The sequence below is a fragment of the Manacus vitellinus genome, unplaced genomic scaffold (assembly GCF_001715985.3).
Source record: "Manacus vitellinus isolate BGI_N305 unplaced genomic scaffold, ASM171598v3 scaffold_29_pilon, whole genome shotgun sequence".
Taxonomy (NCBI): Eukaryota; Metazoa; Chordata; class Aves; order Passeriformes; family Pipridae; genus Manacus; species Manacus vitellinus.
In genome coordinates this window covers 4,928,528-4,985,496 of record NW_021940207.1, presented here as the reverse complement: position 1 = coordinate 4,985,496, position 56,969 = coordinate 4,928,528, and the positions used below count along the sequence as shown (strand labels likewise).

General features: G+C 44.5%; 2 protein-coding genes across 4 annotated transcripts; one reads left to right on the top strand and one right to left on the bottom strand.

The window, feature by feature from the left end:
- Nucleotides 1-23,843: 23,843 nt before the first annotated feature.
- Nucleotides 23,844-37,472, top strand: TMEM207 (transmembrane protein 207). 3 transcript variants are annotated; one of them, XM_018074852.1, is made up of 5 exons: nt 23,844-23,939; nt 25,769-25,806; nt 26,220-26,264; nt 26,712-26,854; nt 37,440-37,472. In XM_018074852.1, exons 1-5 carry the CDS (start codon nt 23,865-23,867, stop codon nt 37,445-37,447), a joined length of 309 nt encoding a protein of 102 aa, XP_017930341.1. In that variant the 5' UTR covers nt 23,844-23,864; the 3' UTR covers nt 37,448-37,472. The 3 variants fall into 3 exon arrangements, with proteins under 3 accessions (XP_017930341.1, XP_008922769.1, XP_017930340.1); XM_008924521.2 differs by lacking the exon at nt 37,440-37,472 and adding an exon at nt 27,803-28,530; XM_018074851.1 differs by lacking the exon at nt 37,440-37,472 and adding an exon at nt 27,708-27,868.
- CLDN16 (claudin 16) lies at nt 35,552-43,526 on the bottom strand. Its single transcript, XM_029960826.1, has 5 exons — nt 43,283-43,526; nt 38,551-38,653; nt 38,147-38,311; nt 36,874-37,065; nt 35,552-36,532 (listed from the first exon to the last, which is right to left on the bottom strand). The coding sequence occupies exons 1-5, from the start codon at nt 43,394-43,396 to the stop codon at nt 36,393-36,395; spliced, it is 714 nt and encodes a 237-aa protein (XP_029816686.1). The 5' UTR covers nt 43,397-43,526; the 3' UTR covers nt 35,552-36,392.
- Nucleotides 43,527-56,969: the final 13,443 nt, after the last annotated feature.

The window sequence follows — 56,969 nt, the reverse complement described above, 5'->3', positions numbered from 1 at the left end:
CCCATGCCGCAGCCCCTGCGCGCTCTGCGGGCTACCTGCTCCCCCGGGAAAATAAAAGTTTCTCCTTCTCCCCTATGATGTGCTGGGATTCCCTTACAGGAATTTCCTGCCTGGGCTCGCTGGAGAGAGCTGGCAACCTGGGCGCTTTGATGCCACCTCATTCCAGAGAAGTGACACCTATTTTTGCCGTATCCCTGCCACAGATGCAGCCCAGCTGAGGCTGAAATTGTTGATGGATGAGGAGTGAGCACCTGAAACAGGCTGCAAGGGCAATGTCAGCGAGTCTTGGGAGCAGAATAAGAATCTACATAGATTTGGGCTAGCACCTGCTTCTGAAGAATGTGCCTGGAGATTCTTAGTGCAGGAGTGCCCTTGCTCTGGTCCTCTCAAGCTGGCCTGGAGTCTCTTCCATCCTGGCAGTGAGTGACCTGCCCTTATTGGTACTTTTATCACCTCTTGTCAGGCTGACAGCAAAATTATATGGCTGGACAAAAAGTCTTTAGTGCTAAGGAGACTCCTGTCTGCTCAAAGTGCTGCAGAGCTTCTTAGCACTATTGGCTACAACACTTGGATCAAGTTCAATACTTCAGTTGTTATCCCCAGAAGGTGAATCCAGGATACCTAGGAGACCAGATTTCACTCCACCATATGACGCTCCTCTGCAACAAACCTATTCTGGAGAGCAGGGTCTGGCCAGAGCATCTGGCACAACCTCTCATAGCAGTTGCCATCAGTCATCTCCCCATTTTCTCTGCAAGGCCATATGAGGCACCACTGCACTCGTGGCTGCTGGGAAAGGAGGTCCTTGCCCTCATCAGCTCATGCCAGCTCACCAAGGTGGGCACACCTGAAGTTCCCCCATCCTGAGGAAGAGTGGCTGCAGCCTGGCTATGCCACAGGCTGTGAAGGAGCTGCGATAGGAGGCCAGTGCTGCTCCTGCAGCTCCAGCAAGAACTACTCTTTCTCCTGCACCTCTCTCTCCTTCCCTTCACAGGGTTCTGGCACAGCAAAATCAGGCAGAAAGTTTCTTATCTCAGCAGCTTTCATGTCCTGGTGGTGAATGCCCTTGAAAATCTGCCTACTTGGCTTGTGCTTAGAATCAGCTCTACTCAAGCCATCTCTAACCCAATTCCATCCAAACATTAAAGTAACCTTTTAAGGCAGAGCTCTGTGTAGACTAATTTACTCCACTCTTAGGTCAGACTAGTCTGTATTTTGCTCCATGCTACCTCACAGCTCCAGGACCCAAGCTATCTTGTCTGGAGCTACTTTAGGTAGTATTACTGAATATAGGCAAAACTGGAATAACAGGACAAATTTTGTGAGCTGTATTTCCCAACATACTTACTCAGAAATATGTGCTTAAAATTGTCTGTTGAAATATGACAGTCCACTTTTCTCATAGAAGATGAAATAACAAAAGGGTTGCATATTTTAGTCGTGATATTTAATGCAGCTGTGGGAGTAGCTCAGCTGCTCTGGTGATTGCAAGAATTAAATAACAATAATGATTCCTTGTTCTACGTAATATCTGCCGTCCATAGATACAGATCTGGGATAGGACATGTCATTATTCTTGTTTGGGAGGATCCAGGCACTGTTGCAATACAGGTAATGCAGGTTAACAGTCACACTTACACCCTGGGAAATTCATACCATTCCAAACTCCAAACCTACCAGTGCATATTCAGATCTTTAGGCCAGGGTTATTACCTTTTTCTGATTTTGACAAAAAGCTAGAATTCAACTTCAGACTTCTTTGAAAGGGTCATGAAGTAAGATTCAAGATCAAGTTTCCAGAGACTGTTTGAAAGCTACAGCTGATAGCAAAGCCCCAGATCACACCTGTTTATTGTGGTTTTGTGGCAAAGGTTTCAAACCTTTTTTGCTTATAGATTAAAAGGATCAGGAATCCTTTAACGTAAAATAAGGGTAATATTGCTCACTTGGGCTCAGTGCTGTCATAAGGATATTTTTATACTGCTATTTTTTCTCCCATCCTCTCTCCACACTTACACATGCTATTTCTGTGCAGGTTAAACTGCAACACAGTTACACCCTAGAGTGAATTATACTACAGTCTGAAGAGCAATTCAGTAAATAGAAAACATCTTTAAAGCCCAAAAAGGCAGCATTGTTCCACAATTTTTGGACTGGGAGCAAAGAGTAGCATTACTAAGTGAAACCGCGGGGGGGACTTAAATAGCAGAGGAATGTCCTGGTGTTTAGCCAGGACACTGGAGCTTCTGGCATTACAGCTGCTGTGAAAATATTCCACAGACCTCCAGTAACAAGTGGCCGAAGGCCTTGGTTTGCTGCTGTTCTATTCCCATTAGGCAATTTAGAGCTAGATGCACAGGAGGAGCCTGGATCACAGAGCCCACTTCTCTGCTGTGCCAGGAACAATGTTGTTTATGGTCTTTTTCATGAAAAGACCATCCTCCAACTTAAAACAATTTTGTGTTTTCTGCCTGTTATTCCTTCTGTGATATTCACCCAGGTTGTCCGTGCCCCTGACGGTCAGGAACCTTCATGTCATTTCCATCACCAGTTTATTCCCACGTGTTCTGGCACCAGCACTGACTTCCATTTCAGTAGCTGCTTTGCTCACTGCTCATTACTCAAGTATTTTTGTGGAGATGCTTCCTGTCTCCTTTTGCCCCCTGAGCTACACAGGACTGGCTTTTCAATCTTCTTTCCTAAATGACTCTCAGTTCACCTCAGACCTCTTCCCTCCATCTGCTCTGGTTTCAATTAATCTTAAACTGCATATAGATGACCAAAAGTAATTAGAGTATCAAATGGGAGGAGGTCTCAATGATGTTTCATACAGTGACATTAAAGTCCCCATTTCTCACTGAAATATCTCACCTGGTAATCCCAAACTGGCATTTATCTTTCTGCAAATAAGCTGTGGTGGTCACCTCATATTTCTCCTCCATTTTTCCTTGCAATACTAAGTTCTCAGGCTCGATCAGGAACTCATTACTACAGCCTTGTCAGTTCCCAATTCCCTTGTTTTTGTCCCGACTCTCAGACTGCACAGTTTTCCAATTTGTTTGTTCTTAGCCAGCATTTCTGACACTGGGAGATCAAGGTAGTTTCATAACGTCTAGAAAACATGTTCTTGCTTGCTACTTTACTCACACCCACCTAACCCATTTTTCCTTCTTCCTAGTTCGGGAAACAAGCCCTAGACTACATACAATTATAGTCTGTGTAGTTATAAATGATCGTGCCTTCTGTGTTTGACACCTACATTTTAACTGGCATCAAGAGGAGCACGCCTGATAACCCAAGACACAGGACAGAGGAGAAACGGGAGAATGACAGACATTTCTGACATAGCAGCACATGGACCTCCCATCTGCTTCTGTCAAGGGAGCTGAGGTTACCCCCACATGGGTGTAAGGGCTGAATATTTTTTGCTGGGACCATTTTTCAACAAGGAACCTGAGCCTGGCTGAACATGCTGGCATGGCTTTCAGACAGGTATGAACTGCTCATTCACCAAATGCATGAGGAATTGCAATTGTATCTGTGTCGGGTGAGCTTGACTGACACAGATTGTGTATTCTCTGACATACTGAGTACGTCCAAACTAGATCTCAACTCTCACTCCCAGTGAGGCATGTTGTGTGAACCTCTATATAAACCCCGCACAACAAGGAGGGATTAGAAGCACAGCTTCATTATGAGTTCATCTATGTTTATTCCTGAGGATGTGGCAAATAGCTGTTGTCCATGTTAATCTGCTAAATATTGTTAGTGTCTCTTCCTCTGTGTTACACAGTGGTAGGGCTGCTAATGCAAATGGTTCTTAAATGGAAACTTGACCTTACATGACTTGCATCTAAGTCCATTCAAATCTCTGTCACACATGTTTTGATACAGCCTAAGGCCAGAGATATTTCCAGTCCTGTGAGTCTGTGTTTCATACAAGCTAAAGCTATTTCAAATCAGCGATGGAGAGGAATATCTTCTCATCCTGCTAAAGGCTTTGACTTTTGGCAGATATCTGACCCACAAGTACATACGTTGCACATGGTTTGTGTTTAGGATGTCCGAACATCCTTCTGCACAATGTATTTGAACATACCACATTTGTATAAATTGCCTGACCATGGAGGTTGCAGGAACACTTAAAGTGGGCTGGCATTTCAGCTGGGCAAGACCAGTGTCTGTCTCAGTCAGTCTTTGAAGAAGGCATCTAGCCTGGCCATTAATTAAGCTGCAGCTTACCTGGCTTGCTCACTGATGCCAGTGGGAAGTGGCAGGCTGTCAGCAGATTAATAAAGCTAGATGGGCTGAATACAACCTTGGTCATCGAGGCAATTCCCTACTGCTGGGTATTTCTACACAGAGTGGTCTCTGGAGATGATTTCAGACACCTGGCTTCTCTGGCTGATGGTTTGCTGACACCATTGCAAATGGGAAAAGGCACTGAAGTAACACACTTTCCTGGGAGACAATTAAAAGACCTTAAGGAAGAAAGAAAAGCCTTAATACATCATATTTTTATCCTAGCTATTTGTAAAAGCTCTTCGTGTCTTGACAGAAGTTTATACAGATGTTCTGATGCTTTAATAGTTTTTCAGTAGTCTTTTTTTCTGAACAAACCCCAACTTTTATGGGTAACTGATGATAAACCACAATGGTTATGGAAAAAAAGAGAGCATCATATCTGGTGAATTAAAAAAATTCCAGAAGCATACTCCAAAATCTTATTATTATAATCAGTAACAGTTTACTTCTCCCCCTAAAGATACAAGATCATTCTGCAGATTGGCTTTTAAAATATCTGGTTTCACTTCAGCAGTGATGAGGCAACATTAACCTTTGCACTCTGAGTTTATTTGTGCACAAGCTAAGGGTTGCTTAAGGAAAACAATTCTTTTGTGTAACTCTTAAAAAGGTTGCAAAAGCAACAGAAGATTTAGGAGCAAACTCCAGAAACTGCAGAAAACCTTACACAATCCCTGAAAAGGGCAGCTGCAGGTTAGCAAGACCTTGATGTAGGGAGATGATGTTACTTGCCAAAATTGGGAATTCCTCCCTGTTAAAACAAGCTGGCATGTTTTAACCAAAAGGCAGGACCCTCTGCTCCTGTTAATCAGTGCTTCTGATGGAGCTGTAGCAGTTCGTGATGGTGAAGGCTTTTGGCAATGCTGATTGCTGTGGTTGGGCAAAATACCCATCTGCACAAAGAGTGATTCCTGGCATCCTTGCAGCTCATTTCCCAGGTTAGTGTGTTTCCAGGCATTTGAAAGTTCCTTTCTCTTAACAGCTGCTATCCATCTTTATAAAAACAAGCATAACAGATGAAGCAGAATGGCCAGTTTTACTCTAACTCCATTGACCTCACTGGATTTATATTAGAGAAGATTTTGGAGTAATAAATTCGCATTTACACAATTACTAGAAACGTGCTGTAATTCCTTCCACCCCGAGGGCTATTGATTTCCCAGATGCCAGATCAGCACAATGCAGCCCCGTGCCACCGCAGGGGACCAGCTCTGGTGACAGGAGCAGGGGGACAATGCTGGCCTTGCTGGCACTGAGTCACAGCCATGGTGCTGCTCGGATGTGGGTGGCTTCTGCTAAAGGCCCACCCCACCTGTTCATCATTACCTCCTGAAGTGCCAGAGAGGAAAGTTTCTGGAGCAGCCTCCTGGCAGATGCAAGGAGGGTAAACACGCCTAACAGATCAATCAGTTTTTAAATGGAAATCAGTATGATTATAAATGTCATCATGAGTCTGTGAAAGCAGAGGGCAAGGCTCAGGAATGCTCCTGGTAACTTCTAGTCCTGAGTTTCCTCATCTGTCTTCAAGGGAAAATCAGAAGGCTTTAAAACTTATTTTCTTCCCAAAGGTAGGAAGAGGGATTGAGCCAAAATTTGCAAAGGTGCAAAAAAATACTATTAGCCTCCCAGGACATAACAAGCTTGAACAGAGGTTTTTGAAGGAATAGGTGAGCTATAGGAATATTCCATTAATTGTGGATAGTGTTTGGAGAAGAGCTATAAAGGGTAGCAGAGGAATTTGTGTGAAGAATAATGAAAGGATGCTGCCTGCATGTGTGGCTACAACCTACGGCTCTCACAGGAATGTGGGCACCTTGAGAAAAATATTTTGGTTAGGGCAGTTAATTACTGCTATGTAATTTGACAAAAAAAGACTGAATTAAGTCACTGGAAATTGGACAGATATATAGGCAGCCTTAAGACACAAGCCACGCTTATGGAAACTTTTTTTTTTTTTTTTGGAAGCAGATCACCCACCTGCCTCTTCCTTATGAAATGAGAGATCTTAAAGATCACTGAAGAGGAGGGAATCAAGAGCAACACATTTGTTAGCAAGTCATAAATTTGCAGGGAGAAAGCGAGGGGAGCAGAAAAAGAATGAACTTGAATTTCACAAGGGCGAGAGGCACTCTCGAGCCCAGGCAGTTGCTCTGCTCATGGCAGAGAGCCACCAACTGGGAGATGCAAAGTAGCAGAGCAGCATCTGACAATGAAGTTCACAAGCCGTTAACCAGCAATGTAAAGAGGTACTCGACAGGCTGCAAGTGAAACGACCTCCCAGGTTTAACACTTAGTCTTCTTAATATCCCAGAGATATTTCTGAAGAGAGTAATTGGCCAAAATGAAATGAACAATAAACCCTGTGATGCAAGTCAATGCTCCTGGGAACTTTTAATTTTTTTTCAGTTAAAATTCTCTGTATTACTGTTTCTCTGTGTAAAGCATGGATGAAAGATCCTGGGTGAGCCAAAGTCCTCTGCCCATCCTTAGAAGGCTGAAGTTAGAGGACGTTTCAAATCAAGGTTGTTTATCCTGATAAACATAAAATCTTCATCTGATCTGAAACAAAAGGTGTCCTTTCATGTTTGAGCCACTTAACTTTTTTTAAAACCACTTAAAATACTTCAGATTTGCATTTTTTTCTTTAAGATTTGACTTCTATTTTGAGCACATTAAAATTCTCCCCTCCACTCCTTTTTAGTCAAAACTCTTCACTGAATTCTTCTTCAGTTTATAAATAGTTTTGGTCCCTCTAAACCATCATTTTTATGACTTTCATATTTCTGGAAAAAAAGGCACTGCTATTATTAGTCATCTACAGCCTTCAAGACACTACCCAAAGTATTGTCAAACAACTTCTGTTCCACTATTACTGGGAGGACACCCTATTAAACGGATGTTTTTTTCTTTGACCAGTCGCTTCAGACAGGTTTCTCAACCCACAGTTGTGTAATCAGTTAGCAAATTATTTTGAGGTTGAAAAATACCCTCAGAGAAAATTTCCAGTTTGTTCTCACATGGCTGTGTGCTCCCTTTGATTGAGCCCAAGCCATCACGTTCAGGTTCACCAAGAATGACCCATGTCCATAGGATGGGGAATACACGTGAGATCCCACCCTAATGGACAGGAGCAGTGCATTGGGTGTATTAAGTCGGGAAAAAGCTATGTACTTGATGCTACAAAATAACATAAGAAATTAAGTGTTTTGGATACAAATGTGTGTTTATGGGGAGGAAGCTGTTTGTAAATAACTGTAACTCCCCATCACTTTCTAGATATATCTGTGCATAATGTCTGGCTGGTGCTTCCCTTTAGCTCCACTTTCCCACTCTTGCCACAGCTGAGATATAATTACAACCTGTGTTACCTGTACTAAAGTCATGTTTAGAGTATAATTTTTAGCACATCCAAGATCTAAATGAAAGCTCTCCCTGGCAATGAGTGGTAGAAGAAAAGGTAATAGAAAACAAATGTTACCTAGCAAGCCAGTTGAATAACTTAAAATCTGGACTTCCTTGTGAGATAAAAATATGGGGCTACACCTCTTCCCTTCCTCATGAACACTCTGCTTTGCTGGTGAAAAGATACCTCCTTAAGCTTTTTACCTGGTGAAATCACCTAACCTATCATTTTCAGCCATGGAATTTTTCTGCTCACACATGCTGTCAGTTGTTCTGTAGGGTTGTTTCTCATGCAAACCAAAATAGTTCCTGATTTAAAATGTTCCTCAACCTGACTGTTCACATGATAAATGACATAATGGAGTCGCATTCGTTAGCACCAGAAACAAACTCCAAAATAGAAGCAGACAATTACTAAACAAACATTCTGTAATTATCTTTTCTTTCCTGACCAGCTGAACGATGAAGAAAGCAGCAATGTGTGGAGCTCATGATTAGAGCTGGTCATTTAGGCAAGAAAAAATATCGGACTCTAGTGTATTTCATCAATCAGAATGTGGAGGGAGCTGGTTACAGCTGATGGAACCAATATTGTGGTGGATGTTGATCGTTTTCCCAGTGTTGACTCCCACTTACTTCCCTTTTTATATTTTTAATCTGTCTCCTAAATCACTTCACGCAGCTGTGTCTGGCTTATTTTCTTCTGTCTTGCATTAATAATTAATTCCATTGCTCTTGGTATGCCCTTGACCTTCAGCCATTTCCAACACCTTGATATAAATCTTTAGATGTATCACACCATATATTCCATTATACATGTTTGAATACTACATGGAGGTGTTCACAAGCAGGCATGTCCTCATAAGAATTGTGAGAGTCTTTTGTAGACCTTTTTTAGTACTTCTCTGGAGCTCATTAGTCCATTATCTGGCAACGTAATAGTCTCATTCTGAGCCACACCATTATTTCAATTACAGAACCATCATAATTAGACTCTCTGCTCATTAGGACTTCATTGCTTCATCTGCATGGGAACCTGTATATATCTTAATTAAAAGAAGAAGAATTGCTTGTTGTTTAAACATGAGTTTAACCTTAAATACAATTCTACAAATTAAGGACAAGCTTAAGTGGTCTTTTACATATAGTGAGGATAACATTTATTGATTACTTGCCAAAGCAAAATAGGTATTCCCGACATTCAAGGCAAAACAGTTTACAGATGTTGCATCTGCTTGTGAATGAATTCATGTGGTTTGGACTCTGACTCTGGGTTAACACCTCTACTCTGTGTGTCTCAGGTCCAGTCCCAAGGGTTGTGGTTAACTTGGAAATGTTGATTGTGGGGCTATTTGTTGGGAATGCAAGGAAGGCTCAGGGGAGTTCCTGCTTGATATGCTGGTGGGTTCCTTCCACTGGCTGCTAAAGCCACATCTTGCCTGGTGGTAGAGGGGCAAAGAGTTTGGTTCCTTTCACATTAAATGTTAGGAAGAAATTCTTCCCTGTGAGTGTGGTGAGGCACTGTCATGGGTTGCCCAGAGAAGTTGTGGATGTCCCATTCCCAGAAGTGCTCAAGGCCAGACTGGATGGGGCTTTGAGCAACCTGGTCCAGTGAAGGGTGTCCCTGTACATAGCAAGGGGGTTGTAAGTAGTTGATCTTTATGGTCCCTTCCAACCCCAATCATTCTATGATTCTATAATTCTTGATATGTCATTCTGGTGAACATTTCATTTGTTGAATGAAGAATCAGTTTCTTTCAATGTGAAGCAAAAATTGTCACCAGGGAATATCCTGAAAGGAAGAGTCTGAAGTTTAGTCATTATTTGTTCAAAATATTCAGCATGTATTTACAAAGAACAAGGCACAACTCAACCACTGCAATGCAGGGTGATGTTTTGTTTTTCCCAAAAGTATTTATGACATATATTATCATTAGTTTAACTCCTGATGAACCCTAACAATGGAGAGTTTGGCACTGTGAAGTTTTGCGGGTCTGTGGAACAGAGTCAGAACAACCATGGCACAAGTCCTCTCTCAGACTTGTTCCCCATAGTGAAAATCCAAGCCCAGTAGATTGCTAGAGACCTGCCTAAAGCAGCAGTATGGGCACCCTGTATAGCAGAGCTGGTGAATCCTGCAGGCCTCCTATGGGCCTGCCTGCAGAGGAGGGGAGCTGCTGCAAGTCCCCAGGGAGCAGCTCTTCATTTTTCTCTCCCACTGTAGCCAGGTGTGCTTGTACTTCTGGAAGTAGCGAGGCAAGTCCTTTGCATTTCAGCTACATATCCAAAGGGCATGTGGTTTTGTTATTGCTGGTAGCATCTGTCATCTCTTCCTGAAACAACTCTCCAGGCGTGAGGTAGATAAAATTTGGTGGTACTATGGATAAAATCAACTACTGCTAGTCTCTGTAACAAAATAAGGAGCACTCCAGCCTTGCATTCAACAAGAGAAGGAAGGTTTAATATGCAAAGCAATAATTCACAAGGCATCTGTTCTCTTTCTTTTAACCCTTAAGATTAGCCTAGAGAAATGTGGAAGATCAGTCCTTTTCCTGTCCTGGTACAGTGCCTGGGGCTTTACCTGATAAAGTGCTACCAGGTAAAGACAGCTCTATCATATGTTGTTCTGTAACAAGGAGTGGATTAAAGATACAAGCAGAGCTACTTCATCACCCTGGCCTAATGATATTCAGTATATACAAGCGCTTTGAACCACTTGAATTCCAGAAGCAGGAGGAGCAATGATTGATTAAATCTTCCATGTTCAAGATCAGAAATAAAGTCAGAGGGATGCTGCAAAAGGGCAGGAAAAAGCAGAGAATATTGATTGCAAGTCACTTCAAATGTTAGGAAACATCTCATCCTCCCAAAGTCCAGGGAAAACATTTAATCTTTTAATAACTTTTTTTTAAAATCAGTCAATATCACCAAAATCATTCTTCTGGGAGACATTATTCTAGTCTTCCCTATTTTTATATGCTGAGCAGATTATGCAGTATCAGAGGAAATATTATTGCTCAAGGACTCGTGTCTTGTGGTTTGAAGATGCAACACACAAGTGGAAGTACTGGAACAGAAGTGGGACTGCCTGTGTCCAGCATCACCAGTGGTGAGAGCAGGGAATGGCAGGGCAAGCAGAGCTGCTGGCTCATGGGCCGCCTGCCCAGTTGGCAGACACAGGAGTTTGTCTGGGAAAACTGGGAATTTTTTGGCTTTGAAGATGAATCCAAAAAGTGTAATGATTGTTCTAAGCACTCTTAAAATCAAATTTGGGGAATTTTACCCTTTTCCCGGCTAGTACTCCCCACCCTTGTTTCACACTAATGCAATACAAACTCAGTTTTTTAGAAGACTCATTCAAGGACTGAATTGGCCAGGTCTTGAGAACAGCCTTATAGAATTATAACTTAAGAAACTGCAAATATGAAAATCAATCAGCTTTTTTCATTTCCTTAGTTTTTGAAAATATCTCTTTTGCTGATTGTTCAGACAAAATTATAGAGTATGGCCTGCATTAATTTGTTGGGGTTTTTCCAAAAAGTATTTATTGTCTTGATAAGAACAGAAAATTCTATCTATCTATGCAATCTATCTCTGCATACAAATTATTGTTTTTAGCTGTGATTTTCTAACTCCCAAGGGAATTAATGAGCAAAGAAGAGCTCTCAGTAATGCATGCATGTGCATATGACTGTATATAGATTTTATATTACTTATTTATTATTTATGTCACAGGAGCTTTTTCAAAACATCACTGTATATTTTGCTTTGAAAATATTGATCTAGAAGAATTACTGACTTGTCTCTCTGCCTTGTCCCTCTTAGTGCCAGCTCAGGTCCCTTTTTGTGACCCCACTGTGGGTTCAGTGCAATGCCTCAGCCTGTGCCATGCCTGGGCTGGAAGCTTGAGGGCCTGAATCATTCTTATGGTTCCACTTGCTGGTACATCTGAGACCTGCTGTATGGCACCAGGGAAGTCCCCAGCAGTGATGGTAGTGAGGAGAGACACTCTGAGAAACGTGGCATGCAGTGCATGGCCCCCGTGGAGCAGACCCTCCTGTGTGCTGCACTGCACCACGCTGCCCCAAGGAAAGCCTCCATCCCTCCCCAGTGAGCTGGGACCTGTGATTTCAGCATCCTGCTGGCAATGTCAGTCTTCTGAGGCAGAAAGACACAGCAGGCTCTTTTGATTAAAAATAGGTCAAGATTTAATTGAAATGAAGAAACATTTTTGGTTGTGCAGAAATTTGAACCAGCATTGAACTTTCCTTTTTTTTTCCCCCCGCATTTCATGCTCATTATTTGAAAGATGTGCAAAATTTCTGGATTTCTGGAGTCAGTGGTAATACGATAATGTGGTAATACAATAATGTAGTAAAGCTCTCCCCTTGCTGTCCTCTCCCCCAAAATCATTCCTGAAGTTTTAGGCATCATTTCACACATCACTAAGTAAACATCCCCCTTCCCATCACTGGCCTGATGGAGACTTAGTACATTAGTGTGTAAAGCAGAGCAATCATGATATGAAATGCAATACACGGGCAATTTCAGTATCCTTGAGGTATCTCTGCCAGGAGCACGGAAAGCAGTTCAATTTCAAGAGTAATGAGATTAATTTGCAAGTCACTTCTATTGAGCCTTTTGTGATTTTGCTGTTCTCTCCTACAGTTACAGGTCTTGACTAATAAACAGTGTTATTATATATAATAGAGAACATTTCCCTGTCTCAGAGTGCAGTGTGGTTAGAGAGGGCAGACTTCAGCTTGATTTTTGTAATATTTTCCAATTAGATGGCCAGACATCAGTGTTCAAAATTCCTGTTTGGTGGAGGTTTGCAATCATAGCTCCTTAGCAACTGAAGTAACATTAAATTAAACTGATAAATGATGCTCTAAAAAAAAATTAAGAACTTCAGCAGAGTGATTAATTTTTGATGCCCTTTTAGGAAAGATTTACAGGATGTGATGTGCATTTGCTATCTGCCAAGTGCAGTTCTTCATCACCTGAGTACACAAGCTTTGCGAAACAGTTTTCTGATGAAGTGTAGAGTAGATCGATTCACCCTTCCCAGCTGATGAGGAAAGACCTACCCCTGTGTTAAAATTTTTCCTTTCACCCTGGCTGCAGCCTTGGAGAGTCCTGGCCAGTGTGGGAGATGGCAAAGCTGTCACTTGAGGCACGGGCCAGCCACAGGCACCCTGGTTGCCCAGCTCTGATGTTATGGACCAACTCTCTCCAGCACCTCTTTCTACCATGCTGTGCCACTTCTCTTCATGTACAAGATACTGAACTTACAAACAAAAGAAAACCACAACTTCCACGCCCCAAACCTTGTTTGACCATTCCTCCTCTTTCCTTTCCTCCTTGGTTTTACTAAAACCACAGTTTTAATCCAGAACATGGAAGATGCTGAGACCAAGCCTATTCCTTTCTTGGTGACAAGAAAGAACCTGTTCCCTTCACTCAGAGGGACAGGCAGCATGTCCTGCCTCCTGCAAGCTAGTCCTTCATATAGGCTTTCATGTCAGACAATGCTGAGGTAGAACTATGAGGGGTGGAGGCATTAGGAATAAGGTTTGAAGTGAATCCTGTGCACAGTGAGGTGATGCTGTACCTATGATCCCAAGCTCACCCTGAGAGTCTGCCTTTACGTACTTGGAGAAAGGATTCAATGCTCAGGTCAAGGGAAGGCTGCAGGCACTTTTTCTTGACGGAGCTCCCCAGCCATTTCCATGTCTTTCCTCTGGACTATCCTGACATGTGCCACTGCCCTGCTGTGACTTCCAGCTCCTTCACAGTGAAGTCACTAGTAAAAGGCTACTTGTTTTATACCCTCCAGTTCTCTTTTCTTTTCCACTGATTGCTGTATATTGCAGGCAATCCTTCTGACATGTGCGTTTAATCAGTTTGTGACAGGAAGATGGGTCAATGGTTGAGCTCTGAATAAAGAGCAAGAGCCCAAAACTGGAAATAGGAATTGCTCTGCTGAGCACAATTCTGGTGCCCTGGCTCCCATTACAGACAGATGAAAGTAGGAGAGTAATTATGAATTATATTTCTTCTGCACCGTTGTTAGTGTGAATCTAGTTTATGCATCATAACAGAAAGGCTTTCCAAAAAATATTTCATTGTTCCGTAAATTCTCCTTTTCCATGACGATGTCCAATTTCTTTCTGAATTATGTTTGGCTCTTGCCCTCAATAATTTCCAGCAGCCTTGTATTTCATGAGGCATTTATACACTCACTCTAAAATCTTTTGATGGGCTTTAAAAGGTTGGATTAAAGGATTTGACACCCATGAACTACCTGCCAGTTGGCTGACAGTGCCTTCTAGCTTCACTCCCTCCTGTTGTTGCTACCAAGAAAATTCTTGCCCAGAGAATATTTCCAATTTGCCTTGACATTGGCAGTGATTCTCAAAGTATCTTCAGGCTCTTCATCTTTGAAGACTGAAACAACAATCCCAGGCTGGCCTCCATCAAATCAACAAATCTACTCCCATGGGATTGCACACTCTTGAGGTATGCCCCAGTCCTTTCCCCGGAAGCCAAAGACATCAGAGATGGAAGCAGAAACCTCCAGGTTAGTTATTCCATTTCCAGATGAACTAGTCCATTTTTAGGTTAAGTGGTCCAGAGAACACAGAGCTGTTCTCCACACAACATGTTCTCCACTCCCCACTTTAACAGGTTTTGTAGCAGGACTCATTCCTGCTTCTTATTCTGCAAGCATAACCCATAGACAAAGAACAAATCATTTGCTCCTAGTAGTCTTCTATTGCCTCTCAAGACAGTCCTCTGTGATCTTTCCCTGCTGTGAACAATGACTTACATTTTCCAGTGTCTGTGCAGAATAGTAGATGTCCATGAAGCCTATGCAGCCCAAACCTTCTTTCTGGTTTGAGAACAGTCTTTCTTGCATTATTTGCCCAACAGTCTGCAAAACACCAGACTGTGGGTCATCAGAGAGGTACAGAAAGCCCAGCTGACCCACTGATTTTAGTGGAGTGAATCTGTGTCAGTGCAATGTTCCTCCTGTTCTGTAGGAGTTTCAGAAAATGACATTAAAATATTCCTAGACCTCTTGTGAGCACCAAGAAAACTGGTGTTTTGTCATGGAGCACATAAGAATTTGTGGTTTCCTCTTACTTTTAATGTCACCACCCATGAATTCTGTTTATAAAGTTTTGGATATACCATTGTGTTTCCCTCGCTCCATGCTGTCCTCCAGCTCTTCAGGCAGAGAGCAGCTCTGTCACTGCTGGATGTGATGCTGAACCTTACCTTCCTTCAAGGAAGATGATTTCCAAGAAAGTTATTCTAGATTTATTGGATCAAGTCTTAAACCTCAAGAGGTAACTTGGGCTGTATTTTATATAGAAAACAGTTTTCCCTGCAGATGAAAACTTAGGGCAGAGTTTCTCTTATTTTATAGAGCTGCTTTGGCAACTGTCTATCTTGGGATTAATGGTGATGGGGTAATTTAGATTCTGTAGCAACTCAAGATAGATGGATTTACAGTTATCAATAAATCCACTTCCAGACATCTTTGCTTTAATTGAATTTAGTGCTATGGAAAAGATGATGAAGGAAAGCCCTTCTTCACCTGCCTTGAGAATAAAGGTCCAGCTGAGGCAGGACCAGCACATTTTGCCTTTATTGCCAGTGCAGGCAGTACCCACAGGTGGGATGGCAGAGGAATGCTGCCTGGATGTGCTGCCACAGCCTGTGCAGAGCAGGAGGGAGGTTGGCAGCCTTGTGGTGCCCATCCCAGGGCTTGAGCTGGATGGCAAAGACTTGTGAAGCCGATCAAGGGAAGCTTATAGACCACCTGACAAGTCTGTATTTGAAGTGTATTTGTTTGCATCACCTAATCTCCTAAAGAAACAGGGCAGCATGATCACATTACTAATGGACTGATGTCCATCCACCTCATTGCTCTGACTCCACAAATGCTGGCCATTTTTAGCCTGATTTGAATAATCACAAACAAACTCAAACCTAATCATTCCTACAAGTTTAAGAAAAAATAACTGTCAGGTAAAAAAGAGAGAACTGAAAATGCTTCCTTGAGGAGGAGGACACATCAAATACAATAACGTTAGGACAATATGAATTTGGGGCTGTCAAGCTGAGACATCAAGTGGGAAAGGGCCATCTCCATAACCAGGACCAGCTTCTCAGCTTTACCCAGTGCATCAGAAATGCCAGTCTCCTGCTGCCTCACTCAAAGCCTGGCCACCCTCTCATTTTTCTCACTGTGTTGGCAGGAGATTTGTGAGTACATCACCATGTGCCATTTCAAGCTTCATTTGAATAAGCGTCCCATATAATAGGCTTTTATAGCTCTCTTCTGTGAATTCTAAATTAACGCAACTAATTAAAATGTTCCAAAGTTTTATGTAAATAACTAATTAGCATTTGAGAAGGAATAGTAAATTCACAGATGGTCGTGCTCCACTCAGGGCCCACTCTGCACCAGTGTTGGGCCCTCGGTGTAACATCCTGCCTGGCAGGAGTGGACAGCCCAGGTTTCACCCCAAGGATGTCCCAGCACCATCCACCCTGCCTGCAGGCAGTGGGAACTCTGTGTCTGGTAGGATTAGGCCCATTCTTTATGTCCCTGACACTAGGGCTTGCAAGAATAGGGTGATCATGGGAGTGTGGATGAGAATATCAAGGCAGAAGAGATCTCTGCCCAGGAGATGAGGTGGGTGCCTGAGCTGTGATTTTCAGTGAATATCTTTTAGAAATGGAAGCTATTATACTTAACACAACATAGCTGAAACTTAGCACTCCTGGGTTCCAGCCCCAGCATTCCCACCAAGACCCTGGAAGTCTCTGTTCTGTCACACAAGCAATGTGTCCAAGCATCACAAGTGAGAATGAAGCTAAATATTTTCTTCTTCTCTCACAGTATTAGAGCTCATTGGTATCTGTAACACACTAGAGAGACTCAGGAGAGGTGGTACAGAAGTAATATCTTGTAAGAATGAGGAAGTTTAAAAAATTAGATCCACATCTAATATTGATTGCCATCCTGGTGGAAGTGAGAAGAGTGTCCCTTCTCTGACATCTAGACTCTCATATGTATCAGGAGGCTTACATTTATACAGCCCATTTAAGTGCTATTACAGTACAAAAAGGACCTCTGCAAAAACAAAGAAGGAATTGGTCAGTAGAAGGTTGTTTGCTCCAGAAGAGGGAGATTATCACTTCAGCTAATTAAGGGAGGAGGATCATTTTCCCTTCCAACTACCCTCAACTGTTTTAAGGGTAGTTCTGAGTGTTTGCACCTTTTCCTTCCAGAGCTGCAAAGACCTGTGGGAGATGGAGGGGGCATAAAAACCTGCTTCAAGATAGGATAAGGTTTTCTGATGAATTTGAGCAGGTTTCTAGGGAGGGGAGATGAGCTTGGGAAGATTCATATTGCTAGGACAATGCTGCTTGGCCAGAGGGAAATTGAAGGAGCAGAAGTAGGAGTCAGTGGGGAAATCAAAGTGTGATTTAAAAGAAAGAAGTGTGCGGTGCCTGGCTGTTTATGTTGAAACTATAAACAGGAGTGTGTTCTTCAGATATATTACTGGGGAAGATGTAAAAGTGGGAGATTAAGTAAAATGGTAAAGCTGTTGAGGGGGAGAAGAGGCTATGCTAAGCATTCCTCTTGCGTGGTCTTATTTGCAATCCCTGTCTGCCCTGGAAGCATCCCCCATACCTCTCTCTGTTTATATGTGCAGCAAACTCCTGCAGAGCAGGGGGAAGATGAAAGCTCTCCATCTGGTCTTCCAGACGTTGTTTCTCAGCCTGGCACCAACCTGGAGAGGAGGTGAGATGGGTGGCTGGAGGGCAGCCTGGCTGTGCTACAGGGCTCTGATGTGGAGGAAAAGCAAACCCAGAGGAGCCTCATTGTCTCATCTCTACCCTGATCCCAGGTTCGCTGCTGCAGCAGGCGCGGGGAGTACAAGGCAGATGGGTACACGTCGCACCCCAAGCATCAGCTCACCATGTTCCCAGGCAGAGCATTTGACTCTTTACCTGTCACAAGAGGAAAGCTGGAGAGCAGCTGGCTGATGCCATGTTTCTTGAATCCATAAGTGCTGATATCAGCCCTCACTAATTCTGGGCACACAGGTGTGTGGCTACAGCCAGTTCTGAACTGACTCTGCCTGCAAGAAATGAGGGTCTGAAATCACTTCCCTTCCCTGCATGGAGCCCAGATGGGCTGGGTGTGCTTGGCAGGGGACAGGCTGCAGCAATTCAAAATAATCCCAGAAAGGGCAACTGGCAAGAATACAAGATGCAAGGTAGAAGGTAATCAGTCAACTAGGGCAGGAGCCAATAGGTATTGGGATAATCTGAGGAAGCCTTAGGCTGAAACGTTATCAGAGGTCTTCACTGAAGGACACAGGATGGCCTTTGGTGCCTGGAGTCTGGGTGTTGCAGGAGGCACCAGGAGACATGTCCCTGTGCCCATGTGGTCCCTCTTGCAGAGTTAACCCCTGGAACAGAGGGTTTCTTGGTGCAGTAGCACATGAGCCAGCTGACATAACGACTGGCAGAGTGATTGTATTTCAGCACTCCTTGTTAAATGGTTCTGCCTGGAAAATTGACTTGAAAATATGTTTCAGGATGTGCCAGATAGCCTAATGTTAATTTCTCAGCCAAAACCTCCCATGTGGTGTCCAATGTGATATCAGTAACTCAAAAGCAGGGGAAAATGAAGCCTCTATCTGCTTTCAAGCAATTTATTCTCCTTTTGCCTTTATACATCCAGCAGCTAAGTAAATTACAGGGATTAAAATACTAAGGGCTTTTAATTTTCTTAACTGTAATTTCTTACTTCCTGGCAACAGAGTAACAAAAAAAATTATGAAAAAGTATTAAAAGCCAACTATAATTTCGAATGTTTAAAATACACATACAATTTTATCTGATTAAAGGTAAGAGGACCTGTTTGAGCACAAAGAAACAGCAGCAGGCTTCAGGGTCCGAGTAGTTGTAACCAGCTTCGATTTCACATTAGAAAACCAAAAGGGAAAAATTTCTGCTGATGATTACTTTGTATTTCTGGTATGCTTCATCTTTCTCTTTATTCAAGCTGCTTTTAATTTTATCAGCTTTATCCTTAGTTCTGCTTTTCTGTTCCTCAAGTCTCGAGGGTTATCCAGCCCTTTGAACTGATTTCTGACAAGCTCTGTGGGAGGTCTAGTGGTATATGGAGAGATTGTGAGATGAAAGGTTTCTTAAGCTCTTTTTTCAGGTGGGCTGTAATACACAGAAGTTCATGGGTATTTGGGAAGTGGTAGAGCTGCGGATTATCTCATGTCCTAGTGTCCAAGCCAGAAATAAGACAAGTCCAACTACCATTTATTTCTCAGATGCAGCAGATCTTAAAATGTAAATCTGAGATCTGGATTCTCCCATAAAACTAAACAACTGCTAGGCTTAGCCCAAATCCTGTTATTTAGGCACTTTTTTTTTTTTTAGGATCCATCTTAAGTTTAAAAAAAAACATCAAAAGGGAGGGGGTGGAATCCTTGCTTTCCTAAATTTTTCAGCTTTCCCCTGCCCCATCACACACAGCTGTCAGTAAAACACTGCACACTGATTTCTGTATTTAATGATGAGAGCAGAGTCAGTACCAGTCATCAGCATACACAACATGCTTGCTAGAAACGTGCTCTTCTCAAAGTTGCTGTGAATTCCAGAGCAAGAACGCTCCTGCCAAAATCCTTTTGTATAAGCTTAATATTTCAGTTGTTACAATATTTATTTCAAGTATTCATTATAGGGTTGGAACAGCAGTATTTGGATAATTCACAGCAATTTCTAACACATCAATGCACTTTATACTTTGGGTAGTTTTAAAGTTTTGACTTCCCATGAATGTATGAACACCTATGCATTGAAGAGTTTTCTGTAGTTCTCAGCTGAGGATATGCATGCACATATAGGAGAAATCTCTTTTACAAATGACTAACCTAAAGGAGATTCCTTTTTTAGCTTTCCAGAAAGCTAAACTTTCTGCCAGGCAAAGGGCTTCACTGACCCCATTCTCTGCTGGATTTTCCCTACTGATACACCAAAACAAACAGAAGGGCTCTCTGGACTATCCAGAGCTACAAGGTAACTGCAGTTGCATCAGACCTGAGGGGTGACCTCTGAAGCCTCCAAGCCTCGCTCCTGGGGAGGATGCAGCTGAACAATGTCCTCCTTGTTTGCATTCATTTAAATCAGTGCCTGAGTCTTTCCTTCCTCCTGTGCAGCACGTCCCCCGCACAGGCTCACAAAGGGCCGTATTTATCAGCGAGCAGCAACTGGTTATAATCCTTCTGAAAGACAACAGGCTGTGCCAGCTCTACCAAGGCTTGTTTTAAAGTGTTCATCCTTCCTCGCTCCCTCAAGCCTGGGGTATTGTTGGCTAACTCCTGTGCACATGGAGGGATCTGAGGGTCTAAGAACTGATGGCCGTGGTTCCATGAGGTGGGAAAGGGCTCCCTGGGTCAGCAAGTCCCACTGAAGTGGTTACATCTCCTGCGGAAGCTCGATGACTTGCATCCCAGGAGCCATTTGGTTTCATGCCCACACTCTTCCCACGGACAAGCTGCTGCTCAACCTCACTGCTCCGGATGGGGTGAACCTTCTTTGCATTTCCAGCCTCAATTTATTCATGGCTGGTTTGCTTCCATTTATTCCCATGCCAGCATTGGCCATTAGCTTAAATAGCTCTCCCCAGTGCTGGATTTAGTCATCTCAGTGTGTGTGCATGGGGAGCGAGCAGCTCCTTGTGGTTTTCCTTTAGTGAGGATGAGACCAAAGCTGCTTTAGTTCTCCTGTTGCAGAAAGGCAACACTCAGTTCTCAGTTCTCCATTACCCTGCTTTTCTCTTTGGCTAAACTGAGTTTACACGTCCTGAGTCTTTCCAGGACAGGCCTGAAGGGATGATGGCAGCCTGGCAGCATAGATGTCAAGGATGCAGGTGAGACAGCCATGGCAGCAAAGTTGAGTAGGGAGGGGAGAGATCCCAGTAGCCTTGAACTGGAGGAAGAATTCCTCCAGTGGTGGTGATGTGAAAACACTACAGCATAAAAAAGCCAACGTGCTTAGTTAACTCTTGTCGGTTGACCTTAATTTAGAGAGCAGGGACGCCCTCCTGTACCTTGTCTCCCCTCCACATCACATCTCTGCACATTCACCATTCTGTTCCATGTCCTTCCCTGTGTATGTCCCACCTCTCCTCCTACCACTCTCCTTGTTTGCCTTTGGAAAAAGCCTTTCACAGTCTCATTCTGGACTGTACTGGGAGGCTGGTCAGGGCTTAGCAAGGTGGTTGCTTTCCCCGAAAGTTGTCCCTAGCAGCCACCAAATGCTCTGAAGGCAGCTAGGGAAGAACTTAAAACAGGTTTAAACTGCTAGCTGTGCTTACAGGCTGCCAGGGGCTCTGTGTGGACTCCTGTTTGCCAGTAAATTGCCTCCCACTCTCACCAAAATCCAGAGGTTCCCTGAAACTTTGTCTCAATCTAAAAGCATGTCTGAAATTAATTGTATGACACTCAAGCAATTAAAGACCATCACTTCTAATGCACATAAATACAAGTTGGAGCTCAGTTCCTGAAATTCAGACCCTGAATCCCACCTTGACCCTGGCAGACTTGACAAGGTAAATCAGCTTCTCCAAATTCCTCCCGTGTCACAAGTTCTCATCCGATTTTGTGAAGCCTAGCAAGAGCCAGCCCCCCAGTGGAGGTGGTTTCTGTGATAACTCTAAAAGTCACCCTTTGGATGATCCTAGAACTGCACATCTTCCTCCCATTGAAAGGACTGGGCACATTAAGCAAAGAGATAATGGACAGTCATAAATTGCTCTATGTTGCAGTAGTCCCTGTTGCTGCCTGGGAGATGCATTTGTCACCTAGCAACGACATAAGGTGATGAGGAAATAACAGAATGTTAATCTAATGGCCACGAGTTAAAATCTATCAGGGAGCAGCCTCCCAGCTCCATAGATGATGTGGATATAAATGAGGAGGGAAAAGTTACCAAACTTTTCATCCAGTAGGTAGAGGAGGAGGGAACAGGCGCTACCTTTGTGTATATGTGCGTATATCTCCTCATGGGGGGCAGGAAAAAAAGCCTAGAAAAGAATTTCTCATATTGGAGCTAGCCCTTGGACACAGAGCTGCCCAGAAGGTGGGTCTCTCAGTTTTGCAAAATCCCAAAGGTAGTGGAGCCACAGCAGGAGGGGTCACAGCCCCCCTGTGCAGAGCTCCTCTGGGTTTTTGGTGTCTGGTCCTGACTGCCTTAGAGCAAGTGCTAGGGCTCTTTGTGTTATATATTCATGTATTCAAGCTGCTCAGCTGATCATGGACAGGGAGAGTTTTCCTGCTGAAGCAGCAGCTCTTTTCAATTTCAGGATCACGCCTGAAGCAAAAGACAGGGCTATTCATGGACCCCCTTTAAGCCAACTCTTGCCTCTTGGCATCATTACAGAAAATGTAGGGACAGGCTTCACAAATTGCCATCATAAATTGAAACCTCTGTATGGGACTAACCAGCAGAAAAAATCAAAGTTTGCCTCAAAGCCAGGAAGCTGAGCAGTGGCAGAATTCAATCCTTTCCTTTTTTTTTCTAGATATAGACCCAGAACAGATGCTATATGATATTTTTCAGTACCAGGAGCTCATTGATGTACCTGCCCCCCGAAATACTGGGGGTGATCCATTTGGTGGCTCTAAATTGGAAGTACCCTGGGTGATGATGCTAGGGAAGTAATTGTGAGAGGAAGAAATCTGAAATTAGTTCAATGATGGATGATCTCTTTGAAGCCTGAAATTGTAAGAGTCACACAGTTTCCAGCAAGGCTGTGCACATTTTTATACTGCAGGAGCTTTTTCTTTTAAGAAAACAGCTAAGAAATTGTTTTGGCAATTTACTGTTGAACAACACTGAAAAGGATTGGTCTGAAGCAAGACAGCATGTTCTGACCACTTATATTGCATAGCACATGCACTTAGCAAAATCATGAGAGATGCCTTCTCAGAGGGCATAGTTTCCGAGGCTCACCTTTCATTAGTTCTGAGCTGAAAGTAAACATTTGAGAACACCGGGGTTTGGCCTAGGTTTATGCAAAACCCAAACATTAAATAACAAACCTTGGTTGAGTATGTATATCACAGTTGGTTAGACTTCTTGACCTTTCAGCTGAAGCAAAGCCACAGAGGTACATCTCAAGAGCAGCTCGGCTTTGTCAATCATTACGGAAGTAATGGCATCACAACATAATGCTTAACTCTGGAGTGAGGATTAAACATATTCATGGCAACACCCTTTGTGTTAAATCTGGAAGAACTGTAGTTAATGGTGCATTTCAGCCACGGGCTGTAAACTCCTGTGACAACCTATTACTGACTGCTGAACAAACCAGGATTGTCCGTTCTGAGAGGATCAGAGCTCTGGTGCAAACCATCTTCTACCCCTGTTTAACCACATCACCTGGATGTATCTAGAGGAATCTAATCAGTCCTTATGAAAGGAACAATGCACAATGAAATGCTGTGTCCCTTCTGAGAATCACTGGGTATATGTGGGGTTTTTTTGGCTGCATTTTCCCAGCAAACCAAACTCCAGAAGCTGTATAATGGAGTTAGGGTGCTGGTGGTGATTGCCTCTGGCTAGGAAGGGTTTCCTTCACCCTTGGTGCACACTTGAGGTGGTAGGCACAGTGCATAGAACATGGTTGGAGGTAGCTTCCCTTTTTCTGTAATGCCAGTACTCCAGCTGAAGGTAGCATGAAATGAAAGTGTGGCCTCACGGTACGGACTCCAGTGACTCTTTATTTGTAGCAGGTCCTGTTAAATGCAGCCGTGGGTTAATATGGAACTAAGCTTCAGCAGCAGGAATTTGTGAACAGCTATGAAAATACCGAAACAACTGCAAGGTGCTGACCTTAAACTAGTGTTCCTTTAACTTCTAGTAGTTGTTTGTGTCCATGCAAACCCAACTCTCTGGCTAGCAGTAATTTCTGAAGCGCAGGAAGCCATTGGGTAACGTGTTCTCTGGCTGAAGGCACAACGTGCAGAGAAGTTTTAAAAGCACCAAATTACAGAGGGTAAAACACTGTTGCAAACAAAACTCTTCTAAAGTGTCTTGCACTAGTAATGCAGAGACCTGGAGCTTTGTGTTTCACTTCATGGATCATAGGAACTGGAGTTCTGTATTTAACCTTCTTCCAGGTAACCAAACCCTTCACTGGGACCCGGCTGATTTTAGGAATTTTCTGGGGGGAAGATTTCAGCTTTTATGGAATTTAGTCATCAGTCATTTTTACTTTTTTTTTGGTGAAGGTTTTTTTTGAGGACCTGATGAATGTGGGGAAGATTTAATGCTCATAACAGTTCCAATTAATGCAGAGAAAACATGACTGCCTCAATTCTTTATTCTGTCTACAGCTATTGAAATGGAAGAGCTTGGGGCTTCAGCAGCACGGGTGGGTGTTTGGCTGCTCTGACAGATTACTGCCTCAGAGCAGATGCACTTTGCTGCAGTTTAACTATGCTAAGGTGGCTCTGCTGAGGTAGTTTGAAGGATGATAAAAGAGAGTCCAAAGGATGTCATTCAGCCATGAAGAATACTCAGGGTATATGTAATCACAGCAACCACCTATTTGCTTTTGACCTGTTATTTTAATACTCAGTTGGAGCGCAAAAAAAAAAAAGAATTAAAATATTCTGCACCAGGGTGCATGTGTGACATGGCAAATTAGCTCAGTTTTAAAAGGACATGTCTAGAAGAGTTGAAGCTTCTGTCTTTTTCTCTATTCCTCATTTGTATTTCAGCCACTCATTAAATTTCATAGATAGCACTTTATATGAAAGACTTACTATACCTCAAGATCTCTGGTGAAACTAGGGATGGAAAGGTAGTTTGTGCACAGGATCAGACACATTATAGAGATTTGGGGAGGGATTTCTTGCTGTTTACAGTGGCACAAGCTTTGCATAACAAAGTGCCTCCAAAGAAGTCATGTTACTTAGAAATGTAAAATGAGATCTCTCAATTCTACATATTTGATACAAATTTATAATTCAGAACAGAGCATTTTAGTTGGACTCAAAGAAAGTCAGAAATCTCTACATGTTTTGGATATACACAGAGGGAAATCCAAACTAACGATTTACAAATTACATTCTAGCACTTTTTTCCAATAAATAAATAAATCTAAATTCTTCTATCTTGTTCATTCTACTTCCCAGTGTCATTGCAATTCTATACCTGATCTGAATTTTTAGTAATAACATTGGGCAACTATTATAACACACCTAACACAAGTCAGCCAAAAACTCTATTGAATTTGATTTAATTATACTGATGAGCCACTCTGGTTACTTTTTGCCCAGATGATCTGAAACTGAGGCTAAGATCAACAAGGCTTGCAAAAATAAACTTCCTTAAGCAGAGAGTAGAAAATATACCTGAAAAACAGGTTTCAGATCCACATATTTGCAATACCTGAAACTTGACTCTGGGAATGATGCACCACCACTACCTGAAAAGAGGAAAATGCTTGGTACAGCACATATCTGGTCAAAAGAGCTCCTATTTACGGATGCATTCACACACAATTAGCTGATGGAAAATGAACCACAGAGCAAGAATTTGGTTGTGGGACATTTTCAGCAGACATTTCTGAATAGCAAAGCCCAGTTCAGCAAACAGATCTCTGATTCCGGTGGGTGTTTCCCTGCTCTTGTCTTTCCCTCTTTCACATCAAAAGGAATGCTTTCTCCTTGGCCTAGCTTTCATCTGCAAACTACTGAATTTATTGAACTCTTGGTGAAGTTATCTGCTGGTTTTGATATGAGCTGGTTCAGAGTAGAGATCCACAGAGGCAAGAGCTCAGCCTTATGGTCCCTAGGGAGAGGTCTGGTTTTCAACCCTGCAGGACCAGCACCTGTATGGCTCTTCCTCTCGGACTTCCCACTCTAAGAACAGTGACTGTACTGGTAAATTGTAAAAAAACCAACACATATCTGCCCTCTGTGATTTACATGTGTGTTTTCAGTTAGCAGACTCTGAGTTGGACTGTGAGCTTGGCGAGAGGTGAGTGTGGCTTCATTCTCTCCCTCGTGGCTGCCTCCACCCTGGGCTCTTTCAGGGATGCTGTGCTCCTGCCTGGCACACCAGCACAGTAGAGGAATGAACGCTTCCAGGAAAGGGCCATTTAGAGTTTTTTCCCAAAGAGGAAATGGAGACTGGCAACCCTTTGGGTTTTCAGCAAAAACGCTGGTGGCGGGTGCCAGTGTTGAAAGGCAAACCAGTTGCACTCTGCTTCGTACATCATCTGCATCTGCTCCCATCTACATAGAGAAACTTTTAATAGGGCTCCCTTGATGGAGGAAAACTCTCAGTCTTCTACTTTCTGATGATGCTTTTCTTTGTGTTGGTAGACGTGTTGGAGTGGGTACAGTCCCCTCACACTGGACTGAAAGTCCCTTTTATCTTTCCCTTTTTAGGTGCACTGGACAGAACGATGAAAATTTTAGCAGCTGGTATATGTGGTAAGTTTCAGATCTACTTTAGAGGAAAAAAACTGACAAATAATATTCTTTGATGGATATACAGAGAGAAAGGCATTGAGAGAGACTGATAGCTAGAGAGCATTGCTCCTGGGCTGTCCCTGTGTTCTGTCTTTACAAACTAATGGGAATCATTTATCCATATCCTCCTCACTGTACGCTGACAACTGAGCTGGGAAAAAACGATGGATGATTTCAGGGAGAAATATTTGAATTTCCAGCCAGCACTTGTCGCTGAGCACTCAGGCCTGAGACATTGGTTTCTGGAGACTTTGATCATGTCCAGTATGCTGGTGGGGAAACAGCAACATTTAATGGCTATTTGCAAAAGATGTTAATGAATATGTTAATTTGAAGACATGCAGCCATCTGTCAGTGCTGTCTGCAGATGGTAATGGCACTGTTCCTCCCCTGCTGCCTCTGCCTTAGGTTCCTGATGTTGTTTTTCCTGGCCTTGCTCCTGTCCTGTGGGATCTGCTGCTGCCTGCAGTGCTGGCTGAAACAGTGGAGCTGCCTGTCCCGCCAACGCACCGTGGCTGTCTTCGCCCTCAGCAGCTCAGACACCTTTTGTGGTTAGTCCTGTCTCTGCCTGCTGCAAGGTCCTGCCAGCCATAGTGGGCTTCCTGTGGACCATCCATAACCCAGAAAGAGGTAGCCAGGCTTGAGTGGGAGCTGGGCTGTGTTTCTGGTGAACAGTGAGGTGCCCGGTTCAGGCATCCTGGGGGTGTGTTCAGACCATGGACTGGAGGGCTGAAGCCACATCCACTTTTCCCCAGTCGTACATTCAGTTGAACTTGGTGCCATCTCTGTGTGTCCATTATGTCCCAAAGGTGCTTGGCCAGGCTCACATTGGAGGTGTGTGGAACTTTCTCCTCAGTGCTGGGCGCTCAGTGGCCCAATATGCAGACACAGGCACTGGGGTCAAGCAGCCCTTTCCAGCATGTGTCCTGCATTTCTCACTCAGGCAAGACTTCACTGGCCTAACTTGAGCCACCCCAGTAGGCAGCTTAACTGGTTGATACACCCTGAGATCCGTCAAAAGTTTGTCTTGCTGGGTTTTGTTTTGGTAGCCACCCTAAGCATTCCCCCAGGAGCACCCAGCCTTCCAAGGACTGGGCTATAATAACTATGTGTAACACCTATAACTGACCTGGAATATGGTCAGCAGCACCATCAGGCTAGGCCAGACAACATTCCTCCAAGAAAAATTAATCTAGCCCTGTCATTAGCCTAAGCTCTTCCCAGAGAATGTATTGAATGTATTACCTGCTTTCTGGGTGGTCATGGGCAGTGTCTTCACAGGGAAGACCCACCCCAAACCCACCCATATGCCTCTGTCCTGACTTCTTGTATCTGGAGTTTGTGGTGAAAGGCTTTGTGATGCCATGCTTCAAAAATTACATCCATGCCTTTCTTGTTTCCAAGTGGTTTGGCAGCTCCTCCCGGGCTCACCTCTCTCACCCCCACACTTACTCTTCGTGCCTGTCTCCTGCATGGTTGTGACTTTGCTTTTTCCCCAGCGAGTGAAGCATCTCAGTGCCCATTCTCTGGATCTCTGAGCCCCTGCATGACTGCAGAGATGTCCTGCTCTTCTGCCCCACAGTTCAGCCTTGGGGGAACTGAGTTGCCTCCATCCTATGAGGATGTTATGGAGCAAAATAAGCTCTAGACACCACATGTTGGCTTCCAGTGATTCCACTTGACTCTTCAAAGGTCTTCCATCACGCTACGGGAGTGTGAGAGCAAATCAGCCCTTACCACAAGCTGGCCAAAAGACTGAAAAGCAGCACATATTTCATCTGAACCTAAAAGAGGAGACTAAATACAACAGAACAAATGCCAAAAGCATGTGTTGAATCTGTCACAGGAGCTCAGCTTGACATTTTGATGGCTCTGGATTTTAAGAAGCTTCCTCAAAGCCTATCTGTATTTGGAGTTTCTGTCTCAGCCTCCAGATTTATCTCTCTAAGGCTGCTAGAGCTGGTGTAGCCCCATGTGTTTTAGGACCGAATGTTGATAAATGACTTGCTAGTTACTTCTCAAACTTGGGCTGCCTCCTTCACTCGGTGTGGTGCCAAGAAACACCCTCTGGCAAAGTCATGTTGTTCTAATACATTGTAATGCAATCATGCCACTCTATGATGAAGGATTGTTTGCCACATTTAAAATATTTAGCACAGCATATCAGATTTGTCTAATGCAAAAGGCAAATTTATGGTCAGGGAAGAGAAAACAAGAAGCAGGGATTATGAGTAGCAGCAGTGGCAGGAGCTGGTTACAAAGCACAGAAAAAAAGTGAATTTGCTCATCTGAGCCTTTCTTAATTCCATTGTGACTGTCCTCAGCTACTCTTACCCTAGCACTGCAGACCAGCAGGCTTTGAATGGCCCAGGACACTCGTGGAATTTCCCCAAAGACATGAATTAGGGGCTTAGGTATTTAATACTTAGCTACAGAAATATATTAGGATAAAGGATGTCATTTTCTTTGAGGTGATCACTGCAGACAGAATGGAAAAATACTTTAAGTCATCCAGACTGCCTAATGCCCAAGCAGGATCAGTGCTACATAAGTCATTCCTAGGAGGTGTTAGCCTAACTAGTTCTCAAATTACTGAGGAAAGATGCCGAATTTCCCCCTTAGCCATATTCCAGATGAAAGCAAAGATTTCCTTTTGTTTGTCATGGGCAGGTCACTGAAGGCTGAATTCAGCCTACCTGACCTCTCTGCCTCTGGTCTCTCAGTGGCAAAGGCTGAGGGGCTGCAGTCAGACCTCTCTTGTTGCAAAAGGTAGATGTCACACCATGCACTGCATGTCCATGGAGCCATGAGCTCATGGTCAAATTGGGCAGCTGGGTCCATCATGGATTAGAACCCCAAAAGATTAATGGAAGCCCACAACCTGGCTCATGGAGCAGCTCCCTACCTGTAGAGCAAGGTTAGTACCACTTCCCGTGCTCAGAAAGAAAACTGGGAATATAAATCCACTAAGGGTTTTGAAGTGCTTACATATTCTCATATTGATTCTATATAAGAACATTTGCCAGATAAAGAATTACAGCATATTTTGAGAGAAAATTCCTTGCCAGCACCACTGCAAATTATCTCTCTAAAATCTTATTTTAGAAGCAGCTTTAATGTTTGACTCTTGTGTGAAAGGAAATAAATGTTGCTGTAGCCAAATGAATGTTTGTGCCAGTAGGCTAAAATATTACCACGTTTATTAATAAGGAAAATTAGTAAACACAGACTCAGCCAGGGGAGAAGTCAAGCAAATCCTGAGTGTCCTTTTCCTGGCTGAACTACTATGAATTGTAGGTAATCAGCACCTCTCAGGATCAGACCTTTTATATACATAACTACTTCCACTACTCAACCCCTTCAATTTATGCCCTGAAGCATGAGATTTGATTATGTTTGTCACTTCAGCTTGCATAGCCTGTTAGTGGGCATTAAATCAGCCATCACTTGCTTCCCACCTACACACTGCGCTTGCTTCAGTGACCCCTTCGTGGCAGTGAACTCCACAGGTTGTCTGCATTGTGTGCTGCATAAAACATTACCACCTCCTGCTTATTCATTGCTTGGCTCTAAATACATTGCTGCCTTTAATTTCATTGAATGTCACCTTCTAATCAGGTGGCTGGAGAGGCTAACAAGCAAGGACTGCTCTGGTTTCAATGCCTCCATCTCTCTGCATCCCTCCTTCGCCAGGACCAGTCATTCCCGAGGCCATAAATTCTTCCCCAGCCACCCAACAGAGGGCAAGCGAGGCTTTCAGCACACAGAAACATTTGTGGAAACAGGTTTGTTTCCCTGCTGCTGGTGTGCATTCAAGTGCATTCAGCTTCATGTTTGCGGTGCTTTAATTATTCACAAAAGGAATCAAATTATCCCATCAAAATTGTGACAAGTGGCTTGTAGTAAAGTGAGCTAGTGGCTGTCACAAAATCAGGCTCCATCTGGAGTTCCCAGCATGGGAGAACCTGTGTGCTGTGGTACCTGTGCAACATGACAGGAAGCCACGGGAGCTTCCAAAAACTGCTGAAGGCCAGGAGGCATCTGCAAAAAAGTGTAGGGTTGCTGTGGGGGAACACAAACTGACCTTGCTGCTGGCTTGGGGTGGGAAAGGAGACCGCCCCAAGAGAAGGGTAAGTGGACAGTGCCCTGGTCCTTGGCTTGATCACTGAAATGGAGAAGAGGATTGGCTCCTTCCTTCTACAAATGTATTTGGGGTGGCCCCACTGACCTACTGCTGCCTATGAAAGCTGCTTCCCCCAGCTTGCCCCTTTACCCACAAATGCTCCAGCAGAATGGACAAGGTTTCTCCAGACCTGTGTTCCCATTCTTACAAAAGCAGAGATTTTGCCTGGTAATTTATGTTTTATAAGCACTCAGACTTTAATGAGGGCAGTTAATGCAGTTTGGCTGATGTTTCCAGAATTGTGAGGAAGAATAGAGTCCACTTTGGAAAAGCACTTGTTCTGCTGCAACTCTCTGGCTGCCACTCACCCTCTGACTTATACTTCCTGCTGGCTTCAAGAAGAAATGGCAAAAGGCTTTAGAAAAAAGCAGAAAACAGTAGAAGGCAGATGTATTTGTGGAGGAGCTTGTTGTCACCAAGCCTTGTGAGGGGGAAATGGGAGCAGTACAGAGGCACTAATTGCTTGGTGACCATCTGGAAGCAAAAGACAAAGGGAACATGGTGAGGCACATGGCTGGACTTTCACCTCTACACATTAAGAGCTGAATAATAAAGTCATAAACTGGCTCTCAGGCAAAATAGAGCAAAACCAAAGCCAGCTGAGCCCTAACAGTGCATCAGTCTGGAATGCCAGGAGGATTGGACATGAAAGATGGGAAAATAATTGTTATGCTCATTAATCTACGGGGGTTTTTATTGTCATCTAAACATTCTGCATTATGGGTTAAAGACTTAAGCGCAGGGAGGATTAGGATGGGGCCGGGGACAGATGCCCGCCCTCTTCAGGTCACTAGATGGCACAATTCTGGTTTATTTCTTCCTCGCTCAAAGGCATCTTACAGTAGGGACCCAGAAGCTACTGGAAGAAAATTGTTCTCTGCTCCCTATAACAGCGGTTGAACAGAGTATTTCAGTCATTAATCACCTGCCCACAATATTTAACAGATGCAGAAGGGCAAACTGTGGGAGTCCAGCCCCAGCTGAGCGAGAAAACCTCACTTTCTTGGTGGAATTTTACTTTTCTCTCGTGAACACTTTACAAAATTACTTTAAGTATATGTATCTGAGCTGGAATAAAGTCAATGGCTGCAAAGAGCCGTTGCTATTGAAATAGAAATGAAAATGAAATAAAATTTAGCTATGTTAATTTAGCTATGTAAGTGTGACTTTGCAAAATGTAAAACTGCTTAAAAGTTTCTGCCCAAACTGTGGGCAATTAAGATAAAAATAGCTTAGGGAACCGGGAAGGCTTTTTAGCATGTAGAGAGGGGTGGGGAACCTGGAACTGTCTGAAATGATAAAACTTTATGTAACTACCCTGTAATGGTAGGAATAGGAGGTAAAACTAAGTGTCTATTTAGATAAGGCAGACTGCAAAAAGAGCGTGTGTATAGATAATTTTAAACTTGCTACTTTCAAACTGTATAAAAAGCTACGGTATTCATTTGCTCAGGGGAGTGCACTGGGAAGAACATCTGCCCCTTTCACATTCCCCGGCCGTAATAAAAGTGCTTTTCAGATTGTTCAAAGGTTTCTTTGAATCACTATAGGTGTGCACTGGCGTCCAAGGTCTGTACCTACCAGCAAAGGTCTGGACAGCCTCCAAAATCACTCCCCCTTACCCAAGAGCTGGTCCTGTTTGTGCTGCTGCCTTTTGTGTGTCCTTGCAGGAGACTGCTGATTTTCCTCACAGAAGTCAAAGCAGGTCACTTGGCAAAACACCTTTCTGGGCAAAACTTGGATGTGGGTTAGAAAGACAAGACACTCAAAGGCAACAACCTTTATTATATCTCACTGGTGTTACAATATGTAAGAAAAGCAGAATTCTGAAGTAACGTTCCTGTCTACTGAAAATAATTGTTCAAATCTACTGAATCCACACCAAAATCACATAACAATGTTTGTGAAGGGCAGGAAATTTTTATCTTGGGAAACATTCATGCAGCTGCAGTAGGAGACAGCCTAGTTCACAAGGTCACAATAAGAGTGAGCCCTAATTACTGCTAGGGTAATTAAAAGTCTTTATGAACAAGGTTGATCAAGGCAGTGAGAGGATGTAATGTTGCATGCAGAAAAGGACAGCCATTGCAGATGTCATTGTTTTATTACCTATCTCACTTGCCTGTATCAAAATGGGAAATCAATACCTATCTGTAAGGCATGAAATCAATGAAAAGCTTACCTACAACATTTCACCATTTTTCATAACCTGCAATCAGCTGGATCCCTGGCACACTGCACCAATCTGTGTGCTGTCAATGAAGAGGACAACAGGAAGCCCCAGTTCAAGGAGACACCATGGGGCAGGTACAGCAGGGAGGAAAGATGCGAGTTCCAGCTCTCAGCTAAGTCCCTGAGTTTCCCTATGCCCTGGGAAATGAAGACTGAGGTGCCCAAACACATAAAAATACTCCTTGGAAGTTAGTTAAAATCTGGAGAAACCTAAAAAGCTGTTGGAACTGAAGGATTAAATGTTGGGCCTCAGCTGAAAGTAACAATTGAGAAAAAAAAGCCTTGGTAAGTCATCAATGGTGATCAGGAAGGTAAAATCAGTCTATTGTTATTCCTAGTCAGCTACTGCTTGAATGAAATGTAAGTAGATATTAAGGAAATACCTTAATAACTGAGCTCATCTGATATGTCTTTAGCCTTAGGGACTGGTTGTGATTTTGAAAGAGAAAATAAGTCCTGTATTCTTTCTGGGAGGTTTCTTGTAATGAATAAACAACTAAACTAAAATGGATCTGCACTGTGACATGGTAATTAGCAAATGAGGAGTGAATCCTGCAGTCATGAAACCAGTGTCAGCATTAAATCAAATAGGGATTAACAATTAAATAACAACACCTGATCAAAACATCAGATAGATTGTCAGTGGAATTTGAATAATGAAGCAGTGCAGCACTGGACCAGTTGTTACAAAACATTAACCTGGCAAACCTAAGGGTTGCTGTGACCTCTTCCTAGTCCTCTTGTGCAGGTGATGGATTCTCAAAACCTATCATAGAGTTTGGCTAGAATAGAAGTATGGTTAAAAAATTAACTCTTATTCTACACAGATACTGAAGAAGAGAGGTTCACAAGTGTTTATGCAATATTCTTTTATGCAAGAATATTTGTATGTATATTCTTTGTATGCAAAGTGTATTTGAGGAGGATAGACCCTGAGTTAAGATAGTATTTGGGGTATGCATGTGCTCTATTTGTGTACCCCCAGAAGGAGCACAGGGCTGCAGGGACTAATGAGACAAGTCCTTTATATTCACCCCTGATCAAGGCATAGGCATTAGATCCCAAAGTGCCCACTGAGTCACTGCTTGGTGTGTCCCACACGTTGCAAATCACAAAATAGCTCCCACTACCTTAAATCAAGCTGAAGACCACTAGGATGAAGGCCCAAAATTCTCCTCAACTACTGAACAGGAGAAATCAATGGTCTGGGATCTGCAATTACATCTGCATTTATCCTTTGCTAAACAAGGAATAAGTCTTTGCAGCAAGAAATAATCTTCATGCTCAGAAAAAGCTATTGAAAACAGCAACAAGAGGCTGGAGGGTGTCCCCGAGTGTTTGTGGGGAGGAACAACGTGCTGGCTGTATAGGCTGGGGAGGTTTTGATTCAGAATTTTGGTCCAACTGATGAAGTCTTTGCTCAGCAGGTCCTACCCAGGAGCATGTGTGTGCTGCGTGAGTTGAGCTGAGGCTGCCTGTGGCACTGCGGCATCTCTCCTCCCTCAGGGAGGTTGAGGGAGCATTTGCCTCTCTGGGCAGGAGAGGGGATGTGGGCAGTGGAGCAGTCACTGAGCACAGCTCTGCCTTTAGGGTGTGTTCACCCTCCATCTCATTTCCAGTGTGTCCCTGAAGGAGCAGGGGAGCAGGGGCACAACTCAGGAACCAGACTCAAAAGTGTTCCCAGAGCTTCCTTGCCCCAGCAGAGCATATCAGCAGCGTCAGCTCTCCTGCCCCAAAACCCCACAGCAAACACACTTCTGATGTGACTGTGAAAAACTTTAAAAAAAAAAAAAAAGAACAACCAAGCTCTGGATGCAGTTAACAGGCAGAAATTCCTGTCACCTCCGATCTCTTTGTGCATTCTTGGTGAGATCCATGAATTCATCACATCACTCATAACTCATGTATTCCTTGTCTCTCAGAACCTTGTAAAAAAGCCTCCATCGCTTCCCCTACTGTGTTTACATCTGTTCAATACAGCTCATCTTTTGGCAACAACCTGCTTTCAGTTGGACTAACACAAACAACTGCCAACCCAAGCAGCATGAACTCTGTAGGCACAAACCTCCCTCTCCTGGGCAGCAGCGCTGCCACAAGGGCTCTTGCTGAGATGGCTGCATTATGGTCTGGGCCCTGTGGAGCTGCTTGAGCCTGCAGCAGAGCCATACAGACCTGCTGTTGTCCTGCCTGTTCCAGAGCCTGAGTACTTCTTGACTAGGAGTTGTGTCAGGACCGGGTTATGTTTTAACGATGCTGATCAGTTCTGTGCTGCAGCACAAGATGCTGCTTCCAGGATAATCCATCAGAGGACTCACCCCTTCATTTTCCATCGTAGGGGCTATCAGAGGTGATATCTGAGACATAGCCCACTCCATCCTCAGCCATCCCATCCCCCTCTGGCCCACATAACATAAGGTTTTACTTCATATTCTCTGGGAGAAGAAAATCCAGTCTCACCACCAAGTAGTCCGTGGAGGAAGCCTACCTCTGGTGGTGCCTGAGTACTCATGGCTGTGTGTACCCTGCTGAGACTCCACTGTTGTTTCTTCACTACCCCTGAGCAGACACACCTCTGTGCTGAGAGCCTTTTCTCAACCTCCAGTGCCTGTGACCTTATGATATGGTGCCCACAGTAGAAAGGACTGAATTTGAACAGTTCCTAACAACTCTAAGAAAGCCCTGTCTAAGCTTCTCTTTCTGTTGAAGGCATGGAAGAATTTTCACATTCATTCTTAGGGAACCTGTAAAACTATAATGGGTTTTTGTCACCCACCCTAATGAAGACCTGGCTGATGCTCCAGCCTCATCCAGCCTATGGCAGTATGGATTGCAGTAGGTCCTGAACTGGATTTAAATATCTTTTGATAGAAAGGGACAACAGATTTTACTATCATTTATCCTAGTTTCTAGCTAATATAGACATATTGTCATGCACAAGGTCAGATTTTGGATCTTCACTCTCTTTGTCCAAGCGATGTCTTTACTAAGCAGGATGAAGCCGGCAATTTCCAGATCTCGGTGAGTTTAGAGCATCTGTAATGTACATTTTAACACTGACTGAGAAGGATTCTATCCTGCAGGGAAGAATGCACCTGGATTTGCAGTGTTTTCTCAGTGCAGCAGTTCATGGACCAAAGAAAGGGTCAGATGCTTAATACAACTCTTATCTTCTGAAGAACTCTCCAGCTGCCTGTAAGAGAAGCAGACCCCCATGCTGGGTACACAGGGTCCAGATGTTGGTCAGACAGTCAGTCCCTCTTTTTGACAGTATTTTCTGCTTTGTACATTCTGTTGATATGTTTCCAGACATGAAAGAGATCCATCTCCCAGTCTGGGGCTCTTCATGCAGAACACTGTGGTCTGACTCGGGAACAGCTGATTTATCTCCTTGTACCAATAGTGTTGAGACAAATGCTGAAAGAGTTTGTGTTGGTTATTTCAGTCCATGCAAGCAGCCTCAGCACTCAAGAAAACAGGATTCCCTAAAGCAAGATCTTCTCAGAGACTACTTTCTTGAAGGAAGGCTTTTTTGAAGCTCTCATAATGCAAACATTGTAGCATACAGTAGATCCTTGAAATGTAACTACACCCGTATCACAACCACAAGAGCTTGGCGCTCTGTGCAATCCACTACAAATAAAAGCAGAATGCTTTCTGGAGCACCTACCTGCTCCTCACACTCTTGTGTCCACTGCATACATTTTGGCAGTGGCTGTTTGTGAGGATGGCAAATGCACATTTGTTACGATGGTCGCAGCTGAGGAATAGCCTTTCCTCAAGGAGTAAGCAGGATGGAATCTTCCAGAACTGGTCTCTGTGAGGCACAGGGAGAGAAATGGGAACTGCTCATGTGTGCTTGGTGACTTTCAGCTGCAAAGCTTCATAATGCAGAGGAAGTAGCACTCCAAGATGTGACACAATAACAACACATTTTATGTCATACTTACACCTCAGGTCCCACCTGAAGACCTCAGTTTGCTTTCTAGAGATGCCTAAGACTATTCTCATTTTACAGCCAAAAATATTGCTACTGGGGATGAACAACCACCCCAAAGGATGTCCCTGAAGGACTTTCCCCACCCTGTGCACCTGTAGCACACCCCAAGCAATGGCTCTTTCTCTGAACTGTGCTTCAGCCCTGCCATGGTTCCTCACCTCTGAAGAGATACATGCAGCAGGTGAGCAGGGACCCAGATAAGAAACAGCCGAGTGACCCCGCCATGCCGAGCCAGCACGACCAGCCAAACTTGTACTGAATGCCCAGAAACACGTTGTGGAAGACCAGAGAGGAGCGCTCCACGTAGACATCAACTGCGTACCACACTGAGCCCGTGATGCCTGGGAGACCTGCAGGACAGGAGCAAGGTGCCACACAGCTCTCAGGTGGACCACAGGAAGATCCCAAACAAAATCTGAAGCCATAACTATTGTCTGCAGGGTCAGACTTCAGGATGGAAAGACCTTCCATGGATGGCAGGTTCTGGCCCCCGTTCAGCCTCAGCCTTTGGCGGATTCCCCCTGGCTCCTGCTGATATCAGCCGCAGCGCTGTCAGGCAGAAGCTGCACCCCACAGCTTGGCACTGCACACACCACCAGCATCGGCTGGCAGCACTCAGCTTTCCGCAGTAAAAGGCAGAAAGCTCCTCCCCTCTCAGTTTGTTTACCAACTTGTTGTAAAGTTGCTTCCAGAATTTAATTTTCTAATCTGTTTTGATTTTCAGAACTTTGATGCTGTTTGTCCCACAAACTTTGAGAATTGAATGGAAGATGTTTAAAAGAACCTCTCCAAGTGTTTTACATGCACTCCCAGTAGCCTGGGTGAGTTATGTATTAAATCTGCTCACACTGAACAGAGGTAGCTGCTCAATATTGGCATGAAGTCAAATGAAATTATTTGGTACCTAGTCAGATATTTAATTTTGTATTTAAAATTCTCCCACTAGCTGTAACAGCAAAGCATCTCAGCCAGTTGGGTATTTATCACCTAGGAAAGACAGACACGTTATTATCCTTTTATTAGAGATCAGCTGCAGAGATTTCAGGCTAAGTGACTTGCCCAAGGTCACACAATCTGTGGCAGAGCCAGGAACAGAACCAGGATGCCAGAAGTTTCTAGTCCTTCAGCAATTAGGTCTCTTTGCTTTATCAACAAGGCTGACTGCTTCACAGTAAATGGAAGTCAGTCAACTCAGAGCCAAGTCACCTGGTCAATACATGAACTGAAAGCAGATAAACTCAACTACGTGCTGTTAGGGGCAGGTGGTGAACAGAGGAAGTTATATTGCACAAATAAATCAAATAAAGATTCTTCCCCTGTGTTTACCATACAGAAAATCCCCAGCCTCTCTCCCTAAAATAAGAGAAGACTTTAGTGCTTTCCCACATTGCTAAAGGGTTTCCTGAAGAATGGGGGCTCAGCAGGGAATACCTGCAAGGAGCAACATAACTCCAGACACCAGGCAGATGCGCAGCTTGATGAGCGGCTCATCGGGAAGGAATTTCACGCAGTCCAATCCCAGCACAAGGAAGAGAAATCCAAATCCTGCCAGGATATCTGCTGTGATCATCATGGCTCGGGTCAGCACCAGCTTCACTGCAGGACAAAAGCAGAGCGTTCTAGTTCACAAGGAATGGAAATGTAAGGGGTAATGGGGTCAGATCCTATGACATTTTTTTCTGGGGTGAAGTTTTCTCCAGCTTCCCCTGGGAGTAATACCTCACTGAGAAAAGAAACGTGCCTCTAATTATCTGCCACTGCATAGAACAGATACTCTTTTAGTCTACACTCAGGTGTCCCTACTACTTGTAGAAACATCTATGACTCTTACATACCAGGGTGCTCGGCATAGATGGAGTCGTACTCATCGCAAGTTTGGATCCCATCAAAAACATTCGTGACACATTCCCACCACAGGCCACGGCATTTTGTACTCACCTGTGGATTGAGAAGATAAAGTTTAAACATCCACCAACATAGCAGATGGTCAGCTTAGCCCTTCAACAGAAATCCTGGAGGTTACATCGATGGCAAACCAGAGTGTTTAGCTTGAAAAAGAGAGAAAGCAGCAGGATGGAGGACAAGGACAATGTTACAATATTTTCTGTGTACCTGATAATATTTTTACATTAGAGGAAAAGAAATTCAGACTAGACATTAGGGAAAAAAAACCAAAGCCTACCTATTGTTAAGAATAAAAATTCTGAAGAAAATTTCTGGGAAGAGCTGAGGGGCGGCTGACCAGGGAGACCTGAGAGCAGGCTTGATCTCTCCTTGCCAAATGCTTGTCTAGGCTGAGCTGGGCAGGGCTATGGACCAGATGACCTGAGACTTTGCTGTCCATGCTCCACTTACACCATCCTCCTGACAAGAAGGAGCAGCTCAGAGAGTAAGAGAGACGTGCAAAGTAGAGGTGTAGGTGTGAGCCCCTCTGCAGACACCTGTGCAGTGCTGCCTCTAAATGACTCAGCCACAAACACTGGCTGGAAAATGAGAGGCAGCCAGCGCTGATCCTGGCCCTGGGGCTCCAGGTGTGCTGCCAACTATGGGACCATGCGTGCCCAAGCCACAGTCATTGCTGAAACATCCAGACTGGGGCACACACTGTAGTAGTATCATGGCTAATCGTCTCCACTGTCCTGAAGCCGTAGATACCATTCCAAGCCCAGCCTTCCATAAATCACTTTAATATGGGAGGTATTTTCATTACCAATGCAAATATGGCAACAAGCACAACTAAAACATTCCTGGAATGGCTCATACAAGGAGTAGAGCTAGTGTTGGTGCAGCTTTGGACTCCAGCCTGCCCACTGCTGCCAGTGACACCCACTGCAGTTAATGGAAGGAGAAACTCTTCCATCAAATGAGTTTCATTCAGGCAAAGGGGACCAGGCTTGCTTAGATGATGCAAGATTAATTTTTCTTGCACTGTGTAAATCACAAAGCAGATAATAACATATCTCAACCACCTAATAAAGTCTTATTCAGGATGTATTGAAGTCTGTAGCCAGCCACAATATTTTGTCCACAATACAATGTCTGAGCCAAACAGTGCAGCTCCTCTGTGACACTGCCCTGTGGATCAAAGGCAAGTAAAAATTACTCACTACTTCAGACTGGCAAAAGAGATACGATTTATATCTGAATGAAAACAATCTACACGTTTTGTTTCATGAAGATAAAAAGCACTTAAAATTTCTGAGAATTTCAGGGCATATTTAATGAACAATCTCATAAAAAATGAGAATCAGTGGTAAAACAAACTGATTTCATTGTTTCTGTGTTTTTCAAGAGAACAGTGTCACATAAAACAATTTGCCATGTGCGCATTAGATGTGTTTTTACTGTGGCCCTCTTAATGCAGCTGCAGCTCCCCTCCTTTCTTAACTCACCACTGTTCAGGCTGTGCTTGAAATTTGCTTATTTTTATTAAACTACATTTTGTTCCACTTACATTTGTATCATTTCATGTTCCTCCCAAACCACCACAGGCTTATTCATACTACTCTGTATTCAGCTAATAATGTCAGTTACTTCCTTACTTGCTCGCATTAGTATTGTTTTTTAAATCTTACAAGCAGCATCTTCCTCTAAATTATTTATGAAGAGACTAACAGGATTCCAGGCTTTGTCAGCCTCCAAGCAAAACAGAGGTCTTAAGGCGCAACAATTATGATCATGGTCTAGCTTGTGAAATAACTCCCTTCCCAGACTAACAAAAACTTGATAAATGTTTTGCATTTCTTGGGATGTTTCAGTTGTCATCTACTCCTACTAGTGCTGATCATAGTCAAAGCAGGGATCAGCCCATCTCCATGCAGCCTGTGCACATCCAGGGATAAATGTCTCATTGCCTGGTGCAGGAGGGTTGGGAACAGATATTGGAGTGGCTACCCTGAGCCACCGCTTAGCTATTCTGCTTTCTGTTGTCTGCCTTGTAACCTCCTTGACCAACTCTTTCTCCCTTCTGTTTTGTGCACCTGGTTGTTGGTCCTCCTGGTCTTTAACCTGCCCCCAAACCACCCTTGGGCATCTGCCCTTGTGCTGACAGCACAAATCTTCAGGCACATGGGAACTCGCTGCTTGAAAGGGGAGGGGGATCGGGGATGGCTGGGGCATCATGCGGGGTTATGGATTTCTCCATCCCACGTGCACCGTGCTGGTAGCACTAATTCCCCATCAACTCTCTCCCCCCATAGCAAATGTGTCCCAGCTTTCTTGGGCCCAGCCAAGGACTCCCCGAGCAGTTAAGCATCTCTGCCACACTCCTCATCTCCCACTTTGATTACGACACACGTTGCCACAACCTGCTTTCCCTAATGCAAGTATGCATGTAAAACATGAACTGCATAATGACTGTAATATATATAATTACATCCTATTCATAATGTATAATTAATATTAAAATAATTCTCATACAAATTAAAAAAAGGCCAGAACAAGCACACACTTCTCCTTCTGGGGAAAGTGGAGAAGACAAACATGCGAATGGTGTTAGTCACAGTGTTTTACCACACTGTTAAAAGGTGCCAACATATGATGATTACAAGCCCAGCTCGAGAGTAAAACAGGCAGTGTTTAACAGTAGTGGTAATATTTATAATCCACCTGCAACAGGGAGTGCTCCTTGGGAAGCAGATTATGGGCTTTTTCCAGTACAAACTGCTGCAAAAATTAACCCAGCCTTGTCTTGATACTTCACAAGGAGTCATAAGCTTAAATCACTTTCTGTGTGGCCATAACCTGTTGTTTCTGAAGGGGAGGTGAGAGGCTGTGAGAGCTGAGCTCTGGCCAGGGCCCCTGAAGCCCCTCTGGAAGTGGCTGCTCCTGGTGCTCCCTGGCCTCTTCCTCCTGGGCTGCTCCTCTCCAGTGGGACCACAGTGAGGGCTTCATCCTCCCCATTTGCTGGGGGCCAGGGTCAAAACCAAGCAACCAGACAAGAACCAGTAGCTACACCTGCTGCAGGACGGAGTTCCCTTCTCCTGGAGTCAAAGTTGCCTGACTGACCCTTTTTCCAGCAGAAAAGAAGAGCCATTGTGGACCCCACGACCTTTCTGGCCATGGACAGTCCACCTGCATTTCCCTGTTTAGAGAGGCAGTGAGTCATTAGGGTCATTAAGATCAGTGGTCAGGTATTAAGGCTGGGGGCATTTTGCTCCATTATTTAGTATTCACACTCAGAGCAGGAATGTGAGAATAGTGGCTGCTAATAACCAAACTGGGTGTTAATGGAGCAGTTTGGACAGCCCATCAGCAGGTGCCTTTGTGCCAAGAAGACAAGGTTACACAGCCTCAGGGTAATGGACTGGTTCTTTCCTGGACTCATTTTGCTCAGGAGACGGGTTTTCCTCTTCTGATTTTCCTCACAATCAGATTCACTTGGCTTTTCTGATTGTACTGATATCTTCATCTGACTACAAACAATTCACATCTTCCTGAAAGAAATCTGAAATAGCTCCCAAATGAAAAGTGAAATCCCATCCAGCATCACTGGGTGCATACTATTTTCCCTGGAAAAAGCTCACTGAGCAGACATGTTGACCATCAGCAATTGCACTTCATTGGATCTGTGACCACCACCTCAGCATCTACAACCACCTTTCAGGGTAGGACTGACACTCAGATTATCAAGATTTCTTGTGGCATAGAGGAAAAAAAAAGTATTTGTCTCATAATCAGTTTTATCCTTCTTTCTTCAGATAATTCACCACTTCACGTGATGCATCTAAATGCTGCATTGCAATCACTGAGTGCAGAGGAGCTCTTCTGGTTTCCTATGCTGAACAGCAGAAAGAAAGTTTCTTCCTGATATATTCAGCCAAACTTTCTGTCTTGGAAGGTGTTTCACCTCCACTGCATAAGGTATCCAGTTTGCCAGAGAGCAGATTCCCACACTGTGGATATGCAGCCCTTAAATGTGCACAAATAGATGGCTATGCTGGGAAGAAAATTACAAATTTGCAGTAGTGAGTGCTGCAGAAACAGTGATGATTTGGGGCCTGGAGTCTTTGGGGCACACCTTGCATGTAAGGAGCAATCTTCTCCCTTACGTGCAATTTACTTTTGCCAATACCTTTCTTTAAAATGAGAGTGCTACTGTCTGCACAAGTTCAAGAAGATATTGAGTCCCCATGGCCCCCTCAAATTTCTGCTAGCCCTGTAACTCAATGGCTGTTAAGAAAAAGACAAAGAGCACAGTTGTACATGGTGGATGTTTCTACCAGGAAATCTGACCTACGGAAAGAGAAACACCTCCAAAATATCCATGCAGGCTGGAGACACAGAATAACTGTACTCAAGTTCATGCACATATAAAACTAGAGCCTGTAGAACTTTCCTGAACTTACTAAATGAGAGCAGAGTCTGGATAATAAAGCCTGCCAAAGAGAACTAAACAAAATACCACTTTTCTCCTGCTCTTGCCACAGTAATTAATTTCATTTTCATCCATTTTCATCCAGTACAAGAGGGAAAAAGTATATGAGAGTGGAGCAATGACACCAGGAACCAAACTCTCCCTAGGACATGTTGGTTTTGGTGATCAGGCTCTCCTCACCCCAATCTTACCTCCAGGGAGTCATCAGCATTCACCATCCAGCAGTCTGTCCAGGTAGATGTTATCAAAAACCCAGCAGAGAAAAAAGCAAAAAAGCAGCCCACATACTGGAGGAAAAACCTCATGCCAGCAGGTGCTCAGCACATCCAGGGGAGTGAGAACAGCAGTGCCCAGCCTCGTTCTTAAAGCTGAGGTAGAGACAGAGCCTCAGTGTCCCAGGTCACCACCACCCTCTCCCAGTGAGCACGAGCAGCAGGGCCTCCTCACTTGTGCAGATGCCATCTGTTAGTGATGGCTGTAGGGGCAGCGCTCTCCTGCCACGGGGTCAGGAGGAGGGTGAGTGCGCCCACAGGAGCTGCTGCAGCCAATCCGCCCTGCACAGTTACAGCTCTTGTCATGCCTGACTGAAGAGAAATGGGCTTGTGCAGAAGTGACATGCAGGTAAATGGAGTCCTTGGCTTGCAGGGAAAGCAGGTATCATGGCAGGTTTTGTCAAAGTAGGAGTTAGAGAAGAGAATCAAAATTTGTTCTTCAGGGCGGAAGTTTTAAGCACTGCTTAGGGGCACACAGAAGAGCTCTCAGGTGCACACACATGTTTAGTTCTGTTCTTTGGTTCATGCCTTAGCAGGAAGCAACTATAAATTGTCTTGTTGTAGATCCCAGGTAGCTTGGTTACCATGCACTCTGATGCAGATCTAGTTCAATGCAGGAATGCTACTGGAGAGGGAAGGGAAAAGGTAGCGGTCATGGGCCTTCAGAGCCAATGCAAACCACCATCCCAGCTCAGATAGAGAGCTCTATGTTCTGCATTTGAGTCAAATCTCAATACTTCTCATGCCCTGGGCTTCAGTTTGTTCATAGCATGAGTACAGCTCCCATGTGGAAATCTTGAAGTTTTCAATCCAGTGGAGGATTTTGGTTTGTTGGATTTGTCCCTGCTTGCTTACTGTGATTGCAACCTTCCTGTTCCCCTGAGGGATTCCCTGGATGATCAGGGATCACACAAGCTGCCAGGAGCAGAAGGTCGGGGCTCTGTAAGGAGTTTCTCTATGTCTCCTCTCTCGCAGTGCTAAGAAGCCTATCAGGACTCCAAGAGCACCTTTCAGGAATACCAAGGGAGAACGGGACTAGAAATTCCTCCCACCCCAAAGGTACAAATGCACAGAAATCATCGCATCCTCAATGATCTTTATTTTTTAATATAAAGAGAAGCAGCAAAAGACTGCCTTGAGTGGGCAAATCTTCAACACAGGGCAGAGGAGCAGATTCTTGCTCTGCTTTCAGCTCTGCTTAGAATCGCTTATCCAAGCTGACCGTGTCTGTCATCTCAGCTTTCACCTCCAGATGGAGCCAAGCGGTACCTTTACAGAACTGCTCAAAGCTTTCTCTTCTCCAGGATTTTCCTCCAAATACTGTAGCAATGAGTTTATTATTCCTACAATATGTAACCCATATAATTCCTGTCATAACCTCGTGAGGCAGTTTTACTGTCAGAGAGAACAATTTTTACCTTTGATCCCAGGCTCACTCCATTCCTCAGAGGTCACACCATGGAATAGGTCCTCAGAACGTGTTTTGGGAGATTTAAGTGGAGAATAAAAGTCCCAGGTCATAAAGCCAGGGCATGCAGGAGACTCTGCTGCTTTAGCTTTCTGCTTTCTGTTTCCTAATACCATTTGTAGAAACTGCTTGTCTTGATATTACTATGTGTGTATGATGCTTTCCACTGAGATTTCTGGTATCCAAATGTCTGTATAGGTCAAATAAACCTTCATGATTTTTACTTCATGGCTTTCTGTGACAAGGATAGGTTTGTGTCTTTAACAGTTCTGACCCACGGGGACACAGCAGCAGCCACACAGGTCCCATAAAGGATAATGGGTTTCATTAGACACATTAAATAGATTGCATTTATATGAGACAAGCATTGACAATATACATCATCTTCCTATACTTGTCTTGCACTGTATTCATTACCTTGTGTCTGCACCCAGTTTTAAAAGGTATTCTAGTGGCAACTCAGAAAAAGTGAGCTCAGAAAAGGCCTGAAAAATCTGAGAGAGCCTTCTCACAATCAGAATTAGAGGTGGCAAGACCTGAGTTTGACATTAGCAAAGCCTGGATTAGCCAAGAAATGTATTATAGCCATATGACTCTCCCTGCCTTCTCATTCTGTCCTGTACCCAAATACAACCCTCTTTCAGAGAGGATAAGCCCAGCTGGAAAGAAAGGGGTCATTTTTCCTTACTTGGTATATGCTGAAAATGTCTCAATAAAAGCCTGACAGAGGTGGAAAGTGAAAATCTCCCAGAGAAGGAGTAGGACCATAGCCAGAGAGGTGTTTCTAAGATTTTGTGATGGGCACATCATAATCTGCTCTTCCAGTTTAGCCCATCAAATGTCCATCCATGTCAGACCAAGCAGCAAACTCCACTAAGGGATGAAGGCAGCTTGTGAGGTACGAGTGCTGCATGTGCCTTGCTTCATCTCTCCATAGCTGTCATGGCAAAGTCTTGTTTATTTTCCATATGCCCAGCAATTTGTGTTGCTGTACCAGCTCCAGCCACTTCCCTGTGTTCATCTTCCCTGCAGGGCAGGGCAGGAGAGCGACCCTTCCTAGAGCAGGATGCCGGTGCTTCCCTGACCATGAGTCACCAAGGACAGGAAGTGGCTCCAGCCATTTGCATCTAACTCAGGGCTCAGGAGCATCCTGGCCTCGGCAGCCGAGCAGGTCGGGATCCTCCAGTTTTCCCTGGTGTAAGACTGTTCCAGTGTGTGCAACACAATGCAGATGGTTTGTGATTTTTCACCTAACAGAGAGGCCAATCCAATATCTGGTCTTTCTTTAGGTCCAAACAGTTCCATGGAATCTGACAGAGTTACTGGAAAGAATACAATATTCTATATTAAGTGGAAACTGGCAAGGTGCATGTTTAATATTCTTCATTTTAAATAAGTCCGCATCTTCTTGAATCAAAGTCTGTTGCAGTTTGTCATCATAGTCTGCTTTCCTAACTTACATGACAGATGTCCCCTCAGCTTTAGAAAACAGCTCTCCCAAAATAACCTCCCAAGATGTCTTTGTGTAGCCTAAAACCTGGCTGACATGACTCAGTGCAGCTTTCCAATGGATTTGCAGGCTGTACTACATATGCTAACTGTACTTTGACACTAACAAAGCATTAGAGTATCCTAATACTTAACTGTCAGAGCTTGGCCTTGTCGAGCTTTTACTCTGCATGGCATTGATGCAGCAAAACTTTGCTAATATAACAGCCTTATCACCTTGACTACACACACCTCCAGCTCAGCAATGAATGCACTACGGGTCGATTGCTTTTATTACTCATTAACACAAGGTGGTCTGTGCTCTCCGTTAAAGCCAAGCCATTATGCTGGAGAGAGAGAAACTACTGCCAGTCTTGGGATGACTGGTTGTCATCTGTCTGCCTACATTCCATTCTTGCAGCAACACCCCAATGAGGTCGCAGTCCCGTGATCACAGAAGGGTTGTGTTATCCCTTTACTTCCATAGTGTCTAATATATAGTCTGGCAGAGGGCCTTGAGCAAGAAGGAAGTGGTGATGCTTTAATGCATGAAATACAGACCTCACTGCAAGCAGGCAAGCAGGCAGTGAGGTGACTCGTGTTCAGTGCCAGGGGCTTGTCCAGTGGGCATGGCTCAGGAGTCAGAGGTGACAGAGAGCTTTGGAAGGGGTTTCCCTAAAAGTTCTTCCTCTCCATGGCCTTGTCTGCCCAATCCTTCCTACTCCTCCCTCCTCGCTGTACCCTCTCCATTCTTCTGCTTCATATACCACCACCTGTGGCCTCTTAAGTGTCTTCATCTCCAGAGCAGTGCCCCTTGGACACGAGATGTGTACACACATGAATGACAGAGCAGTGTGTGTCAGCTGTAATGTACCACTTCAACCATGTTCGTACAGTCACAAACCCCTGGGATTTAGCTTGGTGTTAGCTCAGTAACCCCACGGAAAATATTAAGATTTCTGAGCAACCTGTGACTTCTCAAGCAGGTAATATATAGGATTAATAGAATATATGAAAGAAAAGGCATTTTCTAGTAGATATGATCTTAAAGGATTAAACTCTGTTTGTCTGTGTCTGTTTATACTATACACACAGGTATAATGCTTGTATGCAGCCCTTTAAAACAGCTTTTCTAATCACTCTAACAAACACAATAAAAGCTAAAATAAGCATTTCAATGCAGTCTTTTCAGGCTCTCAAAGTACTGCGTACTTTCTCTCAGTACAATAAATTTCGTTTTATGGCTACCTGTGAAATCCCACACCTGGGAAACACATAATCTCAACTGTGTATTACTAACCCCATTTTAGAGCTGGGGAAAACAAGGCCCTGACTAAGTGCCTTCAGATCGAGAGTGAGGAGTCACAGCACCGCTCCTCTTTAACACCGGGGCAGGACTCTCTGCCTGGGAGTGGCAAGATCCTTATCAGAGAAAACATGTGTGACCACTCGGGTTTCCTGAAAGCAGCCAGAGAATATACGATGCCGTCACTGCATACCAGCTCCACGGGGCGTGTACTGGCAGAGGATCTGGGTAGTGGATCAGACACACCTTTTCTCGGCATGTCCCTAGTTCCAGTGGACAGCCCTCATCCCTAAGCACCCCGGGGGCTGTTGATGTCCTGCCACGTCCCAGCGGCGTCATCCTCATCCAAGCGTGCATTTCCCCGTATGAGCTTGAACTTTCCCGTGCCCCGATGCAAACGTGATAAAATGCAAGTGAAGCACAAGATCCGCACCACTATTACCTGTCGTGCGGGAAGGGAAGGGAGAGCAGCGTGAACACTTAGCTCCTTCCAGAGTACCAGAGAAAAGCACAGGAAAAAAAGTCCCGTGGTGGGAGGGGTTTGTACTGCCTGTGCTGCGGCCGCTCCTCAGGACCTCGGCTCACCTCAGCTGAGAGGGACCATACGTGTGCTTCACCCTGCAGGGCCCTCCTGGCTGGAATCCACCTCCTCTTGTGACTCACTTCACAAGAAACATATGTTTCAGACCTCTGTGCCCCTCACTGCTACTCACCAACCTGCTTATCAGAGAGTGATGAAAGACCCTCCAAGAGACTCATCGAGGAGGGCATAAAAGTAACTACAGGGTTAGAAATGCACAGTCTGGTAACAGGATGTTTGATCTACTATGAAAAGCCAAGGAGGACAATAGGTGAGGCTCAGGGAAAAGAGTTGCTGCTGTGATTCACAGACCATGAGCACAGGACAGTTTTGAGACCTGGTTAGACGAGCTGGGGTCGGGTTTGCGTAGAGGATCTGCAAGGAGTTTCCCTGCAGAGCTCTCGAGCTGCAACTGCTAAAATCAGTCTGCCCACCTGCCTGTCCCTAGTTCCTCCCCACACACTGATTGTCCCCTTCTGTTCAATACTCAGCATCCAAAGTGCACATCAAACACTGCCCAGAGCTGATGCAGAGTGACCCCCAGGTCTGCCCCCCCGAGGCACTGTACCCTCTGTGCACAGATGGGCTCTGGCAAGGGGGAGAAGCCAACTGCAGACAAAGGCTCCTATAAGGCCACCCCCTCACTTCAGCACTCTCCTTGTACAGGTAGCTGACAGAGACGGGATGTTTTTGCCCCTGCTGCTGAACAAATTAGCATGAGCAGGGCCCCTCATGGTTCACATACACATTATCACTCTCTTCCTTCATCATGCAGGCAAGATGTGCTGTAGGCTGAAGGGCAAAAACACGGAGGAGGAGGAAAGAAGAAAGGAAAGGACAGCCTAGTCTTTGGCAGAATCACTAAGGAATGGGGAGACATGGACAGAGCTGCAGTCCTAGCCCTGGGACAGGAGACAACAGCGGATGATTCTAGTGATCATCTCACCCAAGGTATTTATACAGGGAATGTCTTCAGAGGCCTCCTCTTCTCTTCTCTCCCCTCCCCTCCTCTCCTCTCCTCTCTTCTCTCCCCTCCTCTCCCCTGCTCTCCTCTTCACCCTTCCCCTCCCCTGCCCCCCCCTCCCTGCCCCTCCCCTCCCCTCGCCCTCCCCTCCCCCTCCCGCTCTCCCTCTCCTCTCCTGTCTGGTCCTGTCCTGTCCCTCACATGGGAGCCTCTCTGTGCACGAGGAGAGGAAAACACAACATGTCCTTTCCCTCTTTCTCCTATTCTGTCTGTGTTCTGCCCTGGTGGCCCTGGTTCATGTAGGGTCCAGTTTCTGTTCTTTATGGAGATGTGCTCCTCTTCATCCAAGCTCTCCTATCATCCCTCTGCCTCCTTCTGGCTTAGGCTTCGTTTTCACCTTCTTTGTCAACAGCACAGGGTGTGGGCTCACCAGAATGCTCCCTAAACACTCATCAGCAAAGCTTCTGTGTACATCGGGCTTAAGGAGAAGTTTTCATGAGCAGAGAGACACAGCTGTGAGAGAAACACCCCCAGCGTCTGAACTGCAGCCAGATAACTGGGGTTTTAAACTCCCTCTGGGCATTGAAATATGACCTTGGATTGCCAATGTGTTCTCCCTGTCCTAATGATAAAGGGTGTGTTAGAAAGTCCCAGGAAAATCTCCTTCCCTCCTCGTCCTCTGCCTACTCACATGAGCATGCACAAGCTCTGCTTTCAGTGCAGATGGGTCTTTCACTTAGCAAAGGCTTTTCAAGAGTTTCATTCCCATATAGGCACTAGAGTAACTGGCCACATTTAATTACTTCTTTAAGTGCTTAACCCTGATCCAGCCATGTGTTTCACAGCAGCAGCTACTGAGTGCTTCAGAAATACCTGGCTCTGATTCTGGTGTCTTTAAGAGGACTGAAGCATATTGCCAATACTTACAAATCCCATCTTTCTGCTCCTCTCAGTTTCCAAAGACAATTCTGTGATGGAAGAGGGTTGTACAGAGTCAGCATGTCTGTGAGGATGCTGAGCAGTTGTTAATTGGTTCTGGTGTGTCATAAGATTTTCTACAGCACAGTAATCTTTGTATCTTGAATTGTTCCAACATCCAAGGATATCACAAATAGGTTTGGTCTTATTGATCCCCAGAGGAATTCCTAGCAACATGTGAAAGGGACTAAGTTCAGCAACCCAAAAAGACCTGAAACTTCATCTCCTAACCTTTACATTGCCCCTAACAGCCTGATCTAGAAATCTTACAAGAGTTTGTGGCGGAGCCTTTCTAGGAAGGACATTGGATCACTTTATTTTCCCAACACCAATTATCTGACATGTCATAAGGGCTTAGGAAATGGATAGATGTTGTGATCCAGGCACAGAAAGGTGAGACATAGCCATACCCTGGGATGAGAATCTTTGAGTAATTTCTAAAATGCTGAATACAACTTGGGCTTTTCCTTGACATGAAGGTTGCCCCAAAACCAGACTCACAGGTACTTGATCTTGATGGCTCACTTGCTTGGTGGTTGAGCAATGTCAATGGTGGTAACTCTGACTTCACAGAGGTAACTCTGTCTTCAGTACTGTCTGAACATCAGTTCCTGCGGAGGACTTCAGATCTAGTCATAAGGAATTCTTCCTTCTCCTATCTCTTTGTAATATCAATCCATTGCCCTCTCCTTCCTTCACGTGATTTCAGGAAGAACAACATGAGGTTATTCCAAAGAGAAAAATTTTTCAGTGGTGATTCTGCAGATGATCAGATTCTTGTCAGTCTTGGGAATTTCATTCCATAACTAGGTCATGAAGCTTATAAATGAGCACAGCCACCAGCTACCACCGAGTTTCTGGTGGACATTTGGTGAGATTTGGGTAGAAATGTGATTCTTGCTGTAACTGATCCTGGAGGATCAGGACCAAGACCTTGGAGGCATCAGGAACATGGTGAGAGCAAACAGGATGGGTGCATGCCAAGGGTTAGGTCTTCACAGAGCCCATTTCCCGAAGGATCTGAGAGATGTTTTTCTGACTGCACTTAGAAAACTCTTCCAGGGATAGTACTAGGGATGAATTTTATCTTGTCAGGACCTTGGTGCACCTCTCTCATGGCTTATGCACTTGAGTATGACACTCACACATGTATGGATCTGCCTCTCTCTCAGTCAGGCCTGGGTCTCACTTATTCTCACTGCTCCCCCTCTCCTGCCCTGAGACTCTGACAGCAGGAGCTGCTGTGTTCCATGTTATCCTAGTGGCCACACTTTGTGGTTGGCCCTTCCAACAAGGCACACTCTTCACCTGCCACTTCACTGCTGAACCTCTTCCTTAGATGCCTCACCACACCTGTCCCATCATCTGAAACCATGATTAGTTTCATACATTTTGAACATGACATTTGTTGATATGATGTAGCACTACCTTCTATCTACAGCATATAGTAACTCCCTGCTTTTCCCACCATTACCTCTCTAGTACTATGAAACTCATTGTTTCCAGTACTTTGATTGTGTCTGACTTTTGTTTTCTATCTGGCCTCTGGTACAGAATGTCCAGTGAAAGAACAATACTAAAATAGAAAAATTGAAAACAAAATAAATCCTACCATGCAGGTCAAATTTCGTGGCCTTTAAGGGATGGGTTTCATACCATGGAATCTCTGTCAGAGCTTCCAGTATCACTTTGGGAAACAATATGTGAGCAGTCAAGTGCAGGACCACCTTTATTTCTCAGCAGCTCACTGCCTTGCACAGGCAAGCCTGGCGATCTGTGAGCTGTGGGTAATGACACACACAGCACAGCTTTACACATGCCAAAACCATTTATTTACAGACGAGAAAGATTTCAGTGTTCTGGGGCATTCTGAAGCACAGTCTTGGGCCTCGCAGTCATTTGTGGGTAGCTGACTCAGGAGAGGAGAAAAAACAAAGGGAACAGGTGAAAAATGAGAAGTCGGAGAGGAGACTCGATCCCTTTCGGAGCCCTCAGCAGAGGGTGGTTTGGAGGAGAAGTCAGAAGTTCAGCCAGCCTCACACAACTTCAGTGTGTTATATATAAGCACATTTTAACTACAGCCAGATGAAATCCATCATGTCAAGAGTAGAATGAAATTACTCCCAAAACTGTAACTTTATTACAGACAGTGGGGAAATGTGAATGTTTGAATGACTGCAAGAAGAGGGTTGATAATTAGCTTGGTTTATCTCCAGCAGATTAGAAATTCCAGGTCATGTCTGCTGACCAAACACAAAGAGGTTTGTGCTGTTTCTGTCCCACAACATTTGAGAAGGAATAATTCATACAGCCCATTTAAAATCATACTCTCAGAATATATTTACTGTGTGTAGTCAGTATCAAATAAGTCCTGTCGGTCCCTCTAACTGATGCTGCCTCCATAAACCACAAATTTCAATAACAAAGAGGAAATCTAAGCTTTCCTCCTGGAAATGGAGATTTCAATTCAGCTGTGCAGGTAAAAGCTCTGGTTTTGGTGTTGTTCACTGTCCTGTGGTCTTTTAGGAAATAAGAGTAATTTGAAGGAGGTCTTCTGCAACAAGCTTTTTTTAAAACTTTTTACTGAGTGGCAGCCCTGCAGTAGGGAGCAGCAGATGAAGGGCTAAGCTTTCTTTGTGTTGCTGTGCTCTGCAGCCTTGCAAGCTGTGATCTTTGGCTGCCTCAGCTGCTACCATGGTCAAACACAATGTCTGCCCCTCACTGCAGACTGGGCTGGACACAATCCTGACTAATCCCAGGGAAGATTTGCAGCAGTCTTAGATCCTCCTGACATCTGGGCAAAGACATGTGGGTGCTGCCTGCAAAACTGCTTGGAGCAGGGGTGTTTTACCTGGATGGAGTAAGTGGGAGAGAGAGAAGAAAAAGCAGCCTGCAGATAAACAAGAAAGTCTTTTTAAGTTTTTTCTAGACAAGGTAAACTAGAGCTAAATGCATGCTGTCCCACCAGTCTGCCCTTTTCCTTTAGAACCTTTGGGACATCAAGTGAAACACCAAGCCATAGGGTTCAAAAGAAACCAAATGTTGTACTTTCTTGTAAAGCACAGAGTAAACCTGCAAAACTCCTCACTACAGAATGCTACAGGTGCCAGAAGTTTCAAAAAACAAACAGCTGAATTTACGAAAAAATAATTGAGTGTGAAAAATTAAAGTTGAAAGTACTGGTACTGGCTCAGGATATATTCAGACATGGATCACATTTTGGGGAAGGGTCACTATGTGCTTGTGTTATTCCTTGGCTCTATGACTGGCTGCCACCAGGAACAGTGGGCTGAGGTGATGTTGTCTGGCCATTCCCATTTTCTCATCCCATTGAAATCTTGTGCCTTCACTCTGAAACCAGGAAAATGCAGCTGTGCCTGCTCTGTGCACCTGCCCACACTTACAATAACTTAGAACTAGATTTTTCTCCCTAATACATGAGTTTTAGCTCAAGGGTGAATTCAGGGCAGCCTGGGGGCCAAGTTTAGGGGATATGAGGACAGAAAATTACATGTGAGCCTGTGCTCCCCAAACATGGGCATAGTGAAACCTTCCCTGAGAAATGTCTGAAAGAAGAGGAAACCAGGCTGCTCACCTGCAAGTCCTGGCAAGTGTTAAAGCTTGTTTTTGCCAGAAAAGGAAACAGGTATCATTTACTACCCACAGAGCTCAGATCTCTGCTGAGTACAGTGGCGAGGCTGCTCTCTGACTAACAACCCCCAAAGGAGCGACATGACCAAGGTGTTAGGCATTTGGCCTGTGCAGCCCAGGCTGTTGGACACGAGGACAATCTCTGTGAACAATTAGAGAAGTCTGTCTAGCTGCAGATGGAAACATTCCAGTTTGATTTCAGCCACTCTCTATGCACATGCCTCTTCTCACTTGATCCTGCTTTGTAAAGGGACAAAAAAATTAATATTCACATGTTTACTTAAGAACAGGCCAATCGCTAAGAACTGTCACTAGTGGAGTACCTTTAGCCTAGAGAATACAGAGGAGATTGCAACATCTTGGATAAACCCAGGTCTTTCAGCTGAGATTAATGATCTGAAGGAATGGTATTTCCCAATGTCAGGTAGGAAAACTAGGTGAAAATAGTGTGAAAACTCTCTGGAACTTCCAATCAAAAAAAAAAAAAAAAAGAGTCTTAAGCAGAGGAAGAGAGACAGTGATTATTGAATAAAAGGAGCATTTATTTTGCCCACAGAAGCAGTACAGAAAATCATCCAAATAAAAGAAATAAGATATTTCATGTCTCAAAGAAAGAAGGAAGTTCAGAGGAGGAGACTAGATGCTCTTAGGAATACTGTAAAATTCACTGCAAATTCCAGAGCACTGAGAACACTGATGAGTGATGAAGGGGAAAAGTATAGTTTCAGTGTTTATCTTAAATTCCTTGTGATGATTCGACAGAAATAGTTGCTGGGTTTTGAAATCTTTCATAAAATGTGAGTAATAAGTATCAGCCTCAAATTGTTCTTAGAAAGCAAAATATGAATTAGGTGTTCATGATGCTGGCACTCTGTGCATGAGGGGACTATGTATGGGTTGTCAGGGATGTTCAGTGGTCAAAGACACAGGAGCAACTTGTCTTCAAACTCTCATTTCCACAAAGCAAGATTCAGCCACTGAATTTGTGCCTAGAAGGTGTGCACAAAGGCACACCTATGCTGCAGTCTATGAGGACTGTGGGAAGTCCAAGAGCACATGGATGTATGTCACTGTTGCCTTTCATTGGCTTTGTTTGACCAAAGGCCATTCTGTCACCCAATAACCCTGCCCAGTGCAGCACCCATCAGGGACAGAGCAGCAATGGGAAGGCTGTACAGCCCCTCAGGAACACAGCACCCACATCCAGGCAGGTGTCGACCCTAATCCCACAGTACCCCTCACAGAATATGGCTGTCTCCAGTCTAAGTTCTATGGTCTTGTGGAAGGGTTAGAAACTGAGGACACGTGTCCTACTGTATGTCCAAGCAGTCAGACTCACACTATGGACACATTTGGCACAAACTGGCCCAAAGGATATCGCCTAAGCCTTACTCTTCCCGAGTGCAAGATGGTCATGGATTGCAGTCATTCCAAAATCCAGCAGCACGGTCAGGGTGCTGCATCATGCAGTACAATGCCTGCTGCATGCGTGTCCTCAAGACCACTCTTGATGTCCCTCCCAGTGCAAGTGCAATCGGATCGTTGCCACCCAGGACTCCTCCCTGTTCTTTCCTAGAAGGTTCAGTAGAAAAGTCCAAGTCCTTCTCATACAGAACAGCTCTGTTCCCCCTCCTGGCTGCTCAGAGCCAGTAGCCAAAGGATCTAAACCTGCTAAAAGTATCTTTGGAACTTGTAACCCTGCCCAGAGCTGACCTTGCACTGCAGGAGTCGGTGAGGAGCTGCCCAGTCTGTCGGGGTTGGGGGGTGGCAGGAGGATCAGGAAAGGGGTGAGTCAGTTCAGCGCTCCAAAGCACTGGGGAGACTGCACATTCCTTTGCAGATGGACACTACTGAACTGATATGGCTACACAGACATCAGCGATCAAACCCAGACACTCCTAACTCTGTTTTCCTCAGGTTTGCATAAGTTTCTGCCCTGCCTCTTCATCAGGCAAGGAATTGTTTCTCACAGGAACCAGCTCCAACAGCCAGCACTGTGCTGGTTTCTCTGCTCCCTGTATCTCAGGGAGTTCTCCATGAATACACAGAGAAAAGCATCTACTTTGTTATCTCTGCCTTGCCAATACAAAACTGTGCTGCTTTCTTCTTCCTCACTCCCAGAACTATAAAACTGTGGTCCACAGAGACGCTGTTTCTTCAGCTGCAGATTCACAGCTCCCTGTTCCTTCAAGAGTGAAAAAGGACATTACTGGAAGTTTGCTACCAGGTAACTAGGATGGGTTTCGTCACACCAGCGCTGCTGCCGGGACGCTGGGGACCGGCAGCCGCAAGTGTTTTCCGGGCAAACCAGCCTTGCTTTGTCTCTGCCCGTGGGGCGAGATTGCAGCTGCTTTTCTCCCCCTTAACGCCCCCTCCCCCCGGCATTGCACAGGACGGGTCAGGTAATCACGAATCTGTTTGTCTGTTTGCAAATCTCGGGAAGCAGCTCCAGCAAAATCTCCTAAATCATCAGAAAGCAGCAAACCACAGTGTCAAAACAATGCAACCCCATCTCTACCTCCAACAGGACCTTTATCAGGAATTATCACCTATTTATCTCAGAGTTTGGGATTACAGCAGGTCCAGGCTGAACGTCCCCTCCATCCAGCTTGTGATGAGGCCAGGCAGCACCACCCAGCCCATGCCCTCTGAAGGAGACAGTATTTCCTCACTTTGCCTATTCTAAGTCCAGATCTGTCAATATTCAAATATCCACGCAAGAGAAAGGGAAACTATAGTAACTGGACAAACACACACCCAAGCGAGAGGGCACTCCTTCCTTCTCTGTAATCCCCTAGTTTCAATGAACCTTAGTAAATCACTGAAGCATTCAAAAATCGAAATTTCTCCCGGTAATGAGAGGTCCAGTAATGCAAAGGAGTACAGCAAATCGTCCTTATTAAAATGGTTGGTTCAAAAGCTTGGATTTGTACATGTATGATGAGTGTTTGAGCAGCTGCCTCCCTGAAAGCCCTTTAAAATCATAGTACTCATAATTCCCATGATTGTTCTACTGCCTCCTCTGCAGCCAAATATTCCCACGTGTGCTGCATGTCCGGGGAGCCCGGCAGAGTCTGCCAGGTGGGAAATGAACCCCTGCCTTGCCTGGCAGCACTGGGGTGAGCTGGGGAAGGCGGTCACACAGACACCAGCTGGGCAGGTGGAATGGGC

Excerpts from the sequence above, each read along its gene's own strand:
- CLDN16 (XM_029960826.1), bottom strand. The coding sequence starts at position 43,396 with ATGAGGTTTTTCCTCCAGTATGTGGGCTGCTTTTTTGCTTTTTTCTCT. Across the intron at positions 38,312-38,550 it reads CATCTATGCCGAGCACCCTG|TGAAGCTGGTGCTGACCCGA; the intron begins GTATGTAAGAGT and ends TTTGTCCTGCAG. Across the intron at positions 36,533-36,873 it reads CTGCATGTATCTCTTCAGAG|AGACCAGTTCTGGAAGATTC; the intron begins GTGAGGAACCAT and ends TGTGCCTCACAG.
- TMEM207 (XM_008924521.2), top strand. The coding sequence starts at position 23,865 with ATGCAGAGACCTGGAGCTTTGTGTTTCACTTCATGGATCATAGGAACT. Across the intron at positions 25,807-26,219 it reads GACTGTGAGCTTGGCGAGAG|GTGCACTGGACAGAACGATG; the intron begins GTGAGTGTGGCT and ends TTCCCTTTTTAG. Across the intron at positions 26,265-26,711 it reads TTTAGCAGCTGGTATATGTG|GTTCCTGATGTTGTTTTTCC; the intron begins GTAAGTTTCAGA and ends CCTCTGCCTTAG.